We start from the raw sequence: 71,887 nt of genomic DNA on the forward strand, positions 1-71,887 counted from the left end.
ACACAAGGTCCCACACTGATCTGCCGGGGTTTGTTGCAGAGGGTAACAGGAGAGCAGATGCTCTTGCTGCCCCTGTGACAAAGTCCCCCCTGCCTGACGTCTTTCAGCAGGCGCAGCTCAGCCATGCCCTTTTTCATCAGAATGCTCCAGCTCTGGTCCGCCGCTTCCGCATCACCCGGCAGCAGGCCAGGGCAATTGTGGCTTCATGCCCGTCTTGCCAGTCCCACTCTGTGCCGACCATGCACGCCGGGGTCAATCCCAGAGGTCTGGGAAGCTGTGAGATCTGGCAGACCGACGTCACCCACGTGGCGGCGTTCGGTCGACTCCGGTATGTGCATGTGTCAGTTGATACCTTTTCTGGTCTGGTCTACGCCTCCGCTCACGCAGGGGAGAAGGCCTCTCACGTCATCCAACACCTAGTTCAGGCCTTCTCGTTTATGGGCATCCCCAAGGGAATTAAAACTGACAACGGCCCTGCGTATATTTCCAGGGAGCTTGCAGATTTCCTGCAGCAATGGGGAGTTGAGCACAAGACAGGCATCCCTCACTCCCCCACGGGTCAGGCCATTGTTGAGAGGACTCACCAAAACATCAAGCGGGTCCTCCAACAACAAAGACCAGTCCTGAAAGTCGAAGTTCCAGCGATTCGATTGGCCAGGGCGCTTTATGTCATCAATTTTCTAAATTGCAGCTACGAGAAGCTCGACCCGCCCGTTGTGCGACACTTTAACAGTCGACGCGACTGGGAGGTGAGTCAGCAGCATCCCCCAGTTTTAGTGAGGTTTCCAGAAACGGGGAAGGTGGAGGGCCCACTAGCGCTAATGACGTGGGGACGTGGGTACGCCTGCGTCCTCACCGATGCTGGGCCAAAGTGGGTACCCTCCAGGTGGGTGAAACCATATGTAGAAAGGAAATCCAGAGTCCGGGAAAATGAGAAACCGCAAGTTGCCTCGGCGGCTCTCCGCCGTAAGAGGCGCCAGTCCAGTGACCCGGGGGAGGAAGAATTGCACAACAGTTGGGAAGAACCTTTTCTTTCTGATTTACCCCTTTCTGATGATTTGTTTTTGTAAAGTTTGGTTTAGATCCGCCCCCCGGAGAAAGCGATGGATGTCATTCGTTCCGCAGTCCTGCTCGCCGGTCTCCTCGTCCTCTCCCAGGCGTGGCTCGTCCCCCAGCCGCAGCAAAACGTCTGGGCGGTCCTGGCAAAGTCACTCGGCCAGGACCACATATGCTTGAATCAAGCGGGTGCCGCGAACCCGATGGCCTCCTGCCTGGTGGGGATCCCGTTTGGGGAAGCCGAAATGCCGGCTTCCCTCAAACACTTTGCCTATAGAATCAGACACTGGAAAAGAGATAAACTAGCAGCATGGTTCAATTATTTTAACATCCTGGAAAAATTAGATGCAGAGCCACAGGAGTTGGAGCTCTTAGGTTCGGCACGGGCAAGTTTCTGCTTTCACATCGTTAAGGGTGAACCTAAGCCTCATGATAAGTATTTCAAGCAATATAAACCTCATTATCGAGAGGCAAATTGGTGCAGAGTTTACACCCGAGATTACTACCCTGAGCCCGTGAAAGACTTTGAAGCCGTCCTCGCCCACCCGAGGAAGCTCCCTAAGGGCATGTTTTTAATCTGTGGCGACCATGCTTGGGCAGGCATCCCCTCTCACCTTGCCGGAGGCCCGTGCACCTTCGGGAGCCTCGGGTTGTTTTCCCCCAACAAGTCACAAATTTTGGATTGGATTAAGGAAAACAGAACAAATGGTGCACAGCATTTGGCCCCCCGAACAAAGAGGGAAGATTATACCCTCAAGAAATTGGCCGATGATTGCGATGAAGAAATTATCCATTGGAGCAAATCTAAAGGCATCGCAATCACAGTATTCGCACCGTGGGTTGCCATTGCAAAAACCCTCGGGGAATTGGGACACCTTGAATGTTGGGTGGCGAAACAATCACGTTTGACTTCTAAGGCCCTGAGTAACCTCCTGGAAGATGAGCAAATAACCAGGCAGGCCACTTTGCAGAACAGAGCCGCAATTGATTATCTCTTGCTCCTCCACGGGCATTCGTGTGAGGAGTTTGAGGGGCTCTGCTGCTTCAACCTAACATCTAAGGCCAAGGGAACTCGCGAGGCACTCAAGCAATTAGAGGACATGATAGGGAGTATCAAGCAGGAATACGGGGACTGGTTGAGCAACCTTTTTAAAGGGTGGGGCATCTCTGGGTGGACCGGATCCATCCTTAAAACTGTTCTGTTAATTATATTTGTACTTTTAGTTGCAGTTGCGAGCCTTGGGTTGATAAAAAGAATGATGGCCAATTTAATTTCATCCTCCACCACCGCAACCAGAAAGCCTGAAGTCCACCGGGTAGCGATCGAGAATGGCCCAGAGGAGTTTGTAGAAGCTGAAGGAGACCTGATTGATGAGGATGAAGCGGCAGAGCAACTCGAGGTTGCAACCGATGATGTGCAGAGTCTCCCACAGCGAGAATGGCCAACACAGCAAAGATGGTTTGCTGAGAGCTACCCCAACTCTGAGTATTTAGTAGACCCCCCTCAATTTGGACATTTGATGTGAGACTTCAAATGAACACAAACAAATAAAAAAGGGGGAGATGTGGTGGTGTGGACAGTTGGACTTTCCCCATTGTTATATGTTAAACCCCAGTTAGACCCTCCAGAGGAGGCAGGACAGTATAAGCAGGTGAAAGAAAGTGCTTCGAAGGACTGTGTCAGGAAAAAGAAGGACAGACGAGGGAGAAGATTTAAAGAGAGACTCAAGGAAGTGAGAGAGGGAGCTGGAAGAAGGACAATAAAGAGAGAGTTTTGAGATAGGGTAAAGTTGAAGGACATGTGGGTGGTTTACCAAGTGGAAAAGATTCAGATATGTGAAAAGAAAAAGGATTGGTGGGTCCAATGCTGTTATATGTTCTGTATGCTGCTGTGTAACCCCCCTAATTGAAATTCATAAGTTGCTACATCCTCCCTACAAGCCCCTATTTTTAGCTCACTTTTGTTACATGTTGCCTTTTCCCCTTTTCCCGCCACTGTGTTATCCCTCCCCTATCCCCTAATTGGTTCAAGGCTTGCAACCCCTCCCCTTATCTCCCAGGTGTCAAGTTTCCATTGGTTGCCACAAAGAGGAACTCCCATTTCTCCTCCCCTTCCCCGAGACCTTATAAGCTGGTGTATTTCTTTGTTCTGGGTCCAGCTCCGCCTGGCCCTGACAGTGTTCACTGGGATTAAAGTTACTGTTTAACTGTCCGGCTGGCTGGATCCTCCTTTCTTCCTCTCTGCCCTGTCGCCTGATACCTTTTATCATCGTGAGGCTTCCCTCAGGGAAAAAGAATCCACGAAAGCTGACTCCTCATAGAGTACTGAGGAGCAGCCCAAGATCACGCTTGCTCCGGTGCCTGGGCTAGCTCGGGGCGAAGCCGAGGGGCTTCGGTGACGGCACCGCGACAAGTGGCTGGCGCCCAACGTGGGGCCCTGAAGTGAAGCCTCAAGTCTCCGTGGAGGCTTGGGTCTTCCTTCTTTGTGGCCCCCGGACGGATCGGAGGTGCCTGCACCAGGCGCAGGACCTTGAAGCGCAGATCCAGGGCGGTCCCACCGCTGTGCGTCGAGCAGCCTCCTCGGAGGAGCGCTCCGCACAGATCCGGGAGGTAGCTTCGCGGACAGCACTCTCCGTGGAGTCTCCCGAGGCAGAGAGTCACCCCAAGGCTGCTGGTAAGCACCCACTGTCGGGGGCACGCGTCAGGACCCTCTCCCTGGGCCACGGGGGGAGGTTCCGAAGGTAGAAGTCCGTGCGGGACCGAGGGGGGGACGGTTGGGGCCTTGCCCTCGGGATTGGTCGTGCCCAGGCAGTTTTTGGTTCTTTTAGTTCGTGTTTGTTTTGTTGGTTTGCTCCCGTCCGCTCTCGGGGAAGCGCCCGGAGGGGGGGGCGCAGAGTGGTTTTTTCGGGGACGTGTGAGCCCGTCGCGCGCCGAGAGGTTTTGTGGCGCGTAGAGAGTGCAGTTGATTTCTTCATTCCTTGAGGATGAGTTCTTCATTCCTTGAGGAAGGACCCTCCAGTGATGTGCCAATTGTACATCGCTTCCTTGCTGCAACCTGTGCGCGCAGCCGCGGGGGAGGCTATCATCCATCACTATATGGATGATATCCTCGTTTGCGCCCCAACAGACAATGAACTGGATATGGTACTCACCCGTGTAACAGGTGTGTTAGTTGCTGCAGGGTTCGAGCTGCAAGCTGAGAAGATTCAGCGGATGCCACCCTGGAAGTACCTAGGGCTCGAAATTGGACGGCGGACCATTGTTCCGCAAAAATTGGCCATCCGGACATCGGTTCGGACCCTTGCGGACGCCCATCGTCTCTGTGGTGAATTGAACTGGGTAAGGCCCTGGCTGGGTCTCTCTACAGAGGACCTGGCGCCCCTTTTCAATTTATTGAAAGGGGGAGAGGAGCTATGTTCTCCCAGGGTTCTTACCGCGGAGGCCAAGGCAGCATTGGAAAAGGTTCAACAGGCGTTGTCATCACGCCAAGCGCACAGGTGCGACCCCAGCTTACCCTTCCGATTTGTCGTGATGGGTAAGTTGCCACATCTCTGTGGGGTCATTTTTCAGTGGGACTCACAGGTAACATCACACACACATCAAGACGGCACGGGCCATGGCAGACGAGATCCACTTCTCATAATAGAGTGGGTCTTCCTCAGCCACCACCGGCCCAAAAGACTGACAAAGCCACAGGAGATCATGGCTGAGCTGATTCGCAAAGCGCGAACGCGCATTTGCGAATTGGCCGGTGTGGACTTTGAGTGCATCCACCTTCCCCTCAAATTGTCGTCGGGCCAGATTACAAAACCCATGCTGGAGACTCTGCTTCAAAATAACGAAGCATTGCAATTTGCTCTGGATTCTTTTACGGGCCAAATTTCAATTCATCGGCCGGCCCACAAATTGTTTAATGCGGACCTAGATTTCAAATTGGCACTAAAGGGAGTCCGAAGTCAGAAACCACTCCAAGCTCTGACCGTTTTTACCGACGCGTCCGGGGCTTCTCACAAGTCAGTAATGACTTGGGAGGATCCCGAAACTCAGCAGTGGGACAGTGATGTTGAGATAGTTGAGGGCTCGCCTCAAGTTGCTGAGTTGGCCGCAGTCGTCAGGGCATTAGAGAGGTTTCCCGGACCTTTAAACATTGTTACCGACTCCGCGTACGTAGCGGGGGTAGTTTCCAGAGCCGATCAGGCCGTACTACAGCAGGTCTCCAACAACGCGCTTTACGCGCAGCTCTCGAAGCTGATAAAGCTTGTGTCCCACCGAGAGCATCCCTTTTACGTCATGCACACAAGGTCCCACACTGATCTGCCGGGGTTTGTTGCAGAGGGTAACAGGAGAGCAGATGCTCTTGCTGCCCCTGTGACAAAGTCCCCCCTGCCTGACGTCTTTCAGCAGGCGCAGCTCAGCCATGCCCTTTTTCATCAGAATGCTCCAGCTCTGGTCCGCCGCTTCCGCATCACCCGGCAGCAGGCCAGGGCAATTGTGGCTTCATGCCCGTCTTGCCAGTCCCACTCTGTGCCGACCATGCACGCCGGGGTCAATCCCAGAGGTCTGGGAAGCTGTGAGATCTGGCAGACCGACGTCACCCACGTGGCGGCGTTCGGTCGACTCCGGTATGTGCATGTGTCAGTTGATACCTTTTCTGGTCTGGTCTACGCCTCCGCTCACGCAGGGGAGAAGGCCTCTCACGTCATCCAACACCTAGTTCAGGCCTTCTCGTTTATGGGCATCCCTGATACCTTTTATCATCGTGAGGCTTCCCTCAGGGAAAAAGAATCCACGAAAGCTGACTCCTCATAGAGTACTGAGGAGCAGCCCAAGATCACGCTTGCTCCGGTGCCTGGGCTAGCTCGGGGCGAAGCCGAGGGGCTTCGGTGACGGCACCGCGACAACCCTCATTGTTACATCCACCAAGCTCATCATAGGCCACAGGGACAAGCAGGGCTGGTATGTGATAAACCAATGCTTTGGGAATTAGTAAGGTATTTAAATTGTGATATAGACCACTAATGGATGAAGCGTATTATTAGATATTTCATTACCTGAATGACTATACCTACAAGAACAGCTTAATTGTCTTTATTCCAGGATATGAGGTGCCTAACAGATAGAATAAGCTCGTAAGTTTCTACACAAAGGGCAGCACTGACAGAACAATTGTACAAAAAATTTATAGTGAGCTGTTTTTTAGGAGCTCATGGTTCTTTTTTAAAAAACCTCATGGTTTTGGTTGAAATTGTACAGGCTAGCCTGCTTGAAAGCAGTGCTGTTGTTGGTACTATAGTAGATCTGGAGATGGCTGGTTGACTTAGTTTGGGGGACAAGAAAACAATCTTTTCTTCAAAGTAAAAAATCCCACAGCCTTTTTTATTTTTGAAACATCAAAAAGCCAAAAGTCTCACTCTTGGCAATGGCAGTCTGATGACGCATATCTCAAGTGAAAGCCAAGCTGTACTTTATTTCAGATCTAAGGGGACAAAGCCTTGCATGTTTGAGGGCAATTGCACAAAAATATCAAGATTCCATGTTGGTGCCATCATGCTGCCATCCAGCCTCAGCTTTTCCACAGCTGTTGAGTTAGAGCTGATGCACCTGAGAAGTCCCAGCAGTCCTAGCCAGCAGCTGTGTTAGCCCCTTTCTGGCTCTTGGAGCAGTGAGCCTGGGTCAGGAGCAAACCTTGTTGTAGCAAATCAAAGTTAATATTATCATCTTGTGAATCTGAGCCAACCTGTCTATGCTGTTTAGGGTCCATGCTCTCAGTTCACTTGGCTGACAGCAAGAGTCCTGTGTTACTGAGACACTTTCTGGAAGCACTGAGTATTTGGTAGCTGCTTTGAGTGTGCTGGTGTATAATGCACTGTAAACACTTACAGCAACATTCACAAAATTTTGAAATTAAGATCAGTTTTATTATATTGCAGGCTGCTGTTATACAGTCTGTACTCTTCAGCTGACCACTAATGCTACTCTTTGACCTGAAATCCAAGAGCACATTTTCAGTGTCTTGTCTTTTTCAGTATTTAAACTCAGCTCATTTTCGTATTATTTAAGTGCCAGCAGTATCTGCTCTATTTCCAGTCCTTAGTGTGCTTAGTCTCATCAACTATAGAGCTAATACATTGCTTATAACAGGAAATCAAGGGATTTTCCTTTTGCAACAGTAAAACTGATAAAGATGTAAACTCTTTTCTCACACTGCAATCTCTAGCATAAGTGTCTCAAGCCAGCTTTGTTTATGTTTGTTCGCCACCTTCAGCTGAAGCTTTTTCCCCTGTAGTTCTAATGTATGTGTTCTGGCAGTGTGGGGTGATCCATAGCCATTCCAAAGTTGACAGCATCACATGCAGAAATGTTCATTTGCACATCACCTAAAATACGACTTCGAGACAAACCATCATTTTATAATATCTGCCCACATGCTTAATGTTGTATAATTATTTCCAGTACACTGAGTATCACGTATAATTACTTTCAATACACTTAATATGAAAAAAGCTTATCTGAACATGCAGGCAGTGCTTTGGATGATGTTATTAGTTTACTCTGTAGCCATATTCCCAGCCCTAAGGCTTAACTAATTTTCTGAACAGTCCAAAGGAAATCATTGAGGGAAAAGGCTGATGTATGAGAATATGTGACTTGCAACCTGCACAGCAAGGAGCTGTTTGACATGCTCCTGTCTTTCTCCACAGAGTATAACTCACTTTCTGTTTTGTATAGCTGCAAAGCTATTCAAATCAGCTGCCATTAAATCTAAATAGAGTAGCTTGGCTCTTTGAGAATATACCCGCTGGGAGAGATGAAAGATGTGTAGACTCATTGGTGAGGCCGCTCCTACAGAATCCTTTCTTTACTGGCTGTCATTAAAAGTAATAAGTAATGAGCAAACATCTTGTGATGAGGCTGTTATTAGAAGGAAGAAAGAAAGATATGTTTTACTTCATGAATCATCTGCAAAAAAAATCTTAAAGCAGCTTTGTTCAAGGTGATTGTTGAACTGCATGTTGTGTTTTTCTCAGAGTAAAATGAGAAGACTTCAAATGAAACAATCCGCTTCTAAAGTTTTGAAATGCTATGTTTGGTAGAAAAAAACCTTTTTTTTCTTCTTTTTTTTAAATCAAGTGTTTATGCTTCCAGGTCTATAATTTATGATATGCCCTTGTGTCCGGTATAATTGACTCAGGTGAGCAGCAGATGCAATAACTGCCTCCTTTTGAGTGAGGAGGCCTCCAGACATTTCCTGAGGCACTAGAGAGATCTGTGTTTGGTCAATTATTTCTTGATGCAGAAAGTCTTGCTGACTAGCAACGTGGATTAAATGATCTGTCCAGGGGGAGAAGGAAGTCAAGACACTGAAGACATTCAAGTGAAGGATCTTCTGATGTATCTTCCAGTTAAAGTCCTCCTGCTGTGCATTAAGGGATATGACTAATGGGGACTTTTTCTGGTCTGACTAATAATGCTTCCTCTCGAAGCCAACTTCTCAATTAGTGTACGAGAGACAGTGTTGTGGCTTGTCAGTAGTGCTTTAAATTTCTTTTTCTTGTTGTTGCCTGATGTAGAAATGACTATAGTAGCATTAAGGTATGTCATAACTCTTAAGTAGTACATTTCTATGATGCTTTTTGGTGAATTTTTATTGATAACCATTGGTTTTGAGGGTTGGAGTTTTTTTACTTTAGTAAGGATGAGTTGTGCATTTCAGTCTATAAAGTTTCATGCATTTATTTAAAAAGTGAATATAATCACATTGTTTCTCCACTTTGGTCTGTATTAGCATGCTCCTTTTGCAAGGAACTTGAATTTCTCATTTTGAGTAGCCCACATTTTCTTTTGCTGTGTCTGTGGACAGGACATGATTATGGTGCTCTGACTGACTTGGCATATCTAATCATGCCATGAATGCTGCTGGCAGTAATAGCAGTTGTAGTGTGTGAATATTCTGTGTGCACATTGCTGAGCTGCTCCCTCTCAGAGTGCTCTGGCATGCCCACTGATGCCCACTGCATCCTGTTCACTTTTTTCTCTGCCACCACCTGTTGCCTTGGAAGTGCACTCTCCTACAAATTCAGCTCTCAGTGTCCAAGTCCTAAAGAGGGTCTTTGATGATGTCCACAAGATACAAAGTATTCCAAAGAAAGCAAGACCTTCCAAATTAATTTCCAATTTATTTTCTTTCCAGCGTCTTCTAAGATGGAGACCCTTTATTATAGGATTCTCTTTATATTCTTTTCCATAGGCTGACCTGTGGGGTTTTTTTCCTTAATAGATAACTGTGTAATATAAAATAAAAGAATGCCAGGTGCTCAATAGCCAAGCTGAAGGCTACCTTCTCCTCTCTGCATGCTGAGTTGTTGTCTTTAATGCATCACTTCATTCATTGTGAGTATCAGAAGCAGTGAAATTCTTCTTTAGACATAAGAAAAATAGTGGCTGAGTGCAAAGTCCTTCCAAAGACTCTGTTGATGATTAAGCTTTACAAAAGCCTAAATTCAGAGTGTGCATCTTAACAAAGCAACTGAGTTCCTTGGTTACTTGAACTCCCACCACAGGCAGGAGTGTAGGTGTGTGCACCTTTTTTGCACACATGTATCCTCTTGAAGGACAATACACTAAAAAGTCCTAATTCCATCATCAACATCTGCTGAAAAGAATCCACAAACCCACAAATATTAGTTGAATGTTGGTTGGAGCATTCAAAAGTTAGGTAAAAAGCAGAATAAATAATTTATATTTTTCTCTTTAGTAACTGTCTCATCTTTCTTGCCACACTCAAGCTGTAGCATATTTTTTACATAAACTTTAGCAGCTAAGAATAAAGTACTGATACTTAGTGAAAAAAATAGTAGAATTCCTAAGTAAGATGCATTAGTAGCAGCTTTAATATCTATTTTAATATCAGTTTTCAGGCATCAGTTTTTTGCAGGCTGGGAAATAAAAGCAGTCCCAGTGAGCTGCACTCCCAGGTACCCCCCAGGCCCCTGCAAGGCAGAGGGGCTGTTGCACTGTCGTGTGCTCCTGCCTTGGGGTGGGCCTGGGCTCAGTGGTCTCACTTGGAGGCTTTTCCTCTGCCAGGCAGCAGCCTAGAGCCACAAGCTTTGATTCTTCCATACTCGCATTCCTTCAGGTGAGGACCAGCTCAAGATACTAAACTGCCACAGTATTAAATCTGCAAATCTGGAAATAGCACAAATTTCCCAAGACAGGACCTGTTTTTCCTCCCCTTCATGTATTTGTTCATTGCCTGGCAGCTTGTGTGTTGCAGTTCTGTCTCCTTTCATCTTTCAATATTGTTATTGCAGTACAAATTACAGTTCCTGATGGGAGTAGTCAATATTTTTACAACACTGCTCGTCATGTAGGCTTTTGGTCAGTGAACCAAATGGGAATAATCTTCTTGTATTTTAAAGGGCCATATCTCCAAATCTTTAATTACAAAGTATTTTCATTTCTTCTACTTCATGTTGTATATTTGATTATATATTGAGTATTAAGTTCTATTGAAAACTTGAAAAATATTGGAAATGCATTCCCCTTGTCTCTATGAATGAAATTGGTTAGTTGGTGATTTTTTAAAGAATTTAGACAGATGAATGCCAAGTCAAAACAGTAAGATGAAACCTTGGCAAAAGAGAGCATTTAGAGAGAAACTCAGTATTTGCTATGACATACTCTTTGAAGGTTTCTGTTAACACCATTCATACCTCCTAGGTGTTTCCACCAGATCATTATTTCTCAAGGTCTCTCTTCCAGAGGGAAGTTACAAGTGTTTTGGAGACTTCATTTCAAATCAAACATGATATTGAAAATACATCTTGTGAAATTTCTTTGGATGGACTAATTGGTAGAATTTAAAAGTTAGCCTAGTACTTAGAGTTACAGCACTTTGTAATATGTTGCTGTTATTTATAGCACTGCTATAAGTGCTATAAGAAGTGGTGTTGTGTACAGGTAGACAAGCTGAGGAGCAGAGATGTCAGGCTGCTTTGTGAGGGATACAGAAGGCTTAATTTAAATACCCAAAATCATTACTGCTTACCTTACCTTTAGGCCCCCAGCTCTAAGGGTTGATGCAGTTCTCTTTGACTAAGACCCTCATTTTCCCATAAGGCCTGCCATGGAATTACTGCATAAGGGACAGTAGTGACAGCCTGCCAGGCATGCTGGCAGTGGAGAGTGACAAGCCTGCCTGCAAGAGAGGCAGCTTGTGGGTTGCAGAGGGCTTTGCAGGCAGGTACACAGCTTGCCTCCATGCTGTGCCCCACTGCTGTGCCCTCCCCCCTTCCAGCAGGGACCCCCAGGCAGTGAACTGGGCAATGCTTTGTTAGATATGGTGCTTGTCCTGCTCTCTCTCATCTGATTGCTTTCATCTATGTAGCTAACAGGAGCCAGGAACTGGTTAGTGGAATTCCTGCCCCATGGTAGCACTCAGGGAGCAGCATAATTGGTGGGCTGCAACCTTGAAAGGCATTTAATACAGAAACAGCAGTGACTGAGACATGGAGGGGAGAGCACTGGGTCGAAGTGGAATGCTGCAAAGGTCAGGACTGCTGAGGGATGTGTTGGTCTGAGCTGTATGTTTCCTGGTAAACCCTTGATATCAGGCTCAGAGATGGATGGTCATCTACTTATTTCCCTGTGCAGAAGGTAGAGGAGCAGGTAGATGAAGTGTGTACTGTGTTCTCACCGCCTCTTAGACTTGTTGCCTTGGAAGGGCTGACAAACCATATTCTCCTGGCCAGTCACCAGCTGATACAAGAAATATATGTAAAAAGCTTTTAAAATAGTGATACACATTCATATATTGAGTATGTATTTCTAACCTTGCTTTGCACAAGGTTCATGTTTCAGTTGCTTATATTCCCTGTTTCAGCTCAAGCTCTCCAATAGATATATGCATAATAATATATATATGCAGTCAGGAAGATTTTTACTTGAAGTATGAAGAAATAGTTAAACCTGAGCAGGTGAAGTAAGAGTTGGAACCCAAACCAGGCTTCACATTACCAAATTCCCCAAGGCTCCATTGTTCTAGTATTTGAGGTTTATAGAAAATAACTGCCTGGTTTCTCTCCTATGCCTGTAAATGATTATATGCCTCACATTTCTAACCCCTCCTAATACCGCCAGTAACAGCAATACAGCCTCCATGTGGTAACCCAGTTGTTCACATCCGTAACTTCTTTAATCTTTGTCCAAATTCCCATTTCTGCCAAAGAATGCATCAGGCACCAAGATAAGACTCAGGGAAATGTAACCCTTGCCCCAAATAACTTGTCATGAACTGTAATGTTTTATCACAAGAACTGTACTTTGCACAGTTGTGTAAAAGAGCAGCCATCTGCCTGCCAAACCTGCAGCTCTCCCACGCTCCGTGGCGCTGACACCAGGATTCCCAGGTTTTGCCTGTTGGATTAGCTGTTGCCAGCTGGTTCTTTCCAAAGCCACGGCTGTTGGGTAGCAGCACCAAGGCAGCACTGTTGGGTTTGTGCCCTGCACAGAGCCATGCCTGGTACAAAGAGGCAGAGAAGGCTGCAAGGTTCCCTCAGTGCAGGCTGCTGGGGGCATACAGCAGTAGAGCAAGGAGGAAGAACAGCAGATCCAGTCAAAAGATTCGTGCTTAAATAATTCAGTCTAATGCTGATTATAACCTCCCTTTTAGTGTATGTGTGCAGGTTATGGTCATATGATCACCCCCTGAGAAACCTTTGTTATTTTCAAATTTCTCATGACTCTAGTCTGCTTTAATCTTCTTTTTCATAAGAACTCTGTAATTCTGTGGCACGCCACCAAGAAAAAGGCTTTAACTTTATCATGAAAGGGTTGTTCAAAATCCCAAGTAGAAACCTGTGTATTACTACATGTGAGAGAAGATTGAATTTATTAATAAACCTAAACATATTCCAGGCATCTCAAGTAAAACACGCTGTAAGCCAGCTCAGCAAATACTAGTGAGGCTGAACCACCAATTTGCAAATAGACCAGCTATATCAAGAAAGATGACGTTGGCCTTCCACTGAATAGTTCAGGTATTTGAATAATTTTACATTCCATTTTTATCTTTCTTTGGCAACTTGTATTTCTGGATGGAGCTTCAGGTACTGAGAAATGAGTGGAATATAAGCTGAATAGATCTGCTTTTTCCCAGTGGGAAACTGAGTTATGTGAGGGAACAGCTCCCAGCTGCTGTCCCACTGCTGCTTCCACACGCTGCATAAACACCACTGCTGGAAGTAGCTCTGGATCATGGGCCGCAGGGTCTTTGATGGTGTTACCACACTTGCTTCTCAGCCTTTGTTGCAGAAAGAAAGGTGGGGTCCTAAATGACTCAGGAGGTCCATTGTTGAGAGGTAAGGGATAGATTCTCAAAGACAAGGTTGCTACAACTAAATAGACATGTGCAGCTCTCAAGGGATGGGTAAATCCTTTGGAAACATCTCAGTAAACACTACTCAACATTTTAGGCCTCTAAACATATTGAAAAGGTAGCTTGGGGTCTTTATGTTCACCCTATGACATTATTGCTCAGCCTTTGAGCCAGGTGATATAATTACTGTCAGGCTGCAGATGGCTATTAGAAGAAATTAGAAGCCTGCAGGACACATAACAAAGTGTCTGCAGCAAAGCTGCACAGGTAAAGTTACACGTTTGGGCATGACATTGTCTAACAGCATGTTTCCACATAAAGAGGTTGTGTGCCCTTCTCCCTGGCCTCCTTCTGCCTTGGCCTACCTCCCCTTACATGCACTGGCTTGTGTTTTCTGACCCTGCACCAACCCAATTCTAATTACTGGAACTGAGAAGAATATTAAACTGAAAAAAAGGTGAATCGTTGGTGATAGCATGTGGAGTTGACTCAAAGCATGAATGTACTGATGAGCACAAAGCTAATGCAAAGGATGTGACTGGATCTGGGTCTGGGGAAAGGAAGAGGAGAAAAACTAATCAAGAGCTTTATAGCAATGGAAATCTGGTTACTGTTGTTTGTGGTAAAGTGCCACTACTCCTGAATAACAAACAGCCAAATTTTATTCATGCACAGTCCAGCATCATCCTGCATATACATGTTATCTTTGTTTGTCATTATGATTTTGTCTTTCACAGTGTGGGTATAAGTGGATAAAGCAGGGACTGCAATATGACAGATCAGTGAGACAGCAGCAACAAGGCCTTGCTCTAAGGGAGAGTGGTCAATAGTAGTGGCATATTTTGTAAGCTTGCCCCTCAGCTCTGTCCAGGAGATACCAACCTCTCTTGCCAGCTCCATGGGACTAAGGTAGGCTTTCTTTCTCCTTTTTTTTTTTTTCTCCCTAATTTTTAGCTGGTTTTTTCCCCTATCATAAGTTCTGGAAACAGATCAGCTTTCCATCTTCCTCTCAAAAATCTGTAGAAAAGCAAGACAGCAAGTAAGTAAATGGCAATGAAATGTACTGCCCATGAAAGATTTGGCATAATTCAGTTCGAGGAAAAGGAGGAAAGTTAATGGTTGGCAGCAACCAGTAATCACTCCAGCATTTCAAAGTTTTTTCCAGATTAACTGAAGACATTTTTTGGTTTTGTTGAAGTGAAAGACAATATTTCTATTGGCTGCAGTGGGGGTAGTTTTAATCCCTTAAGTTTTGAACCGTCCTGTTTTTCAATCTAAAATAATAAAGTATGATATTCTTTTAAAACTGGGCCAGTTATCTGATGTGTGAATACATCATTCATTTCGATACTTACCTGATTATATCCTCATTCTTCTGCTGAGGTTAGTTTAAAAGAAAAGGCACCTCCCAAGCTATCCTCCCTTCAAATGTCATCTGAGGCTTTTTCACTTTTTAAGCTCTGTGGGAAGTACAGCTTCAGCCCTGTTATAAACAAACACAGCAAGAACCTGCCTTCCTCACGCAACGGTGTCTTGAGGTGAACATAGCAATGACTCACAGTTGCCTCTGGCACCCTGCTTTGGCTGGGCAGCTGCAATGCCAGAACGTGGGAGCATCAGTTGCATGGCAGCACAAGGGCAATGCATGCTAAAACATGGACAGCCGTGCATGTTGGGGAGCAAGGCACATGCCTGGACATGAACTGCAGAGGGTGGCCAGGACATCCACACAGGACTGAAGATACAACACAGGACTTACTGAACCTCCTTGCTCTCTGCCTTGGTGGCTGGAGGCTGGGTGGGATATGCCAGGCACTCAAGAGGGCATCTACATGTGAAAACCTGCATCTTTCTTGAAAGTTCCCCTGGAGCTGGTGTGTTGAGAAGTCATGGGTGAAAGAGTTAACCTACAAAGAATGTACTTGCTGTACTTTCCTTCATGTATTCTCCTCTGAAACCTTTAAATGGATTATGGTTTCCACTTCTTTTTTAACAAATGGGCTATTTGTGCTGCTTTTTTTTCTTTGGCATAGCATATTGGACCTCTTGGCAGCCTGAAGGTCAAGGTTCTCATGTTGCAATTGCCACGGCTTTACAGGCAGCTCCCAGCCCAGTGCTTCTGGTTGCACAAATGCATCCGTCATGTTTTGTCTTCTGGAAAACTGGAGGAATTGTCTACCTTCAAGTGGACAGATTAACAACCAAAACTCAAGGAAAAATATGTCCCTCGGGTGGACACATTTGCTTTGAAGAAAGGAGCATGTAGGAATTGAATACAGTGGTCTGTCCTGGCATAGATCAGAGGGAATTTCAAGCTTTCAACTTTGTATTTCCCTATGATACCTTCAGGTATTCTTTGTAGTCTGTACTGTGCAAACATATCCTACAGTCAGTCAGTCAGCCTGAGGACATTGGTCTAACTGTGCCCAGTGAGAGTAAAAAATGTGTATTTTCTGGGGTTGAGCTGAAATATGCTGCTTTCTGAAATATCAGCTTTTAGGGTTGAGTGGAGAACTTTCAATGAGTACCACAGTAAATGCAGCTGGACATAGCCGTCTCACACAGCCTGGGGACACAAGACATGAAAATGACATTTTTCACAGCTTGCTTAATCTGCATTTTTTAGTTTACTGTCTTGGATTACTGAGTCATAGAACTCAGCTGCAGTTGAGTTGAACTTTGAGAATAATTGCATAAAATACTACATTTTTAATTTCCTATTCAGAGCTATACTGGGAGTGAGTTCAGTAAACAAAAGAGAGTGTAGAGGATCAGTGCTAATAAAAATCCTGCTTAGAATCTCATTAAGAAATCTCATCTGTTCCTGTGTACTGAATGAAGTAGGGATCTCTTGAAAGAAGCACGATGCAGTTGCATCATTTACAAAGTGTATAATAATATGCACACAACAGGATGTCACATTAAAGGCAAGCTTAATTCTGTCATTTCATGACATTAAAGGGATTGACTTTGCAGTAAGAATTTTCTTTCAGTACAGGGCCATTTGTGCTTGGGTGGTGTGTGTGAATAACCTCACAGTTTCACAAAATTGGGAAGGTGAAAATGGAGGCCTCCTATGTATACAATACTCATGTTGTCATTTATGCATTCCTCAGCAATTAGAGGATGCTTTTGATTCTTAACACATCCTCAGCCCTTTAAACTGCACTCAGAGACAGGCTGCCCTTCCCAGGGAGTCAGTGCCAAAAGGATGCTAAGACATCTGTGTTCTCATTGCCTTTAACGTTATATGCTGATAAATGAAACTTGCTTATTCCCAGCTCCAGAAGAAGCTGAGATGAACTGAACACAGAACTGTCTGGTATTTGCTTTTCATAATTTCTTTGTGATAAATGTGTATCTTGTGCTGATCCATTGGCTCTGTGTGCTGATCCTTGCCTTGGAGCCTTTTCAAGAGCTTAAGGCTACCCCAGGCAGAGCAGCTGCAGCGTTGCTGTGTGGGGATGGCACATTTGTCAGTCCCTGCTTGGTTCATAAACCTTCACAGACTGGAGGAGCACAGCCCCCTCAGCACTTCCAACCCATATTTGTTGTGTCCTTGGAATCTGAGGAGTTTTTGATATTGTGCAACCCTCATCTTCCCAAGTGGGAAATTCTTCATCAAATGCATAGTTACCAAAGAGCTTCCCAAGGTACCAGTTGTAGTCTTGTCAACCTAGGAAACAGCATGTTTCCCACCTGGTCATTTTTCTCAGCAGTGACTGAACCTGCTGCGGTGTGTTTTATGATGTGAGAGTTCATGCCTGTTAATGGTTTTTCCCTGGGCCCCCGGCCCAGGTTTGGGTCTGTCCTCCCTTTTCCCCAGACCCCCAGAACTTTCTACATCCTCTCCCCAGAGACATGTGCATCAACGAAAGGGGTTTTGCCCCCTCAGGGGAATTCCAGAGGAAGGCATCGAATGATAGGAGAGAAACAAAGGAAGTTCCCCCCCTAGAAGAACACTGGCTCACCTGAATGTCCCTCTGCCCAAATTGTCTCCTCCCTCTCCCCTCATTGGTGGTTCCTTACCCCTTACTCCCACTTCTCCCCCGAATAAAAGGGACAGGAGCCCTCCTGACCAGGGTCTGTGGGGGCAGTTTGGCTGGTTCAAAGCCTGTGCTGGGGCTCAAATAAACTTTGGACTAAGGAAATCCCCCGCAGTCCGACTCCTTCTCCTTGGTCTCGTCCAGTTTCTCAGCCAGTAAACCCCAGGGAGAGCGGTCTCCTTTTCCCAGCTCCCTCAGGGTTTGCCTCTACAGCTGCTGTTCTGGGTCTGGACAAGTCAGGACTTGGGCCAACACGTGGCATGGGTGTAACAGATCCCAGCCCCTGAGCCCCTGAGGGATCTCTGCAGGTACCGGCAGCTCCCTGTGGGCATCAGCTGGGACTCGGCAGCCCAAAGGAGTTCTGTTCCGTGTTGTGGACCAGCAACCCTGCATGAACCCCTCCATAAAGAAGGTGTATTTTATGTCTTTTCTTGTTCTCAGTAATTCTTGTTCTCAGGCAACTATTTTTGTCAACATTTTCCAATGGTGGCCACTCTTAGTGATACCAAGAGTGAAAAATTTTCAGTTGGAAGTCTTGCAAAGTCAAATGAAGAACTTCAGGTGAGAACTACTGGACATTTTTCCCTGTAAACACTGATGCCAGATTTGTATATGGAACCAATCAGAAAACTCCACAATATTCATTTCTGTCCTGATTTCATCATTCCTTAAGAAACAGAACATAATTTTGCCCACTGTAAAATAAAGACAATAGCAGCTATTCAGTAGCATATTGTACTTTTGAAGTAAGCAAGTTTCTGCATTTCAGATTTCTGCGTTTGTCAAGCTGTCCCATTTGCACACTGACTTCTTGAAGACCTACTGAGCTGCTCAGTAGCAGAATCCAAAATAGAATTAATCCTGAGAGAGGAATCAGAAGATAGAAATTGTCCTAGTTGATGGGGAAATATTTGATTGACTGCACTAAGGATGTAGTTTATTTTAAATATTCTCATCCTTTTGAAATACTAAGAGAGCTAAAAGTAGATACTGCAACACAATTCCTATTTGTGGAGATGGTACCAAAAGTAATTGTAATTGCCAAAAATACACAAAAATATTTAATTGCTTTTCAGCAAGCATTGACCAAATAGAGGAGCTCCCCTGGATCAAGCTGTACATTAATTAGTGACCCATTGCTAGGGTCTTTGTTTCTGAAAGTTTAACACTACTATTTTATAACAAACCAATACAATGCTGCGTTTTAGAAAATACTGACCACATTTTCTGCTCCTTCTGTCAACCTGAACAATTCCATCTGAACTAAATAGTTGTTCTCATGATCCCCTAAAATCTCTGCTCTCTGCTTAGGTCTTAGGCTTCTTGGAGCTGAAAACAAGTCAAGCTTATGGATGTGTTTCTTTGTGGTGTTATTTGGCCATACTATGGTGTTATATAATCAGTATGGATGTTTTCCATGGTAAGTTACATCAATATGTGGCAGCAGTGCTATGAAAATCAGGTTTCCAATTCCTTGGTAGTCCAGAATTTCTGACCCAATATAATTCGATTTGAAATCACCTAAAAGGATCAAATATTCTGTAAGAAAAAAAATGAATGAATCCTTTTTATGAATTCATTTTGGTTTTCTGTTTATGTATCACCATATGAAAGATTCCTTATCCAGAAAGATAAGATATTCTTTCTTCAGAGAAAATGAATCCATTTCTTATCTCTGGAAAAATTTGGCTGGTCTCTATCCTTGAGTAATGCCATGTTATTTCTCTGAGCTAATAAAAACGACCAGTGACTCAGCATCTGTAGCTTATAATTCAGTCTCAGGTGGAAAGTTTTAGCAACACGCCAATATTTCATCCTAATGGTAATGTATTATCTTCAGGAGAGACCAAAGGGAGCGTTCTGGAATGCAAAAAATTAGTAGATTTAGCCATAATTATTTTTAAGTCCTCTGCTTGTTTTCCAGGTGGCACCTATTATTCTAAGTGACTTTAATTCCTCATTTGGATTGACAGATCAAGTTTGCCATCAACTCTGCCATTTTCCCACCAAAACTTACAAAGGAAGCATACCCAAACAGAAAAAGGGATAATTACGGCAAAAAGTATTTTCTCTTCTGGCTGGTGAGTTGGTTTATTTTAATCTTTGGCACTATCAATTGTTTCCAAAAGCTTCAAGTAGAATATGCAAATGTAAACAGAATTTTGATACTCCACAGAGCACAGCTTGCAGAGGGGTTTCAGGAGAAAAAGCAGGTTCAGGAATTAAACTCAGGTGACTTTCTTTTTAATTGCACTTCAAAGTTACGGGGAGAAGGGGGTGGGTGCATAGAGAGAGGAGGCAGCCTCCAAGTATTTGTGAGGAGGTCACTGTGCAGCAGCAACCTGTTCCATGAGTTCAGCAGCACAGGGCCAGGCTGGTTCAGGAGCCCTCTCGGGGCAAGAGCGCCTTGTCTGGGTCTCCTGCATGTCAATGAGCAGCATCACACGTCATGTTCTGACACAGCTCAAACCTACTAATGCTTTTTGCAGAGGGGAGAACAAGAGTTTGTCAGGTTGCTTAGTCGTTACTAAATTGAAGCATAATTAAAAGAATAACACAAAAAGCTCTATATACTGTGTCCTGAGGGTTGCCACGAGGCTCCCATGCAATGCAGGCAGCTGACTGCTTTGTTCAGCTTTTCACAAACCTGGTGACTTGTCTGAAGCTAACACTTTCAGAGCCTCTTGTCCTGGCACTTGCAGTTTGCATTCCAGTTCTAACAACAGCTGCTCTTTGTGGGCTGTATGGCTTGTGTGGCCCAGTTGCAGAAGCAGATGTGCCCTCCATATGCATGGAGAGAAGGCTGAAAAGGATTGCTCTGCTGAGAAGTTGGTTCAGGGATAGGAATTGTATTTTTAAGCTAACATTTGCCAGAATTGGTACTAAAAGATGTAGTGCTGCCTTCCTCCTGCTCATGCCTACCCTCTCCCTTGAGTTTGCACAAGCCTGGTCTGAACAACAAAGGAATTAAGCCAGTGGAAGTCTCAGCCAATGGGACCAAAACCACAGCTGTAATGTGGCTCGGGGTTGTGATGTGGTTTTCTATCCAGCCTCGTGGACATGTGTGCTCACAGGAGGCAGAGCTGGAGGGGAGGGAGAGAACTGTCTCTCAGGGGACTAGGTAGGAGGATGCAGGGGGGGTCTCTGGGAGCTTGTGCTTCCTCTCAGGGTGAGGTTTTGTGGGATGGCCGAGCCTGGGGGTGGCTGTTAACCTGGGGACAGTGACACTCACCTCCAGCAGAGCTCTGTGAGCCTTTGTGAAATTTTTCTGATCCTTACTTCCCTGTGCTGGGATGATGCACACAGGAGCACCAAGCCCCACGCCACAGCATGTCATAAGCAGGATGGAAGTGCTGGAGCAGCAGGCAGGAGCAGGAGCCCTCAGGCAGCATTCCCCAGGCAGCCACAAAAATTGCAGAGATGGGCTTGTGGCAACCTAGGATGAGTATGCAAAATGGTGTGTAGGACATTCTGGGAGGTGCCCCCAGCCCAGCTGTCCTAGAATTTCACTCACAAGGTAAGTCACAAGCATTTATTGTACAACTGTGTGTTCAGAGTCTCAGGGTTGCTGTTCCCTGAGATTCTCCTCAAAGTTGCTGTTCCCCGAGGTAATAAGGTTTTCAGGCTTCTCTAGCCTTAAAGGTTCCACGCCGGAGCCAGAGACGACAAGCTGAGTCCACCAGTCTGCGTTTTCAAGATTGTTTATTCTTAATTATCTATCAGTTCTTTCCCAGCTTTGCAAGACACCCCAGCAGAGCAGGACACGCGGCGGACTGGGTGGATAAGAGAGCCCCGCACCTTATGTACGGTACCCTTGACCCAACCACCATCCAAAACGTACTTTTTATTTACAGTATTTATCAATATCTACTACCTATGCTAACATGTCATTTCTACTCTAAATCAATGCTTAAAATCCAACTCAGCAAAAGATGGGGGACGAGAGCAAGAACAAGTGGGACAGGGGCCACTCCCCAATTCCTCCATCTTGTCTCTTCAGCCCTATATACTAAAAATCCTAGCTTCTACATTTACATTCTATGATAAACTAAATACTACTTATTTTAAATTCTTTTGGCTTGTGATTCTTCCTGCATGTGAGTATTCACTCCCATGGACAGGGATCAGAGGCAGTGTCCTCCTAGGCGCTGTGTGAGGCTGGCTGACCCCCTTGTACAGATCCCAAATCCCCCTATCTGGTCTCCAAACCCTTCAGGGTGGCCAGAGGGATATCCTGGACTCCAACACAGAGTGGCTTTTCACAATGAAGTTGCATAAAATTCACTTTGTGTGTTGAGAAACCAAGTCAGTGTGGAGCACCCCTACATCTACACACTAGCCCATAGTAGGGATTTTGCAGGCTAGCACCAGGTTTGGAGAAAGAGGCATGTGGAAACTCAGGCTGTCCTCAAAAGAGGGCATTGCAAGAAAAAGAAGTTTCAAGGTCCTTTACTAGTTAATGGTTGTTTTTTCTGTTTTGCAATACAGAACAACTAAATATTCAGATGTTGTTGGAACCAATATATCTAGCGCGATTTCTCTTTCATCTTCTTTCTTTCATCACCTTCTTTCTTTATCTCTGACTAGAAAAATATACATTAATTCCTGGAAAAGCTTGCAAAAATCAAAAAGGTAAGTCAACTAATTTCACCTTTATGTAAGAGGGCAACTTGTTGGTACTTGCTGTCAATGTGCATTGATTTTATCGGGTGGGATCATGGTGATGACACCAGCATTGAGGTGCCTTGCTCTAACAACTCACACAGGGGCTGTTGAGCAGATGGAGGGAGCTCAAAAAAGTGGTTGAAATGTAGCATCTTCCTCTGTGAAAATACTCACAAATATATTTTTGTTTTCTCACTCTTCTCCTTGGGAAGATTTTTTGATTTTTCAGCCTAGCATTCAGATCGAAGGCTCACTGATCACAGTGTCCATCCATCTGTCCCACTCTTAAAGCTTTTAAACCAACCACCGCTCTTTACCATCATGAAGTGGCACAGAGCTCAAAAGAATTAGAGTAGGATTCATTTCACCTAAGTTTAGACTTCTGTAGTACCAATGTCTTCATCTGAGATAATCCCTTCGGTTGTCCTTACAGTTAGTGGAGACCAGCTGACATGTTTAACCATGATTCAAATGACCTGATTTAGATGTCTATTTTGGGATAGGATGAATCATGGACTAAGACTGCCTTTCTCTTTTTTCTGCTTTAGTTAGGATGACCATCTGAGATGAATAAGAGTGGGATTTTCTACACGACTTCTGAAGACTGTCTCTGCATAAGAAAGGAAATTTAATGAGGCAAAGCTGAAGTGTGTGCTCACCAGCTCGCTCACCGTGGGTATCAGGCTGAGACAGAACCTGCCCCTTGTCAGGGAGCCCGTCACCTATATGGTGTTTAGAGGTTATGAGAAGAAACATGCTGAAGAAGTACAGCTGGGGTGAGGAGAAAGTCATAAAGAGCTTTAGGAGAGGATATTGTGTTGGACAGGCAAGAAAATACAACATGAGTTCAAAATAAACCAGGCTTCACCAGGTTTACTGTTTGTGGAATTAAATGATTATTCCCAGGAAGTCACCACAACTCTCTGTGCTGTGACTGCTCAGATAAAACAACTTCTAAAGCAGCCCTTTCAGTATTTAGAGGTCAAGCCCTACCTCTGATCAGTTTATGATGCAAATTAAGAATCTTCCATTTCCAACCTCATAATTTTCAAATGTGCTTTTGATGCTTTTTCCAAGAAGCATTCTCTCTTCTCTGAAAAAGTCATTGTAAACACTTCATCGCCACCTAATTATTTTCTCTGAAAGTCCTCAGGCCCACTAAACTCTTGATGATGGTTGCTGTACTGAAACAGCTTCCTCAGATTGATTGTTTATGCTTTCTGTTACTTTCTACCTCATGGCTCCCAGTCCAAATGCTTCTGTTCAGGCCTTTTCTTTGTTGAGCACAAGAAAAGTCAATACACCTGCCTGTATCTATGAAATTTATGGTAATGCAAGCAAATGAATGTGAATACATTACTGTACTAGTTCTGTCCTAATGTGTGAATGTTAGTGGTGTTCCTTATAAACTTAAGGGTCTGGGAGTTGTTAGGACAATGTCTCTGAAATACTTCCAGCCCTGCAAAGTTGCCTGGTTAACTCAGTTGTTTGTGGAAGGAGACTGAGAAGCAGGATTGAGTTGTACCTGCAGAAGGGGCAGCCACAGACAAAAACAGAAGGAGGAAACAAAATTGAAGAATGTGCCACATCATTTGTTGATCCCTGTGATACTATTGAATGAAAAGAGTCACCATCACCTTAATAACCTTGGTAGCAATTTGTGCTTTGTCACGGTGACTCTCAGCCTTTTGTAAGGCAGGGCGTTATTCAAGACTGGCCTCAGTGAAAATGCAGGTGCTCCCACAAGCATATTCTTGTCTTAGGATCACTTGTTAGTGCATATTTATTTAGTAATTCACTCTCTGGGAACGACTCCATTCATGTTCACTTTTTCATTATCAGCAAGGTGTAACTCATTACCCTGTTCCAGAAGGCACACACAAGATAGCAAGTGAGCTAGTTGCTACCTTAAAGCCATGGAGTGGGTCAGTGAGTCATCAGCAGAACAGTTTGAATGTCAGGCAGGTTTTGTTTTGTGTTTCATTCCAGCAAAAACAAAAGAATGCAGGCTGGGAGAGAAACTTCAAAACAAAGGAACTGTAGCAATCACTCCCAAGCTGATCATGACCAGAATTTGGTCCAGAGTCCAATGCTGAATGATGAGCAGTGAATGTCAGATCCTCATTTCATCCTCAAAAGCTTTGTTCTCCATAAAACTCTGGCAAGGTTGCTCTCTGTTGTCCATGATACCTCTGTTTGGGGATCCTCATCTTCCTCATGGCACAGTGGAAGGAAGCATTGCTCATGTGACACCCTTGTTGCCATCCTCCTGCAGAGGGAGCAGAGGCCTTCTGGTCATGATATAAATGAACAACTCATCCCTCAGCATTTTCCAGTCTGGCTGCTTCCAAACATGTCCTTGGTTATTAATGCTGACCATTCCTTTGAACTCATTTTACAGTTTTTTCTGATGTTCTTAAACGCATTCATTCCCATGTCACCCATAACTCTCCATAAGTACAATTTTTGTCCCCATATGCCAAAGGAGGGCCACAGGGCTGCCTTCCAGGGATTTTCTTACAAAACATGAGTAAGCCAGAGTTAGGAAAGTTTGAATGCAGTCTCTAAACACGAAGCTACCTGCATCCACTTGTATTTGTTCTGCGCCAGCCTGTTAAGGCTTAAGAATGTGAACTGTTGATGGACATATTTCAGGTAAGTGAAACAAAGCATGAGAGCTTCTAAAAATAAAAGACACAATAGCTCCAAAATGAGACTTCTAGCCAACAAAATTTTCAAGGGCAGAAAAAACCAGGTAATATTTGGAGTGGAATTCACTTCAAGATGGAAGCTTTTTAATTAACATGCCTACATGTAGGTAAAGATATAAACATGCTTGCTGTCTATATTTTGATTATGGAGATCAATGGATCAGTGGAAACCAGTGGTTTGATTCAGTTGCCTAAATGTTAGTGCCTTTGGAAGAATTTCAGAAGTCTGAGACGTGCCTGGCACTTAAACATAAGAGAAACCCACGTCCTTTTGGGATGGCTGGATGCCAGAAGGACACCCTCCCAGCACATAGGCAGTGCTGGACTTTTGTGTGTGAATCTTGTCTCCAGCCAATACAGTCAGTAAAGCCTAAGGAGTAACTTGGATTATCCTATAGTTGGACTTGTGGGTGACCAAATAAATCACTTTATGTGCCTACATTGGCTGAAAGTCTACCTTTGACTGTACTGCCTGTAACTGAAGGTTTAATATCTAGTACATATATATAGATGTCTAAATTTATGCTTCCTGACCTTGAGTTGTCCTCAGTGTTTCAAAGGACCAGTGGCAGATATGAAAGCATTTAGCTTACACAGCAGCTAATGCCTGCAACTCCTCAGCTTCATGACTTGCATGACTGATCTGGCCTTTTTAAGTGGTCTGCCCTTCCAAAGAGATATGATCCTATGGGAATTCTTTGAACACTTACTTCTCATATGAACAGATCCCACTTCTGGGTAGTGACCCAAACTGACATATCCTCCTGCTCTGCTTCTGCTGCATGAACCAGTCTCATTGCTGTGACTCCCTGTAATAATTTCCATCCAGGAGACAGGTGTATCTTTTGTTTCAAAGGATTGCGTGAGAAGAATTCAAGCTGCTGCTAACATCTTAGGGTATTGTTACTCACATAACACCTTAAGAGAGCTCTGCATTAAGTTTTAATACATCACTTATGATCTTTGCTTTCATTTTTCAGCGTTGTTAAGATTCCTTTGCAGTCTAAGTGTTTTGCAGTTCACCTGGCCTGCCACATCTGTTCCTCCTTCAGAAGAACTGGTCTGTTACTTCTGACAATGTGGCCAAGGTGTCCTTTTGCCAGAACTTGTTTGACACCAGCAATGAAGCAAAGGGACCCTGAAATGTCACTGACAGCCATTTTGGCTGCTTCAGTGCATTTGCTGTTCTTCCACCAAGTGTGATCTAATGGAAAGCAAAATATTCTTATTATAGCAAACCATAATTCACTGGCTGAACTCTCAAGTGTATGCAGTGACCAGCATGACAGCTTTAGAGCAGCAGCTGGGCCAGGAATCTGTTGGCTGCACCATTCTCCCAGCAACATAGGAAATAACTGTTTTCCCCATCTGCTAAATGTCAGTAATTTAAAAAATGTGTTCATACTGCACTGGGATGAAAGCAAAATATGTCTTGCAAGAACTTGTCCTGAGCTATCAGCATTTAGCAGACTGGCTTGGTAAGCTGAAAAGAAATGTATTCCCTACCCTGCACGGGTGGTAAATATTAAGTTATGTATTTAAGCTGGAATAGGTCTGACAGAGGAGACTGAAAAACTTTCAGATAAGTTGATGGTGAGGTCATGTAAACATGCAAACCAAGTCCCTGGTGTGAGCCAAAAACATGAAAGATGTATGTCCTCCCCAGTCAAGACTATGTCCTTTTCCCTGTGAAAGCAGGGATGGTACTCTCTTGCAGTGAGCAGAAATTCATTCTGAATCCACGAAATATTTCCCTGATGGTAATGGTGTCAAACCTCATGTACCATTGTGCACTTTGATTTTTTTTCAGCTCATCCTTGTTGAATTGCACTCTGCTTTTTTAGGGTCATGGCACCAGCCTGTTGGGATCGTCCAGAGGTACGAATCTTTTCTCCCAGGATGTTTATGGACAATAGACTGACATGAGAGAAGAGACAGGGGCCAGACCACTGCAGAAATAGATATTTTTACATGACATAATAACTCATGACTTGAACGTTCTTCCCCTCTTTCTCCCGCTTCCCCGGAGCCGCCGGCACAGCTGGCTGCAAGAAGCCCTCGATGGCTTTCCCGGTGCCTTTCCCGGTGTCTTTCCCCGGCCCTGCCGTCAGCCTCCCCGGGCCCCGCGTGTGTCCGCACGGCCCGTCCCGCCGGCCCTGCTGCGCCCGCGGGCAGCCCGGAGCCAGCCCTGGCCTCTGGTGCCCTCCAGTGTCTCCTACCCGGAACCATTCGGCACAGCAAAACCCTTTAGAGATCCCGCCTACAGGGATGATCCTCGGGATGCGAGAGCATCGCGTGCCGAATTGAGGACTGAAACGAAATGAACTGGGCAAGCCCTGTGCCCTTGACTAAAGGCAAGAAATAGAAGCGCCCAGCTGACATTAAGCCACGCTGTGAAAAAGAAGCTTTGCTACATTCAGTAAAGCAACGTGGTGTTCCTGGTTATCAGAGTAACAATCTGGAGTGCAGCCTTATCAAAGATATTCCCTGCATAACCATCTACATCGTAGCTAAAAGGTGACATTACCCGATGCAGAATGAAAAGTTTTGATTTGTTCTGTGGCCGCTTTCACTGAAAAGAACATAAGTTGCAGACTGAAAGACCTTTAATCTGAATTTATTCTCTTCATTTAGAGAAGTAACTTCAACAAATTTACCGTTTGGCTCAGCATAATCCCATACACAAATAACACAAAACAAAAGCAGTCTGTTCGATTTGGCTGTTTCTAATTAAATTCAGCAGAATTCTGACCCTACTCAGCTATTCTCACATCACGACAGAACCCAGAGTCTCAAGATGGGTCGGGCTGAAAGAGACCACAGGGGGTCCTGTGGTCCAGCCTCCTGCCTAAGCAGGGTCACCCTAGAGTACATGGCACAGAATTGTGTCCAGATGATTCTTGAGTGAGGGACACTCTACAGCTTCTCTGCAACCTATTCCAGTGTGTGGGCACCTGCACAGTAAAGTTCTTCCTCATATTCAGGTGGAACTTCCTGTGCTGCTTAGGAATTTTGCATATAAAATACATGATGTCCTTCAACTGAAAAAAGAATACGGTGCCATAGGCTTGAGTAACATTTATCTTATAAGCATTCCATGAAAACAAGCAGCATACTGATTTATAGGCCTCCACATGCTGGGTTTAAGGTGCTATCATGGACACCATAAATCTATGCGAGACCTAGAGCTAAATTATGGATTTAAAGAATTATTTAAATAAATTATGAATTTACAGAAAACTAGCTTTCGCTAAGTAAATATTTCACTCATATTATTTAACTGTTTTTGAAGGAAAATTATGACATAATAAACTATGAAATATAACTGCAATACAAAAAAAAGTTTTCTCAAGCCCTTAAGTGATAAGGCAAATATAAGAAATAAAGGATCCAGACAGTTTCTCCTTTAATACATGTTTACTTTAGCAATGCTGGCAAATAATGCATTTGTCAAGACTTGCTTAAAATATTTTTGCTTTTATATCATAGTATAATTGTAACTCCTGTCTTTCTAGCAGTTTTTACAATACAGATTCATGGCTTGACTCTTCAAAACCATCCTTGAATTTTGAAGCAAAAAAAATATTACTGTACAGAAGAATTCATTGGTTGAAAATCATGAGAGAGAAAGGTCTGCCAGCCTGGGATTGTGAGGCTGAGGACTAGGCCTGGGAAGTGCAAGCATCCTTGAAAAGTGCAGCCAAGGACCTAGAAACCAGAGACATCCCAAGGTACCAAGAATAAGTGCAAACCCAAGAGACTGTAGTGACAATTTACTGTCTGAAAAAATGAAAAACAACACAGAGATATAAAATTGCTGTTAAAAATCAGAAAACAGAATTATCTATTGCCTGTTAGAGGTGAAAAATAGAAATTAACATCATTTATTAACTGCTCAAAGCAGAATCTCCTCCACACACTTAATGTCTCTCTGTTATAAAATGGACTAAAGTTGTCTCCCTGTGAGAACTTCCCAGCTGAATCCCACAAGAACTGTTCATTCTCTTGGACTCAGTGGGAATGCTGGCTGACTCCAGACTGTCAGGGATCTGTTTTGAAGAGAAACTTTCTGTTGTCTTACTGCTTGGGTCTTTCTTCCCTTCTTTTTGGGATGGTTGGGCATGAGTTTGTTCCTCCCTTTTGGGCTAGTTTGGCTTCTTCTTAAGACTGCCTAATTTGCTGAATGCAAATATATATATATTAAGTATATTTGACCAGTTTGTTTCAGTGGCAAGCTCTACATACCTGCTTGGTTGTTGCTCTCATCAGGTGTACTACTGTACTGCTTGATGCCAGTATTGATTGACACCATACTATTGACTGATATTATTGATTGCTGATAGTAATTGCAATAGCTTGACACTCATATTCATTAATATTCACTTTATTAATCTTCGTATTAGCTGTAATAACTATTGGTATACTTGCTAGCAGTGATCTTTGTGGTAATCTGTAATAAAGTAGAAAACTTAAGAGGAATAAAGCCTCCATGACCTTGTGTTATGGAATCTTAGGAACCCACAGTAATGATGTCTGGCACAGCCACAGGCCAGGTAAACCTTCAGGTTGTGACCTATAGGATCACACTTTGAACCAAATCCTTGGTGTCAGAACACAGGGAACTATATTTGACATCTCAAACCCTCTCATCTCTGGCACAACTTAATTGCTCCTCAGAATTTGGACTAATTTTTTTCCTTGAAATTTAGGTGTTTTTATTTTTGGTACTGTTAGCCATACAATCCAAATGAAAACACATTCAGTTGCTAGTCAGACATCTGATTTATCATCACTTCTTGTTAGGCATTTTGATTACAACAAAAGACTGCGAAATTGATTGTAAAAAAGCAAATTGTTGTCTTTGTTACAAAATGGAAAAGATAAAAGTGGCTCCAGTGCCACATTGTGCAGCTTATTGTGAAGGTGGTTTGATAGCCTGAGTGTAACAAACATTCCAGTTGGCTGATATGAAAGCAAGGATCAGCCCAGGGCTCAGAAAACAAAGCATATTTCAACTGCAAGCAGGCGTTTGTCAGAAGGACAGTCTCACAGTTTCCAACTGATTTTACAGGAAGAATAATTTGTTTGCGCCATGTGTCAACAGCTTTATTTAAAACACACAATGAAAAATACCAACATGCTGTTTTCCTCTTAATGACAACTTGCTGCACTACAAATTTTAGTTTTTAAGTAGTAACATTCTCACATTACACTTACAGATTTTTTTCTGTTGTAACATGTTCCCTTGTGTTATCACAGTCCATCTTTAAAGGGCACACTTAGAAAACCCTTCTGAATAAGCAACCTAACACTTATAAGCCAGAAAAATGCTTTATACAAATAAGTTATATTTTTTTACTTTTCTTGTCAATAAAGGAACTGCTAAGACTGCAACTAGAGCAACAACATCTTCCTTTCACAGTGTGTCTAAATGTGTGTGTTCCCATTCTTACCAACAGAAATTGCCTATATTGTTATTGAAAATTTTCATTGAGACAAGTATGTCTTTCACATGGCAAAACTTATCTGGTATTAACCAAATCTCTCACACCAGCTGTATAGAATTGCACATATTTTCCTTTATTCTTTAGAGAACTTCTGGGAACAGAGCACTGTGCATGATCACCCTTGCAAATGAGCACACTTGCAAATGAACTCATTTCTTAACAAGGTTGTGGGTTTGATCCCCATACAGGCCATTCACTTAAAAGTTAGATGCTGTGATCCTTATGGGTCCCTTCCAACTCAGAATATTCTGTCTGATGTTTCACCCTTTTTTATCCAGAAGGAATTTCAGAATGTGTCCTTTTCTTTATTGTGGCCACCAGCAATGAGATTTTTACAGATTCACAGTTGAGCTTTTATGTATGGTTCATATCTGGGCATCTTCTTTGGTGCTGATAGTCACCCAGTCATGGGTGGGATAGACACCAGTCATAAGAAAAGAGAAGTCAAAAGAGACAAGTGATCTTCCTCTTTCAAGGAGAAGTCAAAGAATAAATCTGTGCATCACAATGTTTTTGAGTACTTACACAAAGCAAAAATATGAGACAAAAAAGATGTGAAGATTCATTGTAAAAAGGTCAAGAATCTATAATAAGACTACTGGCTCCAATTGCATTCTCTGAGCAGGTGAATTTGGACTTTGAAAAAGATCTCCCAGCTTGCATAGACAGTTAAAATGGACTGAAAATTCAGTTCAACTGAGAATTGAAGTTACAATTCAAAATTGAGCTTTGCCTTTCTTCAGGAAGATTATGAAAATCTCAGTTATGGAACATAAGCTAGACTGCTTATGGAAAGATATGTGTCAAAGTAGGTGCTACTTTCCAACATGTTGTTCTCAAACATCCTTGAAGACTAAGAACAAAATCTTAGTTTGCTGTTGGATCTAAGTGGCTCCATTTTGGCCTTTCCATGGACTAGAGCACCTCCCATCCTGTGTGTTGCACAAAACCCCTTTGGTGTATGCACAGGATTTCACTAAGCAGCCATTCCAGGGAAATATTATCCTTACAGAGTAATTGAGTCTCCAAAAATGCCATGTTCTGGTATGGTAAGTGAATGGTAATGTTGAGGATCAGTCTGACAGCCTTATGTTGGCTTTAATTAGACACTGATGCTTGTCTGCTCATGGATTTAGTTCTTATATTTTATTTTTCCAAATATAAATCCTTAGAATAACTTCTGTAGCAGAAGCCCCAGTGAATGCCAGAAGGTATGCATGCTCATACAACTATTTGTGTGACTGCTGGGTTTGCAACTAGAATCATCAAGCCCAGCTGCTGTTAAGGTGATACTGCTCCTAAACCCAGTATGATTTGGTAAGTGTTAGAGCTGTGAGATAAACTAATCTAGGTTTCAGGATAATATAAATGTTCTTACTCAGTAATTTCATTCATTGCATCCTTTCTTCTGCAAGAACTGCCAATTAAAAATCTCAGCACAAAGCACTTTTCAATACCTCATTGAGCTTGGTTGATGCTAATTTTGCCTGCTTCCCTCTTTGAAGGATTCAGGTTTACTGGACTCTTGACTGATCCACAGATGATCCTACAGGTTAACTTGAAGAAGAGATTAAAGATCATAATCTTGTCTTTTTTAAGAACTAAACACAACGTTTTCCTTTCAGCACAACTTTCCAATAGTAAGTTCCTCCCTCACAATCTCTAACACACCCTCCCATGCACCTAAACAGTCAGGCATAAACAAGAAAACAAACCCTTGCAAACTGCTTCTCTCACAGGCTGAAGAAAGCTTATTTTTTAGATTTGAATTTGAAGCACAGATGTCAACTATAAAATGCATGGGTGTTTTATACAGAATTTTGAGGATAACAACTTATATTAATTTGGGGTTTTGTTTTTGGTTTTTTTTCCCCTACTACTAGTATAGCATTAAAGAAGATCCCTGTAGTGCTTTAACAGTCTGCATCTCATACAGTTGAAGTCCTCTGCTCTACTTAATGTTACTGTATACAGTACTTCCTTGTACTTTACTTCTTTCTGGTATATACAGTATTTCAAGTTCAACTGAGATGTCATTATTAAACATCTAGAGATTGAATATATGGTACCAGACAATGAAAGAACACCATCCCATAAAACAGAACATACAAATAATTTTCACAGTTCTAACAAAAGAAGGTCATATATAAAAATGTCACAAATAGCTCAGTACTTAGTATGAATTCAACATAATATTAAGTCCAGCTAACAGTGTCACATATTAAGGGCCAAATCCTGGCTCAATATGCAGTTGAAGCCTAAACAGATGTTTAGAGAAAATAATGTAAAGCCAACCTGTAGTGTTATATTGGTAACAATACCATTGTTAATCTACTTAAGTTTTTTGGCCTGAAGTATGTACTTAACTTGTGCTACAGAAGGAACACATGGCCAGTGGTATTTGGCTCCTGTCCTAGGACAGGTATTCATGGATCTGTCACGGCCAAAGGCACTGGAGCCAGAGGAGCAGTCTTCCTTCTGGGTATGACAGTTTTATCTACTGTTCTACCAGAATTTGGCCAAGAGTTCAAAATCCTGTACATCTTATTCAGTAGTCCCACTGAAATCAATGGAACCTTTTTTGTGAGTAAGATGAAAAGGATTTGGCCCCCAAAGTTTTTAACCCTTTAAGTAGTAAGAGAGAAGTTTCATTGCACTTAGCCCATCATTCATAAATAATTTACTACTCAAAAACAAGATGGTTGTTGATGTACATGAAGTGCTAGCTCATCAACAGGAAAGCATGCAGCTATGTCTGACTATTCATGGCATTTTGGAACTGAATTTCTAAAGGGAGAAAGAGACACATGCATATGACAGTTTCATCCAATGTCTGTTAGAGGCCATAATAGTTGTTTTTTCAAGTCATAAATACAACCTTATGGATACCTTATAAAAACGACGTAACTACACCATGTATAGTTGTTATAACTGAATGTGTATAGGTGTCTTCATTGGACTGGATGGATAAAAGATTTTACAAAAAAATGTTGGAACAGATAGTTATTTCTAAAGAGCTTTCTAAATGTATCCATGTGGAACACATGGTCATGACTTGGGAAAAGAGAAGTTTTTTCTCTCCTTCAGGAAAAGCTTTTGGTAAGTGGAATGGGCAAGAACAGAACTTTCCTACTCAAAACAAAGTAATGTTATTCTGTTCCACATCTGTTATTATTCGAATTACACAGAGTCAAGGACAACTATATGCCAATTAAATGAATCAAAATTATATTACAGTGCTACACTGACCACAAGTCATTGGTGGCAGTATATTCTAATAACATGCAGCACTCAAAAACGCAACTTGAAATTTAAAATTGTGTAGCCAGGATGCAAACATGAATGCTAAGGTGGAACTGGAAAACAGGACTGAGTACCATGGAGTTTAATCCCGACCGACAGAGTGAATGACTTCATCTCTAATACCATGTCATGCTCATGCTGATTCTTAATATGCAGCTTTAACAAAGCTACAAAGAGCTTGGGTGCTTGTCTCAACAACATCTGCACTGACAGACAATTTTATAGTGTTCCCTTTTTGCAAATGAGATAAAAATTTGTCTGTCTCATAAGCATTGCCAAGAGCATGGCTTCTCATTGGCACTAAAGCCTAGAGATGTCAACGATAATCTGAGGAAACTGAATGGGAAGCCTCACTGAATTGTTTAAGGTGAGTGCCCTTCTGGTTATATTAAATCATTTTAATTCCTTGTATTCCCTCTTTCCTCTCCATCCCCCTTTATGGTGATGTAGACATTTTGTACTGACAGCAGCCCTTTGGTGTCAAATCCCCACCGGACATGATGGGCTGCATATCCCTTTGGCTATGGGAATAGGATTAGGTTTCATGCTTAATTCCCCCACTTTGTGCTGAAATCAGGAAGAAAAGTTCTTGGAAAGTAAACTAAGTTGAGTGAAGACTCCACTCTGTTCACTGGGAAAACTTCAACACAGAGTGTTAGTCTAGCCTTTGGAATAATATGAATGAAATCTCCATAAAAAGGGCTGTAATGAAGGCTTCAGAAGAAGATGCATAATGGTATGCGCAGGAGAAGGTTACTTTGGGTGTTGTGCTTACACCTGGCAAGAAAGGTGTTTAAGGTATCTCTTTGTTTCTACTAAGGGAGTTTTCCCATGATTCCCTGTTTTCCACACAAATTCTAAAGGGCAAATCCTGAAGTCTTTATTCCATCTTTATTCCTCACTCCACCGGTTATTTGCTGGAGTAATGTAAGGGAGTTTGCTCGGTGCATCTTCCCCGTGTTCAGATGCCATTAGCCCTTGGTTTCTCCTGGCATGAACTCAGCTGCCAGGCTTTTCCACCCGGAATGAGAGAGGTGTCTCCCTGGCATGAGGAGGAGGATGAGGTGATGTTCCTTGCTGTGCACAGAGGCCAGGACAGCCACCATCTGACACCCAAAGTAGCCCCTTGGGGCTGGCCCATGGTGCTTATGGGAGCTAAAGTATTTTGTGGATCCAGATCTGGAAAGCCATGTCACAGCATTTGATAGAGGTATTAAAGCGTTCCATGGCAGAAGATGAGGAACTCTTTCTACCTTCTGAAGGAGAAAATGCTCTGAGAAGTTTTTGTGAATATCACTGCCCCAAAAGGAAAGTATGCGCATGCTATATTGTGGTAATTTTGGCTTGCCTTTTTTTCCCCTTCTGTTTGTGAAAATACAAATGCTTAGAAAAGAACAAAACTGATCAATTTTATGATATGGCAAATTTCTGATCTATATTGAGATTTATTACTAGTCATATTTGACTTTCATTTTGGGTTCTGAAAGTGTTTAAAACTTAGTATTAAAAAGCCTCATAACAATATTCTGAAGCAAGTTTATCTCAATTTTACAGGTAAGGAAACCAAGGCATAAAGAAATTAAATTATTTGCCACAGATATAGTAAGTCAGTGGCTAAGTCAGGAAGATAATGAAATTCTGTTGTTATGGGTTAGCTCTCTTTTCCTGCTAAGAAAATTGATCTTATCCTTAATGTGCTGTTTCATGCCACCTGTACCGAAGTTCATGAAAACTGGCCAGTTTGCACTGTTAAAAAGCACATTTGCAAAGCTAATGATTCTTTTTTTTCCATATAAGCACAAAAATTCTACTTAAAGGGTTAATTATATTGCTGTGCTGGTAAACATTTTTACTTATTGCAGGTTAGACCTGTCTTTATATACTAACTGGGACAGAAGAGACTGAGCTGGCCCTGGACTCCCTTGTCTTGGTGTTGGGCATAGATATAGTACAACAAGATACGCCCACAGTGGCCTCCGGCAGCTCGTCTTCCTCTGTCCATTCATTGAGATCTGGGTTATAGCACTGAATGCATTTTTTGTACTTTTTCTCTACTTCATTCCAGCCACCCACTAAGTAAATCTTCCCGTTAAGGGTGGAGGCACCAGCCGTGCTCACTCCGGTTTGAAGTGGCGCCACGTAATTCCACTGCCCCGTGTACGGGCTGTACCGCTCCACAGGGAGAACATCCACCCTTTCCGCTCGGCCCCCCAGCTGAGACCCCCCCATGACGTAGACCCTCTCCAGAAGGGACACGGCGCAGTGCCAGCCCCTCGGGGTGCTGAGGCTGGCCTTATCCTGCCAGCTGTCCTTGCTGGGGTCGTACATGCACACCGAGCGAGAGTAGGCGTTGTTGATGTAGCCTCCCGTGACCAGGATCTGGCCGTCCACCACGGCACTGGCGTGGCAGCACCGCGGCACCTCCAGCGGGGCCTTCAGCTGCCACTGGTTGGTGGCAGGCACGTAGCACTCGACAGAGGAGAGGCAGCCCTCGGCGTTGCGGCCGCCCACGGCGAAGAGCAGCCCGTTGAACACGTTCAGGCTGAAGTGGGTGCGCCGCTGGTTCATGTTTGCCAAGTGAATCCAGCTGTTGAAACGAGGGTCATATCTGAAAGGATTGAAAAAAAGACAGTCTTATTTACTGCTCTGCTAAATTTTACGGGACTCCTGTGCCACGGCTGCAAGAGCAAAGTTGCTAGGATTTTAGTTAGTTATTCAGCCTATTAAAAGTGTAATGAAACTGGTATTCCTGATTAAATTTCCAAATAAATTTAGGGTTTGATTGGAGAAAAAATATTTTTGTATCATTCAAACCTGTTATTATTTTAATGAAGTAAATCTAATTCTGTAATTTGATTCTGTACAATAATCTCATTAGAATACTGGGAAGAGATACTTTCAAGAGACAATAGAAATTTTAGAAGTTCTTTTGCAATTTACACCCACAGCAAAGATGTCTAAATTTACTCAGAGGGTTTTAAAAACCTTAGGTGGTGAATTATACTTATATCCTCTTAGTGCTTTCTAAATGGTGAATATGCTTTTCTCTCCGCTCCCATGGAGTAAGTTTTATGTGAAAAGAGCATCTGTGCTTTCTAACACCATTCCTATCTGAAATAACATTCTTTGTCCTTGACATTTAAATGAGCAACTTTGAAATATGGAAATGTCAAATTATGACTCCTGAAGATGACAAATGAGGTACATTACTGGACACATATGCTTCTGTTGCATGCTAAGGGACCAGAGAATCACATGAGAAAAAGACTATGGGAAAGTAAATACTAATTGTCATTCAGCATTGTCATCTGCAAGTCCACAGACATCCTGATGTGACTTGACATGCTCAAGGTTAAGGGCACAACGAGGATTCCCCCACCTCCTCCCTGCAACCAAGGTCTGCACTGAGGACACAACTCCTTGTGACAATGTGAGGCACAGCTTAAAGGCAGAAGGTCAAGAGAGCAGATATTTTTCTAACAAAGTAGATTACACAATAAAATTGATCTAGAGAATGTTCCTCATTCATTAACTTTGTGCACTGTTTGATGTCCTCAGGAGAAGCTGCCTGTTCCTTCTGGGAGCAGAAAAGGAAGCACTGGTAGGACTGTGGCTGTGTAATGCCATTGCAAGTCCACAGTCTGTTAGTAGATCAAAGGCAGATAAAAGTTTTCCCACCCCCAGCCTTTGTTTCAAGCTACAGTGCACTGCCAGCTTTTAGGCTGAACTATTAAAAAACTGCTACTGCCCATGTGACTTTGCATGTTAAGTGTATGCACTCTTCTGATCTTGCTATCAGTGCAGTCTTGGATGACTACAGATAGAAACTGCAATATTTTAGAAGCAAGGTATTATTTGGGGTACACTGTAAAAGACAGTCTTCAAGCAATTGTATCATTGTTTTAAAACTCTTGATAATAATAATAATAATAAAAGATATAAAATTCAATACAAAAGCTGTTGAAAATATGGTGAATGGTGAATAGAAAGTGAAGGCTATAATGTCTAAAAGGCGTTTTTCCAAATTTTCTCAGGCATCAAAACTTTCGAATATTTGAGAAGTCTCCTTAGAACGCCCCATGACTTCCTATTCTATTTCCTCCACTTGGAATAAGTTTTCTCAGTTTTTCCTCATGTCTCAGTGCGCATGTGCAACCATGGTGACATTTTTTGCCTAACTCCAGTTGCATATTTCTGTTCATTCAAAGTTTAATATAGAATAGCATCTATACCTCCCCTACCTTGTATCCCTTCTCTTTATTGAAGTGCATGACACAAATCAGCTTCGTCTATCTACCCGCTTTCTGTGAAATAGATACCTCCATCCCTTTTAAAGAAATAGCAGTTACCTGCAGAAATTGCTGACTGCATGCTTGGCTTGGTTCCTGGCATCATTCTGGTCTTCCCCACCAGCCACATAGAGAAATCCATCCATCACTGTGACACACTGATTAAAACTTTTAGCAGGCATTTCACTTAGCTTCTTCCATCCGTTTTCAGGATCTCTGTATAAGATGTCTCTGCTAAGAGACTTTTCTGTTAAAGCAGGCCGTCCCCCAACAGTAACTAAGACTCTGAAACCTCCACGGATCCTTGTTCTTCTGGACTGAAGTGTATTCTGGTGATAGGGAAGCAAGTGATAGTTCATGGCATCCACTAGGAGCTTATGGCAGTCTGCATCTTGCATCATTCTTGGCACAGTTTGAACATAGTTGACGAGGTCTTGGGCTGAGATGGTACCAAAACGGATGTTACTTAAGAGATTGGCAGCAAACTTTACTCTTTTTTGGTCAAATTCCAGCCATTTTATTGCAATCTGGAATGCAACGATTTCAGAAGGCAACTGTAAGTCATCATCTGCAAGAAGTTCATTAATCTGATCAAATGTAAGTTTTAGGAACTGATCAGTTTCTGAAAATTCAATGAAGTTGTCTTTAATAAATTTGTGCGCTGCTTCCTTGGTTGTTTTTAGTCCGTATGTTTCTGCAATATTGGCAATGTACATACAGTTCTCAACGCTGATTTCTTGGACTAGAAAATCACAGCACATCTTTGTAAGGGTGTGAATCTGTAGATAAATTGCTGTGGAAATAATACTACCTATTGTGTAAAGTGAGAGAGTAAGTTTTCCAGTGTAAGCATAGGTGATAACAGTAGCTAGACCCACTGGGGACACATCATTGAGGTCCACTCTTTGAGTGGATGGATCTTTCTTTAAGATGTTGTGAAAGTATTCACTGCTTGAAGCCATCACTACCTTATGAACACTGAATGATTTGGTTTTGGTACTGATAGTCAAGTCACAAAGGAAATTTTCTTGTCTCATTTTGCTTAGACCTTCCAAGAGGTTTGGGCAGTACGATGGGTCGGAAACCTCAGATGAGATGCAGCTCAAACCATTTCCTCCTTCCAAGAGTCCATTCAAGCCATTTAGTTTACTGAGGGGGCCATCTTCCACAATGATAGTTGTTTCGTTGATGTCTGCTTTGTTCTTTTTCACATTCTTCTTCTTGGGGGCCATGACTGCAATGAAATATTACAGCCAAGCACTTGCTAAAAATAAAATTAAACACCACAGTTGTGAAATTTAATAGCTATGTGATTATGCAACAAATCTAACCTTTGTCAAAATGTATAATGCCACAAAACCAAACACACAGGAGAATCTGTCTTCCTAAATTCTAGGTTGCAGCATGGCTGCTTATTAATAACAATCAACACTCCAACTGTGAAGAATATACCTACAAGTCATTCAGTAATTTCTTTTTGTTTTAAATAATAAGATCGTAAGTTAGCATTCATCTATTATCACCACATTCAGACAGTTAAATGAGTTTTCCAGAGTGTAAAATTTTGTATGTATTTATGTAAATCAGACAGGTTCTAGACCTGAATTCATTGGCCTGAAGCATAGGAAAAATACGGGCCCCCAACTTTGTTCATCCTTACTCCAGGGCTGCTACAGACTTACAGGTGAGTTCAGACTTTGACCAGGAAATATTAAGACTGGGAAAAATTCTTAAAGAAACAAAAGCCAGATGAGACATAAAGAGAAAGAGGATTTTAATATGCTGTCATATTGATTTTAGATTTAAGTCCTGCTCCAAACTGCTCCCAGATTTTTGTAACTTTTGGTTTTATAGACTGATACTGTTCTATTTCCTGTGTCAGATGTAGAAATACTTTCTGCTCATAGCATACTTTGATTGCTTTTCAGTATCAGTAATTTGAAATCTATAATTCTACTTTTAGGATTTTGTGGAGATTTAGGGAGAAGATGCCTAACTTCTATTTGAAAAAATGTCATAAAATCTATCAGGATGTGTTATTTTAAACAAGTTCTGCATATAAGAAGGTAAGAATCAGTCCCATAGTTATGGTGGAACACATATTTATATTATATATACCAGCTCTAGGCAAGCTCTTAATGAAGTAAAGAGCCACTTTCTTGTCAAGTGTGATGTGAGACAGCCCCTAGAAACAAAGGAGTTACTTCAAACAAATATATGTATATGCAAATATACTTGAAGGAAGGCACTGATCTTCAATAACACAATTTAAACAGAATTGTGGAGATCGGCATTCAAATAGATTCAAACATAGCATTTATCTCCAGGATATCCATTGATTTTAAAACAATTTACACATGCTAATTTTCTTTGTGATCCTTGCAGTCATAAAGACTCAAACATGAAGAAAAGAGAATTAATGATAAATCAAATGTCTGGTTTATTGTAGATAACCAAATACAAAGACTTCGGTTATATTTCAATTTAGAATCTCGGCACATCATTTCTTCCTTAAGCACACAGCATGTAACAAAATGGTAATTTAATTATAGAAAGGAATGGTTGCTGCCTGTGAGCACCAGCAGTTTTTTCTGCTGCTGCTGGGTGCCGGCCATGTGCAGAGCAGCAGAGGGAGAGGGCCATGTGTGCCCGGAGTGTCAGTGTCAGCCTGTGCTGACGCGAGCTGTGAGCCCTGCTCTGCCCGAGTGCCAGCATAGCAGGGGTCAGCTGTGCCCGGCTCCCGCCCCGGCTGCATTCCAGCAGCTGCATCTGTTGAGACCTATCAGAGTCACCTCCCAGAATAGCAGCCTCCCAGCAGCTTGCCATTTTAAGACAGGTTCAGTTGAAGGCATAGCTGGTGTTTTAGGATATTTGGCCGTTTAACACAACTTCTGTTGCAAAACCCCTATGATTTTGCAAGTGTCGAGTATATTTGTTGGCATGGAAAAAAAGTGAAACAAAACTTTTGCAAAACTTTGTATGTTATACACATAGTTATAGCTTTACATATTAATAGTCACTATCTTAAAGTTGGCGAAGGCATATTCTTTTGGCAGCCTTATCTGTTGTCCTAAGTATTTTTAGAGAGTTGTGCCTTAAAATTTTTAATACAATACATTTTCAACTCAATGCTTATTGCCTCACTGTATCATTGCAGAGCTCATTTAAATACAATATTTTAAGCTCTCTGTTCAAGAATGCTCACTGTCCGAAGTTTTTTCCTGAGAAACACTTTTTCATCAGCAGAAATTTCACAAGCTAGCTTAAGTGTACAAGCACTGTAAGTGACGGGACATGCAAACCTACTGAAACAAATCAAACAATCCTATGATAAAATCAAGGTACTGAACTTTGAAAACCCTGAGTGATTTGGTTTTCTACGATTGCTTGCTTTCACCTACTTTATTTTAGCTTAAGTACCAATCATGTCAAAGGACACTTGGGGTCCCAAAACAATGCATTTACCAACCAGCCTCCCCCCTGATTTAAAATGCCACCTTCTAAAAACTATCCAAGTGAGGACTTAAAAACCTCTTACCTCCTCAGAAAGATACTGTCCCAGAGCTGTCCGTGAAAATGCCTCTTCCTTGGAAAATGTGAACTCAAGAAGAGAGGAGTTGTGGGGAAAAAGAGTGAGAAAGATCAGAGGCCACTTAAGTCCCAGCTGACTGGTTTTCAGTGAGGCACTTCGCTGTCACAGCGAGCAAGAGAGACCAGAGTCTGTGCTCGGGTGCTCTTTAAAATGACCCCTCCTCTCCATGCCTTGCTCCCTGCCTCTGCCCAGCCACGGCAGCTCAGCTTCCCCGGGCTGCCTGGCTGCTGGAAATCAGGAGGACAAGCCCGGATCCTGCAAATGCACAGGGCAGGAAAGGGAGGGGAATGTGGAGGTAACTACAGCAGGTAACAAATGCCTCAGGTAAGTGTAGGGTAAACCACTGGGTTCCCCAGCTACCAGCTGGGAGCCTGGGCAAAAACCCGATGGTTAGGGAGGGGCTCAGGTTTAGACTGGACATAAGGATGGCACTTTTTATGGTGAGGGTGGTGAGGCACTGGAACGGGATGCGCAGAGAAGCTGTGGATGCCTCATCCCTAGAAGTGTTCAAGGCCAGGTTGTATGGAACTTAACTTTGTCTAGCAGAAGATGTCCCATGGCAGGGAGGTTGGAACTACATAGTCTTTAAAGATCCCAACAAAACCCATTCTATGATTAGTATTATTCTATGACCTAAAATAACCCACAGAAAACACCATGGAAAAACTGGCACCTTACAATTTCTTAGATTTTCCATGCTTAACTCCAGGCAGAGGAAAGGAGACCAGCTGATGGGGATTCAATCATGTTTTGTTTTGTGGGGTTGGGTCACTGCTTCCATAAAGACTTGCTTCAGCTTTCAAAGACTGTGGCTCACATCCTAATACATTTTCAGAGATGTGAACTTTGACCTTCTGTCTCTCAAGTGTGCATCCTAACTTGGGGGTTATACTGTATACTGGAATAATTTATCTGCACATCCTTGCCAGACAACCTCAGGAATAATACAAAGCCAAATCTCCACATCCCAGGAGAATTGCATCCCCTGGGAGAGATAAAAAGAGTGCAAGTGTCTGCATGGGAAGTGCTGAGTACTGGGGGATGTGGAAGTCTGAGAACAGGAAGATTTTCTCTTGGCTGTGCTTTGTATAATGCTTAATCATACAGGTTTATTTGGCTGCCTTCAGGCTCAGCTGGGTTTTTAAAAAAACCGCTGCAAAGTAACACTTGTCATTTTGACCAAAAGGGCATCGCTGTGTGGGTGGAGCTTCAAAACATCACAAGGTAAGAATGAAAAACAGAATAGGAAATTAGAGTCAGTCAAATGTGTGACATGAGAGTGAAGGAGAGGGATATAAGGCTCAGCCCTCCCAACAGCAAACCAGGCAACCAGCTTTCCTTTTGAAAAACAGGGTCACAGCTATGAAAAACTAAGGACAAAGCCTTGTTTTCATAGAATCATGGATTACCAGGTAGGAAGGAATACCAAGGATCACCTGGTCCCACCTTTCTTGGCAAAAGCATTGTCCTGACAACATGGTTCAGCAGTATCTTCAGGCAAATCTTAGAAGTGTCCAGCCTTGGGAAATCTGCCACTTAGTTCCCTGGGGAGATTATATTCTCATAGTGAAAAATTTTCCTCTTGTGTCAAATCATAATCTCAGAGTAATTTGTAGCCATCCCTCTTCCTCTTTTCCTTGTGATTTCCTGTAAAAAGGTTTGATGCTGGCCCAGAGCCAGGCACCCAGGAGAGTCGCTCGCTCACCCTCCCCTGCTACAGCTGGGCAGCGGAGACAAAAAAAATAATGAATTTTCATGGTGGGAGAAATATTTCAAGGGGAAACCAGGCTCAACTTAAGTTGCAAAGTGAATTTATTATTAACAAAATCACAGGAGGATAATGAGACATACAGTACGTCCTTAAAACACTGTTTCCCCTCCCCAGCCCCTGCCTCTTTCCCACCAACAGCACAAGGAGACAGGGCATGGGGGTTTTGGTCAGTTCATCATGGAGATTTTCTTCTGCTGCTCTGGGAGAGGAATCCTTCCCCTGTGGACTGTGGGGTTCCTCCCACAGGAGACAGCTCTCTGTGAACTGCCCTGTTGTAATATGTTTTTATGTTAAATGGGTTGTTTTCTTGTCTCCTATGCTAATAGTTTAGTCCTAAGTTATAATCTTCTCCCCTTCTTTCCCTGTAGCTGTCAATCCTTTCCTAACCAAGCCTTTTCTTCCAGATTTTTCCCTATCAATCTCCCAAGCTTTGATGCATTATTAGTTGTTTAGACTGCTGTGTACCCTTACTGGTTTCAGTATTATAATTCCCGCCTTGTTCCCTTCTCCCTATTGGATCGTTATCCTGAACTCCCCTCAAAAGCAGTCCCTTAAAACCCTCTGTCCCGCCCTAGGTGGGAAAGAGAAGAGAGCTTTTTCTCACTTTTGGTTTTAGAGATTTTCAGATCCTAGCCTTTGCTCTGTCTGAGTTGCAATTAAATTGCGATTTATGTTGCTTTTATAATAAACGACTCTTGGAGCTGCAAGCTCGGTCCATCTTGCATTTTTACACTGACCTGTTGGTGACTGTCTGGGACACACAGGGCCCCGGGAGAACATGTTGCACCCCCATAAAAAGCAGCAATATTGAAGAGTACCACGATACTGCCCCAGTGTGGATCCATTCTCATGAGCAGCAGTCCTCCCAGAACTGCTGAAATGTGAGTCCCTCCCATGGGCAGACAGTCCTCTCAAAACTGCTGTGACATGGGTCACTCTTCCATGGGGTGCAGTCCTCCAAGGACAGGCTGCTCCAGCCTGGCAGCAGGGCCCTCTCTCTCCACTGGGTCTCCCACAGGATCACAGCCTCCTCCAGGCACCCACCCACTCTGGCATGGGCACCTCTTCCATGGGCTACAGGTGGATCTCTGCATCCCCCGTGGATCTCCACAGGCTGTGGGTGGATCTCTGCATCCCCCATGGATCTCCACAGGCTGTGGGTGGATCTCTGCATCCCCCGTGGATCCCCACGGGCTGTGGGTGGATCTCTGCATCCCCTGTGGATCTCCATGGGCTGTGGGTGGATCTCTGCATCCCCCGTGGATCCCCACGGGCTGTGGGTGGATCTCTGCATTCCCCATGGATCCCTGTGGGCTGCAGGGGCACAGCTGCCTTACCATGGTCTCATCATGGCCTGCAGATGAATCTCAGCTCCGGTGCCTGGAGCACCTCCTCTCCCTCCTTCTCCACTGACCCTCATGTCTCCATACTGTTTCCCTCACATATTCTCACCTCCTCCTCTTTCTTCTCTGATTAGAAGCAAAAATCTGTGACTTTGCTTTGATTTTTCTTCTTGAATATGTCATCACAGAGGTGTTACCAGCCTCTCTCACTGTCCCAGCTTTGGCCAGCAGCACATCCATCCTCAGAGCCATCAACCATTGGCTCTGCTGGATGTGGTAGAAGCATCTAGCAGCTCCTCACAAGAGCCATCTCTGTGCTCCCCCTGCTACCAGAAACCAGGCTGTGCCAAACCAACACATACAGCCTTTCTTGCCTCCCATGTAGATTCCTACTGCCTCAAAAATACAACTCACCATAGCATTAATTTCATATGTTGGATGATATCTCTCATTATCTTAACACATCTCAATTTTAATTTACCAGTTCAATCTAGTAATAAAAATACTTACATCAACAACTATCTTTATGATTTGAAGTTTTACATTAATAAGATCAATTACAATGATTTTTACACAAAGAATTTACTTTGCACAGTGCTCCATGCATTTTAAGAACTTGTAGATACTAGGTCTTGTAGGTAGAACTATCACATTTCTGAAACACCACTACTAAACATATATCAGTGAACCATAGTTACCGAGTGTTCCCTTTTTCTAACAGCTCCTGTCCAAGCTTATATCAATTTTAATAATTGTAAGATGCACTAATTTTAAGGCCAACCTTTCTCAGAGAAAAATTTTTTTTTATTTTTCAGTTAGTTGTTTTTTTTTAATAAAGGGGACAATTGTCTTCCAGATTGAACACACTATCATGATATATAGAAAATATTATTTTAATTTTCATATCTTTAAAATTACTAGCATACTGTAAAATAAATTTAATTCTTATTCAGTCTCTACAAATGTGTTTCCAACATCCTTATATGATTCACTGTTGAAAAAACAACAGAAACACCAATGGAGGGGCATCCTTACTGAAAAGACCAAACTAAATTCTAATTTCCAGAAAATACTGAACAGTATTTTGGGCAGTATAGAGATATCCATCTTGTGGGGATTGAGTCAACATCTCAGTCTACTAAAACTGACATAGTTCTGAAACTTTGGCTCTAGGTTAGGACAAGGCCCACAAAACCTTTAGTTATGTGGTCTTTGAGATCAGAGGACAACTGATGGCATACTTGGATATTGTGTGGCACACACGCTGGTCTTGGAAGTAGTCTTTCTCATTTTGCATTCATTAGCACACACTAAAGTCTTTTAAAACTAACTAATACCAGGATCAAAAATCATTATATATTTGCATAATGAAGATCATATATATATATAATTTATGTAATACAAGTTTTTAAAATCAAACTTTAATATGCCTTTTACTTTCCAGATACCAAATATTGTTTCCCTCATATCTTGAAAATAGCATGTTCTTTCTGATTATTTCCTTACAAATGGCATAGAACCTAATTACTATAAAACATTTTTATATTGACTGAAGTCCTTGCCACAGATTATTGTCTTTTCACTTTAAAGAGGGAGTAATACATTATTTTAAAGTACCTTCAGCCTCTCAAGATGTATCCTTTTAGGTATGAGTGAATCTTGGGAAAAAAATGTTTAATTTTCTTCATAATCAATTGGTTTATCTGAGTGACTAAGGACAATACTATGGTCCTTACTATTACTTACTATGCAGCAGTAGCAGGTCATGAAGCAATGTTTTAACATTTTAGGGGTAAAAAGTGGAAATATTTCAAGACTTTTTTTCTCAGACTAATGAACAAAACCAACTATTATTATTTGCTCCATGTGCATGGTTCACAATCAACAACAGGGAAAGTTCTTTTGTCAGGAAAGACAGGCCTTTAGGCAATTATAACCATCTTTTCCAATCCATGCACAATCATTACTGCACTCTTTCTGGAAATGGAAAGCCTTATGTTAGAAGTCAACATGCACTGACTTGTTGGTAGGACTCAAGTGTCACAGCCAAGGCCATGTGGAGATGTACGTTGGTCAACTAAAGATGTAAAAAACCCTCAGGCTTAGCTCCAGATCATTACTTTTTGGGTTGCTCAGATCACTTTGTGTATGCTCAGCCAAATACCACACACCCTCAAAGCCCAAATTTAATTCTCTGTGATAAATAGTTATGAAAAATATCTTCAAATGCACTCATCTGAATGTACTGGGTAATCATACCGGTAATGCCTTTAGGAAGGGTGAAATTCCTTATGCAGACAGGAGGTAACTTGGAAGCATACTGAATTTCAGTGGGAACTGCAGTCTTTTCAAAAAAGAGATAGAAAAGAAATGTGGGGTTTTTTAAGCTGCTGAATAAATGTAAAAACAATAAGGTTAGGAACAAATGCACAGGGCTTGATTTCACAGATTTCACAGATTTTTCAGACTCTGTGAAGAACTGTGGTCAGCAAAGGCCCCCAGCCTCAGTGGGTCACTCAGACCTTCCCCACACTTGATCATTTGCTCCCACTTCCTTGCCCAGTTTTGCCCAGTCAAGCCTCACTGATCCATCCCCTGAAATTCTCACCATTCTCTTCTGAGCTCAGAAAAAGCCTATTCCTCTTTCTATTTTCAATCTTTCCTAGGAAACTCAATGAGCACTGACAGTAGGGCATTGGGAGGTCCTCAAAGGTGAGAAGAGAGTTTGCAAGCCTTTAGCAAAGCTGATGGTACAACACACCCCTTGAGCATGTAGTGTCAGAGCAATTTTTGGAGCTATATTTGTGTGTATGTCAAGCCCACTTTTTCCTAAGAGGAGTCACATATCAATGCCAAACAAACAAATCCTTTTAATAATCAGTATTGGCTGCAGTTTTGAAGGACTGAGTAAACTTGGAATTCTTTCCTCTTGACAGTTATTGTGAAAAACGTGAGATGATTAATTCATGTTCTTATGGTAAATTGGAAAATTATAAAGCTGTATAAATTTGTATCAGGTAAAAGTCTATGTTTCAGGAGGTTTCTGCAGCAGATGGTGAAACTGACCACCCTGAAAATCAGGCGTCTCCATTCAGAAGGGAACAAAAGATTTTGCAGCCTTCTCAAGTATTGGGAGGGGACCTGTTGAGATGAGCCGGTATCAGCAACTCACACCTCTACGGCTCAGAGCAGGGACTCTCACCGATCAAATGCTACGTGCCAACAGGATCATCACACACTTCTACGACAGTTAAATTACTCAAAGCAAGGACTAACTCTGGACATTAGCATTTGAATGTGCCAGGGGACCCTTTCGGGATTTAGTATAAAGTTAATGGCCGGTGCTTAGTGAAACAATGGGAGAAAGGTTGCCGAGGGGGAAGTTAAGGGTATTTAAGTTAAGCCTTTAGATGGGCAAAGCGTGAACCCAGCTAGAGACACCGACTGCCAGGTTCTGTGTCTCTGGGGTCACCCTTGGCTCAACTTTTCCCGGGAGAAATTCTGTCACGTAAGTGTCGCTGTTTGTGGGGTTTCGTATTGTTTTGTTTTTATTACTTAAAATTGTTATAATTTGATTCCAAATTTGTGATTTGAATTTTAATAAACCAAATTATTGAATTTGGCAATAAATTTGTCCTGGCATTTATAACAGTTATGACAAGCAATACGAAAAGTGCTTCAATTAGGTCTGGGCTAAAAATATTTTGTTTGTTCTAGGAAAATGTATGGGATTTTAAATATTGTCTTTGCTTCATGACATCATGATCTTTCAGAATAATTGAGCAGCAAGAACATCTTCCTCATCCCAGGAAATCCAGTAGTTTGATAATTAGGCTTTCAAACAACATCGGAATTCCAGCTTCAAACACACAATCCATATGACAATCTGATCCTCAGCTTCCCTACTCAATAATGACTTTAATCATAATGCTGGTGTGGGCTGAATTTTTCTGAAGATTTCTTCTGCATAAATGCCATTTTGTATAAATAATGTTACACTGTTTGGGCCAGAAAACTGAAGAGTAACAAGTTGTGAACGGCCTATTTTATGGAAAGGTTGATGAAGTCTCTACATACTATGAAGATGAGTTGATTATTTCTGTAAAATAAGAACGAGTACCATACCATGAGTATGGAAATTGGAGACACAGTCTGCATCAGGGACCTGGATTTATTTTTTCCATTTCCAACCTGAGTGCTCTATTTACTGTATTGCCCTATCAGCTATTTTTGTTTCTCTACTGATGAATTTGCTATAAAGTGTGCCAAGCTGTAATAAGATCTATTTTGCAAGAGCAGCAATACTAACGTGCAAATACCAGACTTTTGCCTACTTAAAATTCCACTGTAGCTCAGAATGGATGCACTTTTTTAAACACTTTTCCCAAACACCACTTCAAAGAATGAGAAGTGTTCTGTGTACCTGTTTTCACTGGATCTATAGTAACTTCACGTGAAACTCTGCAAACACAAATTTTTTAAAGAGAGTCCCATTCAGCCTGGGAGTCTTACAAGCACATGCTCAGCCCTGGCAAGCTCCATGGCAGAGATCTCGTTTCAGACGCGCAGTTCACACAGCAGCAAAGACTGATTCCCTGCCATAAGCTTTTTAAGTAATCTGTGGGAGAGCCCTGCTGAAAGTTGCAGGGCCCAAAAGTACTCAGCCTCCTGGAAAAAATAATAATAATAAAAAAAAAATATATATATTTAAAGCAACAGCGCATTTGGCATCAGGCTGGAAATAAGGCAGGACCTAAAAAAAAAAGATGTCCCCTTCAGCCCGAGTCAGGACTGCCTGCGGGCGCCAGTCACGTCTTCATGGCTCGACCCCACTGCCCCAACACAAGGCACCCTTCCACAGGGCACACAGGGCAGCCTCGCAGTCACCAGGGATGGCACGGGCCCCGGGGTTACCGCAGGTACCAGGGCAGATGTGCACCAGCAAGCGACACTGTCCGTGTCCCACCTGGCGCACACGGGGCAGAGCCCGCCCGGGCTGCTCCTGAGGCTGGCACGGCCGCCGCGACGGGCCCGCCCTGGCAGGGGCACAGCGCAGGCCGTGGCGCTCCCTGGGCAGGCCGCCCCCGACCCATCTGCACGGGCTCACGGCTGTGCTCGCTCGGTACCGCACCGTGCCTTTAAATGACCGGCAGAGAAAAGCACACGGTCCGCGCTGTTATTGCTGGCAGCTGGCTAGAGAACAACCAGCCGGCCCGCATGTACGGCCAATGGCGGCGCGGGCGCGGCTACAAGAAAGAGGGGCGGGAGCGCAGGAGCCCCGGCGGCGCCGAGGCGGAGAACGGCCGCAGCGACGGCGCTGCCATGGCGGAGAAGGGGCGGGGCGGCGGCGGTGCCGTGGCGGAGAAGGGGCGGAGCGGTGGCCGTGCCGTGGCGGAGAAGGGGCGGAGCGGCGGCGGTGGCGGTGCCATGGCGGAGAAGGGGCGGAGCGGCGGCGGCGGCCGTGCCGTGGCGGAGAAGGGGCGGAGCGGCGGCGGCGGCCGTGCCGTGGCGGAGAAGGGGCGGAGCGGCGGCGGCGGTGGTGCCGTGGCGGAGAAGGGGCGGAGCGCTGCGCGGAGTGTGCTGGGGCTGCAGGAGCGGCTGCGCTGTGCGCGGGAGCCCGCCGAGGTAGCCGGCCGGGAGGGCAAGCGCGGCAGCTTCTGGGCTGTTAGTTCTGTGCTCGTAAGAGCTTTTCTGTGCGAAATAGGTGCTTCTGCGTGGTTTTAATGACACACACCATGAGGGCGGAGGCTACGACGCCCTGACTTGTTCTGCCGGGTCCAAGAAGGACTAGGCTGTTCTTGTCAAACAGCTCCTGTAGGGTGGCCAGGCTGCTCAGTAGCTGCGGGGAGCAGCTAAGGAGCACCTGAAGCAGGCAGGGATGAGTGGGGAGCGCGATCTGAGCAGGTGCTGAAGCTGCGCCGGGCACTGGAGGCGCAGAGGGGACATTCCCCCCCCCAGGCCGTGGGGCAGAGGGGACCAAAGCGCAGAGGGGACATTCCCCCCCCAGGCCGTGGGGCAGAGGGGACCAAAGCGCAGAGGGGACATTCCCCCCCCAGGCCGTGGGGCAGAGGGGACATTCCCCCCCCCAGGCCGTGGGGCAGAGGGGACATTCCCCCCCCCAGGCCGTGGGGCAGAGGGGACATTCCCCCCCCAGGCCGTGGGGCAGAGGGGACCAAGGCACGCCCCGCTCTCTGCTGAGCAGCAGCCGGCACTCCCAAGGAGATGGAAGCAAAGTAGCAGGTGCCAAATTGGCCCCAATGTTTTATGAAATAATAAATTATATTTGATTGAAGAAGGTGTACTCAAAGCAGCGATGTGGTTTTTGCTTGGTTTGGGTTTTTTTTACATTCTTTTTTTGGAGGGTCACGTTCCCTTTGAAAATACAGGACACTTTTACCTTGTTGAGTTTCAAAGGCATTGAAACGTGATGCAGGTTTGAGGTTGGAGGCAGAGGGCAGTAGCAAAAATGGCATTGTATTTGGTAGTTGATGAGAAGCTTAGCTATTAATCGTGTTTACAGTGTGTTTTCAAAGTATGTGCATGCATATAGAAGAAATACTGATTTTAATAGCCAATAGTGGTTTATCTTCTTCAGTGCCTGTGGTGTAGACAATATCTGTCTAAAATGCCAATATCTGTGGAGGTGCTTCTTCATTAGTTTTAATTTGCAGTTCAGTGAACCTAAGATCTCTTCCTATGCGGCAGAAATTATCAGCTATTACAGCGTCTGAATTTGTGCTTGGGATTAGTGTTGATAGGCTATTTGAACAAGAGGTAGCAAAGGAAAAGAAGTAATTCTAGAGGTAATTATTTTTTGAGTGATCCCAAACCAGGAAGTTTCAAAGCATTCTACTAAAGTGAAAAATGAGAACAACTCGGCTGATTTAGATCATAAGGGACGAGATAATTTTTTTGTGTAGCATAGCTGCAAGTAGGTGCTGCATAAAATGGAGCTAATGGTGGTGCTGCAGCACTTCTGTCTCTGGTAAAACTGCCTAGTGAAATAGAAGTATTTATGGGTTACAGGGCCTAAGGAGTAGCAGGGAATGTGAGAAACTGATAACTGTGAATTGGCAGTCATTAAAGGTAGTACTAAAAGAAGTTGAATCTAATAAGATAAACTATGTGGTTAGTATCTTCAAAGGCAAAGAGGAGAGTTCTAGAAATGTGTGAAACAACTTACAAATCAGTATTACAAATGTGTATATAGGCAAGTGTTGTTGTTGTCAAATACTTCTGTTCCATGCTGAGAATAATATTTGTCTTTGGACTTTTTAGTATTGCTAAAACACTTTTGATAACCATGCAGAACATCAGTTGTCCATTTCAAAAGCTTCTTAATGTGTGGAGGTTTGATAGCTACCCACTGAGTTTTCAGAGAATTGATGAAGAATAGGAATGATGCTTTTGGTTTAAGGGAAGGTATGGGGAACAAATATTGTGCTAGTGTTAAAGGTCTGTGAAATGGTCTTCACTGGCATTGGTCATAAAGGAACACACTGAGCATCTGCATGATGTTGAGATGTAACTGATGAGGAATTAAAGGGTGGTGCCATGATCCATACCATTCAATAAGATGTTGCGTAGATACATTCTGCCAATTTTATCTCAAATGGTATTTGGCTGACACATATTGTTGTAGATATATGCAAGCTGCGAGGCATTTGTCTTGCTTCTGTATGATGCTGATTAGACTAGCAGTGTCACAGGCCTGATACAATACATAAAACTGATTTCAGTTGCACTTGCCAAAAATAAGTGCCAGACCTCATCACGAAACAATGTTGGGTTGTGGGTTTGTGGTGTTTTTTGGGGGCATAGGAGAATGATTATGCATCTCTTTGTGACATGATGCTACTGAAATCTTCCTTAATTTAGAAGACAGCTAGCTTTGTAAGGAAATGCTACACATACTGAAGTAATTTGTATCAAATGAAGAAAGTCCATTCTAGAAACCAAGTTTGATCATGTGGTAGGTTACATTCATTTGAGCAACACATGTTTTACCATGGCTCAGTGGAAAGTCACAACTAGGAGCTATGAATATAGGTCACTCAGGAGACTGTATTTTGGAAAGCATTGACTCAGAAAATGATTTGGAGCTCTGATGTATTACCAGTTGAGCATGAAATTGCAGTAGAGTGCAGTGGCTTATGGAGTAAATGCTATCTTTGGGTAGCTTAGCAGGGTTATGTTACTATTGCTATATAGCTTTAGAGGGAAAATTACAGGAATATTATGTCCTGTTCTGAGGACTGTTTTTAAAAACAACACTGGCCAAGCTGGAAAGACAGTAAGATAGCCAGAGAATGGCTGTAGCTCTGGCTAGCATAACTTAATGAAACTAAAGAGCCAAGGTAAAGAGTGTGATTAGTATTTACATTTCTGTGTTGTGTAAGATGACTGGAAGAAATCTGCTTTAGTGTAATTAACAGATCATTAGATTTAGTAGCTGAAAACAAAACTAGGCAATTGTTTTAGGTGAACAGCTGTGTTTGGGTAGGTTTTTTTGGTTTGTTTGTTTTTTTTTTAATTTGGGTGGGTTTTTTTTTTTAAATTTGGGTGGGTTTTTTTTTTTAAATTTGGGTGGGTTTTTTTTTTTAAATTTGGGTGGGTTTTTTTTTTTAAATTTGGGTGGGTTTTTTTTTTTTAATTTGGGTGGGTTTTTTTTTTTAATTTGGGTGGGGTTTTTTTTTTTAATTTGGGTGAGGGTTTTTTTTAATTTGGGTGAGGGTTTTTTTGTTTGAATTTTTTTTATTAGCTGAGGGCATAGGGATTATTTGCTTGGGACAGAGTTGGATTTTTCTAAGGTGTTTTCCTCAAAGTCCTGATGTTTTTTCAAATGAGCTGTCTAGCTCAGCCAGAAGTTATTGACTTGATGGAATTTCACAGGCTGTGTTGTACAAGAGAATAAGCTAAAGAACCATAGGGAGCTCTCTGAAAGAGAATGAAGCTATTGAGTGAGGAAGGAGAGAAAACAGCAGTTCCTGTAGAGAATGTTGTCAGTCCCGTGAGGACATATGGCCTGGGAACCTGTTAATGGGTTCCATCCTTCCTGAGGTTCCAGGTTCAGATAGGAAAATAAGAGGAGACTTTACAACAGTTGTATAAAGGATGATGGAGCAACACTGGTGTAGTGGGACCTGACCAAACCCAGTGCACCTGGCAGCTGTTGTTACCACTTTGCTTTCAGTTTTGGCTCTGGAAAATTTTGTTTGCTTCTTTCCCATTGCTCATTACCATTGATCTCTGCTTTCCAAGTTCCAGTCTGCTTTCCCTTCTTCCCTACATCTTTGCTTGCTTTTGTTCCTACTGTTGTCTTTGCTTTTGTCTCACACCACTGGGTGGGTGCCAGCTCTCAGTTTGTCCATAAGGCTTTGCCTGTTTATATTGCATGAAGACCTAGGTCTTGGTTTTCGTTGGAATGTATTTTATGGAAAAAAACCTCAGTCCTAAAGGGTTTTGATCATTCTTTATAAATTAGTATTTAGGAATTGTGTAGACTAGTCCAGGAATTGTATATGAAGATGAATTTTATTCAAAATTTTTCTATGAAGTTTGCAGTCTCTTTTAAAGTTGATAGAGTTTTTCCACAAGGATATAACTGATAGTGGTATGTGAGGTAAAATGGTCTGAAAACCAGCGGAGGGCTGCATATGTGTTGTGTGTATATGGAAGGTCTTCCATAAAAAAATTACCAGATCCAGCCCCGTGAGATAAGAGCTACATAGGCCACAAATGCTATGGTGAAAGAAATTATTAGAGAAAGATCCCTCAATAGTCAGTCTTCATTTTGTTTTTGAAGACTTGCTCAGAACAGACTTCATCATTTTGCCTTATTTTATGCAGTAATTATAATGGTATACTATATATAGGTTTTATGACAATAAAGTTTGTGTTTCTAGCAAGCTCTGGTTTTGGTGACAGACTTTACTCTGTCTTGTGCTTCACAGTATACCTTTCTACAAAGCCCAATGGATGCTGGAGCTTGGTACTTGTGCTTTGTCTTTGGTAGAGAAATCAGATATCTCTAGCAAATAAAATAAATACAAAGTTTCTCTGCTGCTACATATGCTTGCCACAAATTATATGTGCTTATTTTCTGATTGTGTCTGTAAGTAAGTTTGGTTCTAAATCCCAAGAATTTGGAGATCTGTGATTCCTACTGGCAGGCTGGATGCAGCCATTTACTTTGTCCAGTTACAGAATGGAATCTTGTACTAGTCCTGTACATGCAGAGCTGCTGATTCCCCTGCAGCCTGACCTGTTCCCTGCTTCTAAGTAGTTGGTATCACTTCTAAAAACCTGATCAGTGTGTCTGATCCATTTTTTCTATTTGTTAAATGAAAGTGTTATTTGTCTTAATTTTCCAAATGTGATATACATTTCAAGTAATGAAAATGAGCAGTGTAGTCAGTAATTTAGAAAACTTTGAAAGTTTTGTTTTTCATTAAAATGTGTTGACTGCTTTTGAACATGCTTGTCATCTAGCATGTTGGTTTGAAGTTGTATGAATAGTAATTGCGTGCTTCCTGAATTTTTTCTTCTGAAATAAACTTGTCTTTCAGTTAACTTAGTCCAAAATCCATCAAGAGTAACTATTCAAACCCCCTGTTCTCTCTATCCTGATGAAAACGTCTCTTAGTATTCTACAAATAGTTTTGTTTCTGGCAAAATAAATGAGTTTATTCCCAGTGATTTGCACTATTGATTATCTAGGCAGGTTAAATATCCCAATATAGCGTGTCAGCAGTGGGTTACTTGCTTTTTCATTGCAAAATAAATTAAATCAATGAGCTTATATATTCTTCTAATTAAGTAAAAGAGAACTAACTTGACACTATCATCTCAAGCATTAGAAACTATGTTAACATTGTGAGCAGTTACTGTTTTTCTTGGGGAGTGCCTAATCTTAAAGATAAGCAGAACTTCATATGGCTTTTGTGCTGGTTCTGAAATCTTGGTAAGGAGGTGGTGTGGTGGGGTTTTTGTGTTTTTGTTTGTTTGGTTTGGTTTTGGGTTTTTTGTGTTGTTTTTATGGTAGGTATCCTGCCATTTTGTAGCTAGCTGAAATTTTCGGGAGGAATTTGATTTGTTGCCTCTGGTCCTAGGTGTGTGTTGTACCTTGTCTCACATTTTTCCTGTGCTTGTCTAGACTCACAGGCACTGTTTCAGGGTGGATGATTTAAGGAAGAACTGCATGCCAGGCATGTAGATAGAGTCCACTGAACACAATGAAAATCAGCGTCAAGTGTGGCATTCCACTACTCTAATGCATTGTAGGAACAATGAAACTTAGAGCAACAGTAGAGAGAATATCTCTAGAGTGCAATTTATGAATTGTTTCTTTGAGCTCGCCACTCATTTTTAGTGCCTCTTCCACCTCCTGCAATGCCATTTCAGAAGTGGCATCTTGTATAATAAATGACAGTTCATTGGTTATTTAAATTAATATAGCTGTTATTGTTGTCAGGAGATTTCTGGGTAGTGTGTTTTGTGTTCCTGCTGTTACACTGAGAAGTGTCAATGATTTGAAACACTTGACTAGTATTTCTGGCTTTGTGAAAGCCTATGAAATGCTGCTATTTTAGTTGTACATTAGTTCTGTAGTCTCCAAAACACAGCTTAATGTATGTGGTTGGGAGCATTTTAGTGGCAGCACTGAATTGGGGAATGCCATTCTTAAATGATGACAGAAAGATAAGACAAATTTGCTGTGTATGGTTAGCTGCAAGATTTTGGGGTGCTATATACCCCTTGCCAAATAAATTGGGTTGTATTGCTGTTGAAATTTATACTCTGCTTATAAATGAGATTTTATTGTTATTAAAACACTTCTCATAGGAATATGAGCATTTTGTATGTGAAAAAATCCTGCTTTTGGGGAAGTGTTGAGTGTTGTAACAGGTGCAAGCTTGGCAGTACAAAAGAAAACAGTTGTTCTAGCTTGAGCTTCTTTTGTTAAAGTTCAAATTGCAGTTATGTTTTCAAAACCTTATTTTGTGCAGTCTGGGCTCACACCAGCTCTATTGTCCTTTCTTGGCCTGGATTGATGGAAGTAGGGCTGCTGACTGTGAGGCTTGCTGATTTTTGCTTGGTAGCTTTGCGTAACGCAGCTTTTGTACTGACTCTGTGGCAAATGAGGGCCACTGCTACAGGATAAGTAGCCTCTACTTCTGTGTTATTGATTTTTACTGTAATCTCTGTAGCAGTAAATTCAAACTGTTTACTGGATTTTCTGTTGTTACTGAAATTGAGGGGTTGGCAGGGCTGTATTGGTTCACAGCACAGACTGCAAACACTGCCCTGATGGGCAGTAAAGGAGTGCTTACGTTTTCCAGGAGTTGCTGGATGTACCTTTTAATACTGTTGTGTATTTTGGGATTAAATATGTGAATGAGGTTGAAAAGAACAGAATAAGATTTCCAACTATTTTTTAGAACAATAAATCTAATGTTTTCTTTCAGATTATAAAAACACTTAAGGTACTACAAGGTTTGGATTTATCACTGGATGTTTTAGTGGTAAGTGATCAGTAATAATACATTAAACTCTTCTGTAGTGAATTACTATGGAAATGTCAAGAGTGTGGTGGATATGTTGCATTTTAAAACTTTTGAATTTATATCTTATTTGGTTTGATTAATTTTCCAAAAGCTGCTCATCCAACTTGATAAACGCAGTATTATGTCAACAGTGATAGTTGTTGACATAACAGAGATAGCAGAGAGCTGAGCATATAGAGGACACTTTGCTAATCAGGCTGGCTTCTTTTCACTGTAAAACTGCCTTAAATCAATGCTTAAGGCAAATATGGGTGAACCATTCTTTCGGTCAATTGTCTAACTCTTCCATCTTTCAATAGCAGCTCAAAGTTAGTCTCTTGCATTTAAAGAGCAGGAATCCCAAATAATAGTAATAATAGCTTGGATAAGGACTTTTATCCTTATCCAAGGTGCATCCTATCAAATTCTCTATTAGATATTCTCACATTGGTCTGTGAAGCTTCTAGCTATTATAAACAATGTGTCCGTGTTTTGAAAAGCAGAAAAATGTCCATTTTGTGAGAATTCTTTGAAGAGTAAGAGGAAAAATACAGTTGCCAAAATATTTGGATGGCCTATTCAGGTAAAGGCATGTGCCTGTCTAGATACAGGCAGACTTCTACTGAAATGAAGAAATATTTATTTTGTTTTCCAGTAAAATACATAATCTCATGTTGCAATTAGTTGTTTAAAATGGCAAAGGTTTCTGCAGATGATTCATGTTCCCAGAAAGTTTCCATGCTTTATAATGGGACAGACTTTGGTAGAAGCCTTCAAGTCAAATAGAGGAAAGTGATGTCTTACAGTGGAGGGCTCCACCTATTTTTAATGCATCTGAAGAACATAAATAGCTTTGTGAAGTAGTCCCACCAGATTTCTTCCATCTGTTTGCAATAACTGACTTACCAAATCAGGTTGCTCAAATTATATATAAGCTAAATATACTTGAAGTGAATTTAAGGAAGCCCGTTTTAGAGTCTGAGCTGATTATGTGGGAGTAATGTGTATAGGAGTATACAGGAGTATAATTTCACTAGTTAGCAAGAGCATTCACAGGTTGCAGTGAACCTACTGAATTCCATATTTTGTGTGCATCTTAAAAGTGAGGGTTTGTGAATCAGACATGCTTGCTGATAATACAGCATTAAAATCACCTGTGATTCTACAAACATTCAAAGTCTCCAAGATATTTTTGCTTAAACAAAACACACTAGAGTGCGACTTGAAGACACAATGATGTTATGGAAATAACTCTGCTGCTCTGACCCCTCAACCTTGTACTACTGGTTGAGATGTATTTTATATTACACCTTGCCCAACATATATGCTCTCTAATATGCTCAAATGTACTTCATAAGCCTAAAGGAAATTTGAATTGATGCATTTTGTGGGCTTAAGCATTTGAGAGAAGTGAAATTCAAGAAATATGTACATTTAATGGAGGAAAACTACTTATCTTAGTTTTATGAATTAAGCCTGCATTTTGCTCCCCATAGTTGGTTATAAATAACTACTTCCTTCAATTCTATTTGCAGTATAAAGAGGCCATTTGTTCTTTGGCTGCCGTAGGACTGCCCTGAATGCTAGTGTAATACTGTTTGTAGCAGTTTTATTTGGAATGAGAGTTGTGATTTATTCTGTCCATCTTTCTTGCACTATCTTCAACAGGAAACTGGCATAGACAAAACAGTTAACAGTTTTAGGGAACATTCCACTGCTGGGAATGTAGCTAAAAGTCTGTTAAAACAATGGAAAAAGCTTATTTCTCCAGAAAGTAAAAGGTAGGTGTGGACTTTTTTCCTTAAATTTAATTATACTGTAGTGTAATTTTAATATATAGATTGGAAATTTAGGAAGGTGTTTGGAATGGCAAATGTACATTGAGATGGAATGTGAACTGAATGCAAGAAATGAGAATGCAGTTGTAAAATATGAGTAAAACAATCAAACCATTATTGGTCAACTAGCCAGTCAGCACCCTGACTTCAGCTGCTTTTTGTGACTGGCACAAATTCTTAGGTCCCAGCTGGTGCAAACGGGACTAAACCATGATGAGCACTGCTCTGCACTTCAGGAAATGGAGAAACCTGCTCTTTCTTCCCAGAGGTGGTGGTTAAATGAGGCAGCTCTCCAGTGATGTGGTTGTATAGAGGTTTTTCTTGTAATATTCTTGTGGGCTGAGAGGGGCTTCCAGCATTGGAGGAGGCACAGTGAAGAGATGCAGTTTCTTCTGAGACTGAAGCAGCCACCACTGCCATGACCAGGCCCATTCTGCTTTAGATGTTTTGTGGAGTTCCAACAATTCCAGACAGTTGAGCTGAGAAAGCCAAGGGAATATTTTGATGAAATAGTTTGATGAGTGCATTTTAAGTCTGAAGTTGTTCAAACTGCCAGAAAGTAAAATACCAGAACCCATGATATGCAAATCATAAAGGCTGACCTGTTAATCTGTATCACCTACAGAGCATGCTGTAAATTGTTCTGTCTCCTAGTTATTTCAAACACTATGTCTGTGCTGTAAACATGCAGGGAAGCTTTGTGAAAAGTGGTATCCAGCATGTTATAAGCAGATAGTACTGCCAGGTTTGTTTTCATGCTTGGGATTATGTCCCCACTCCCCACTTGTTTTGCTATCAGTTCTTATTTCAATATTTAGCAGTGGACCCAAGAGCTCTGTGATTCTGTACTGATAGTGGAAGAATAAGAACACAGTGCAGAACCAAATTCTGAGTCTTGTGAAACTATGACACATGTGATTTTATGCTTTTAGTTTTACTAATACTGGAAAACCAAGTTGTTTAAGAATTTAGCATCAGCTGTAGAATGGGATGTGGTTTTTTTTGTTGCAGTGATCACAGGGAAAGAAAAAATAATGAAAAAGAAAAACGTAAGATGAAATCTTCTGTTTCCAAGGAGATTAAGCCTTCAGAGAAGCCTGAAACATCTGTACTGGCCTTTAGAAGTTCCAGTAGTGTTCCCATTTCTACAAGGTTGAATAAAGAGCATATTTGTAGTGAAAAGACCCATCAAAGTACAAATTCTGAGTCTCCAAAAGAGTGTGATAATGAATGTAGCAGCAGTGGTTCTAAGCATGCTTCCCAGGGTACCAATTCTCAGGCTAAAGAAAGTGAGTTCAGAGAGAGCATCTCCACTGAGAGCAAGAAAATTTCAGAAAAGCAGCATTCCTCTGCAGCCAATGAAGGCTTATTACCCCTGAAGGAAAAACTTTGTAAGAAGGCTTCCAAACAGAGAAATCCTAAACGTGTGAAGAAACCAAAACAAAGTCTTGTCGTGAAAGATGAAGCCAAATCATCTAGTGATGAGGAATTTGAACCCCCTACGATGTCTTTTGAATCTTATCTGACTTATGATGAGGTTACCAACAAAAGAAAGAGAAAGGCTTGCTCCACAGGTGCACGGTCAAAAAAGTGCAGTGAACAGAAGAATAGCTCATTAGCACAAAAGACTTCAAAACTTTCTCAGGCAAAAGAGGGAGTTGAAGATGTAAAAAAATGTGAGAGTGATCAATCAGAAACTCCCAGTAAAAAGGTAAATCACTACAGGGTTGCGATAACAGCAGATAAACTGCAGACAAACAAATGGTTTGAACTTTTAATTTCAGTGAAATTTATCTGTATTTATTCTAAGGAACAGATTGCATGACTCTGTATCAGCTGCATTGCAATTGCCAATAATTACAATAATGGAAGAGAAAAGAGATAGTTTGCAATTGAATTACTTGTATTTTTAGCATTATTTCCATCATTACAGTAGTGTTTGGTCATTACCAACTAACCTGCATTTGATTTGCAAAATGCAAAGGCGGTTACCTTTGGAAAGATGTCCACCTTTTCTTTTTCTTGACCATCCTGGTTTGTGGCTGCTGCAGCTCTTTTTGTATAGAACAGTCCTTTTGTCGGATGCTGTGGTTCTTTAATAGAATGTTAAGGTTTGCAGTGGAACTGAATATTCTTTAAATGCATTGAAGTAAACCACAGTATTGCATATAAAACTAGATTATACGTATTCTTAATCTGAGCTGTCCTAGTCCCTTGAAGTGCAAAAAGCTTAAGTAGCTCCTCTGAGAAAATGTGTATGCAAAAGTGTGTATTAATTAGACCTTTTAAATTAAGACCTTTTGTGCACTGAAAATTAGTTATCTTCAGATTTATATCTTCACTGTGATGTGAAAGCTTCAGGCTTTTTTTATTATGGGAGATCTGAAATCTGAATGTGTTTTCTTCTGTCTATTTCCCCATCTGGGAAAATCTTAATTTTCCCAGATGGGGAAATATTAATGTAGAGGCTTATGTATAATACTCTAACATAAACTGTTTGAGGAAAAACCTTTGATATTCAAGCAGAGGTGAAAAGTTAATATAGATATTTGAATGACCTGCAGGGAGTGGAGGTTTTGGGCTATAAGTGCCTGACTTGCAATTGGAGGACACCTGAGACCCAGTTTAGATGTTGATCCATTTGTAGGGACCTGTACTTTACAGGCTACTGCATCTTTAAATCCCTTTTTAGGGGATTAGCTGTGAATGTTTTAGGCTAAATGCCTTATTGAGTGTGATCTAGGAGCCTTGATAGAACCATATATGAGGCTGTTTCTTGTCTTTTAGAGTTATGCTTTTGTCATCTTGCTGTTTTGCCTCATTCACTGCATGCCTCAATAGTGATTTATCTGAAAGCCTGTTAGCTCTACATATTTACTCTGTTCTTTAATCTTTATGTGCTAATTGCAGATGTCCCACTAACTTCCTTTTGTGGTATAGTCTTGGTAAGTGGAGTATGAAAGGATATACTGAAAAATAATCCTTTGAGTAAATTTTAGTGTAGAAAAACAAGAATTCTAATTATTCTAGTTAATTTTGGGATTTGCATAAATATTTGGGGATTTATTGTAGCTTATTTTAAGCCTGGTTAACCCCTAATTTTTAATAGTGAAGCAATCTTTCCTTGACTGTGCACAGGCCAAAGTGGCATCCCTCCAAGAGCTTCTTAATACTCCACTACCTAAAACTCTGCCAGGCATCTCAGAATCATTTCCCCCATGTGCTGCAGACTTTACAGGTAAGTAATATACGAGGCTGATAAATGTGAAATAGTGCAGGTTTTTACAGCTCTGTGTGGAACTGTTTTATCCCCTTTTCCAATAAGCTGTATAAGCTTATCAGTCCATGGCAAATCACTTTTTCATCTGTAGAAGTCATATTGAAGCTGAGGGAGTTATAAGGCTATCCTTCTTATGGCTTGCTGAGTAAAGGAATACTGAGGAAGGTTACCACAGACTTGGAGAAGGCATAAATCAAGTGGCAGTTCTACAGGCTTCATTTATCTTTACTCATTTCTATACCTTAGGGCAGGCAAAGCCTTAGCAGAAATTATCTTAGTTAAAAGAAATATGATATGCTAGGTCTAGCTTTGGCATAGGAACCACTGGCTTCATTATAGGCAGGTGACATAAAGTAGCAGTGGTTCCCCTAGCAGCTCTTCTGATGTGGTTTCCCACCACTGGGATCTTGAAACATTGGTGTTATTGCAGCTTCTGGCTCCTCTAAGATAACTCAGGAGGATTAGTTCTGTAGGTGGCTAACAGAGCAATCGAGGTGTGAATACAGCTCATGTAGACTGGTGATGAATAATGCAAGGCTGGTTTGAGTTGGTGCAGCTCACTTGCAGTGTACATCTTGGAGTTAGAAGATGGTGAATGGACTTTTGCAATTTACAACATGTTCAAGGGTCCCATGCTGTAATGCAGTAACTTTGTATTAAGAAAATACTTTGTGTATATAAGTAAAAGTAATATTTGTTTATCTCAGAGCTGAACGTTTAAAGCATTGTGAAGCCTGCTTGATGTTTTGCTTGCAGTGTCTGCAGTACCCGTTGTAGAAGCTCCCCAGCAAGTCGATGATATAGTTCAATTCACAGGACAGAGACTGAACTCTAAAATGCAGGTTTACTCTGGCTCTAAGGCAGTCTGCCTTTCCAAGATGCTCACGCTGTATGAGCAGTGTGTCCGCGTGCTCCACAACAATATTGAGTGTGAGTACTTCGGGGGATTTGTAGCACTTCTGGCTCTAAGGGGATGAGATTTTTTTTTCTCCATGCCAACCAGTGGCACACAAAAATATATTGTCCCTCCATACTAATGGTGACTTGGAGCAGGTTGAAAGGCACTTGCAGAAATGGATTGATGACTGTGCTAAATGTAGCTTTATTTTGAAAGCTTACAATTTTTAAAGGTCCATGTTTACTTAAAATAATGTCCTATAAACAATAAACTAAAAATTCTGTCCCTTCCCTCTATGTTTGTTGTGATCAAGACATTCTTTTCTTCCTTGCATAGGCAGAGGAGGAAGTGATGCATGTCAGTAAAGGTGGGGCAATGACTATTCAAATAGTCATTGCTTTATCCAGCTTCAAGTGTAACTGCTAGTCAGTTATAGTTATGGAACTGCTGATTTATAAGTACTTTCATAGCCTGACATGGGATATGTTAGTGCTTGCTAAAATTAACTTGTGTTTTTACTTTTAAGCTGTCTGAGTGGTTTTACCCATTGAGTAAAATAAGTGAGATACTGAAGGTACTGTCTTCTTTTGTAGTGCTACAAGCAGCAGGAGGTGTGCCCTTTGACATTCTTGAGCCTGTGCTAACACATTGCACACCAGCGCAGTTGTTTCGAATAGAGAAATGTAATACGGTAAATTCTGCCTTGTTAAATTTGGGGAAACACAAAGTTCCACAACTCCACAGGCTGCACTGGTTTTCTGTCGGGCATACTTATTTCTTTGAATTCAGCTGTCATTATCAAGTCTCCCTTTCTGAAGTTTAAAACATGCAGGAGAATTATTACTAATGGCTAAGTAAAAGACAGTGTATATAGAAGAGTATTTCTGTTTCTGAAAATAAGAAAAAAAGATGACCATAGTATTTAGCACTGAAATAGGTGGAAAAGTCAGAACAAACTGTTTTCAAGTTACATACTATTAAGCCTGCAAAGTGTATCAGCTAGGAAGTAGCTGGGGTGCAATTTCATGTGTGTGGTAGATTTCTTATCTACAGTGTCAGGACTTGAGCTCCGTGATGCACTTGGACATTGATGTTCTGAGTGTGCAGTACCTCCTAGGGCAGGTTAGCCTTTCCTCTGTGTGCTTCAAGTTGAGAGCCAGAGTGGCCTGAGCCTGTGCTGTAAACACAAGTCTAGCCTGTAAGCATGGCTCACTGACTCCAGCTCTGCTGTTTGAATCTGTGATTCCCAGGCTGCAGTCAGTGTCCCTGCATGGTATTGCCACAGTGAGGGTACCAGTGTCAGCACCTGTGGTGAGATTTGTTCTGTACCTTCTTCCACCAAAGGTTTGGGTTGTGTCTGTAGGCTCAGAGAACAGGTACTCCTGAAAATGTTATTTTTAAATGTCTGATCTAAGATATCTTGTGTTCAAATTAGATGTTTATAAAAGAGACTGACCACTTGTGGAAGAAACACTGCCAAAGAGACTTTAAAAATGAGAGCCTTCTGGAATATGAGTCTTGGCGTGAAATGTACTGGAGACTGTTTAATCAGAGAGAAGAAAAACTGAAGGTTCTTACAAAAAGTATTCTTTCAGCTCAGTCTGAGAAACCAAAGGGTAAAATCTATAGTTATTTCTTCCACTTACAAAACCCAATCTCTTCTGCTGTTCTTGACAATATGTTTGGTTTAGTGATTTGTTTACAGTGAGTACTAATGCTGTACTTCCAGGAGAAATCATCAAGAACAAACAGTGTTAGTCTTAAATTAAAATTTGCTTAAAAAATAAACACATGCATTAATACAATATGTTGGTGTATCCTGCAAATATTACACATTAGACAAATCTTACCTTACTGGTTGGACTCAGGATTCTAAGCAGCAATGCAAAGAGTTTTGGACATAAAAGACATGAAAAGCCAAGCATCCTCTGCTCCTTGCTTATTAGGCAGGCAAGCAAAAATGGCTTATGTGACTGGTGCAGCAAAACCACCTAGGAACATTTGCCGACAGCAACAAATCCATGGGACAGCAGGACCTGTCATCCAGCTTCATCCCACACAGAAGTGCAAGTAAGTGCTATGTACTATGCTTTTGAGTTTGTGTCTTTGTCAGTTCAAAATCATACTTGCAAAATAATTTTAAAGTTCTAAATAACTCTATTTACTTTCCTTTTTCTTAATGGCTAGTAGCGAGAAACAAACTTGCCTTTTAAGTCTTGTGTACTCCTCTGTCATGTGTGCACAGTCATTGCACATTTCTCAAAAGTGCCAGTGAATTGACCCTCCCAGCTGGAGTGTAAGTGGACGCTGTTTCTTTTCTCCAGAGTGAACTAAAGCTGCTTAGCACCCTAGGGCAATTCCATTGTTGATGTTTTGGGTCTATAAACCTGCCTAGTAGCCTCACATGTTCTCCTGCTTTCATAAAATCCCAGTCAGCTGCCTGGTGTGATACAGCTGACCAGAATGAACCACAGGAACTTTTAATACTCTTTTTTTCCCCCCTGTGAATTTCAGAAGCTTAGTCAAACAGCCTTGCTGCTCAAGGTGGTTGTAAGTATGGGTTAGGAAGGGCAGCCTGAATGTAAGAATTTTCTTAATCTCAGCTTTTACACCAGATAAATTTTCATAACTATGCCTTTAGCTGGTGAGATTTGGAAGGTTCTTTCCATACTGTTGCTATTTCCAATGAAAAGATAGTCCTTCATCAAGGCAGTAGCTTAAGGCAGTTTGAGTTGCACTTTTGCTGTCAGCTGCTTTGTGGGAGGTTGAGGAGGTTCTGTGTTGTGACAGCCCTGCCTTTCCAGTTTAGGTGCTTCAAGTACAGTAGCATACAAGCACATATGTCCTTTGTGCTCCAGTAATCTCTGGACCAGTAGCTGAATGATGTAGACCAAGCCTTGTGAGATTTTTTTTTTTTCTCAGATACGAAAGAAGCTGTAAGAGGGTCATTGATTTGTCATCTTGAGAACCAAAGGGTTTGTTTAGGCACAATGAATTAAACTTCATTGCTTTGACCTATTGCTTTTTAAGCTGCAGAATTTATATGGCTGAAATTCTCACTTGAGAAGCTGGTCTTGCAGGAGCCAAAAAATCCTACTAAGGATTTGCATGCAGACATGCAGATCCTTAACAGGTTGCTATTCTCACTCAGTGTGCAGTGGTACTGAGGGCTGGCAGAATCCTCAGTGACTGCTTCTGAGGAGTACAGGGCTGGTGACATTTGGTGACATTGTGGTGACACTTTAATGCTATATTGGATTAATGGTCCAGGAGGCATCAGCTCTGTGTATGCATCTGCCTCAGTCCTTGTCTTGTTGATCGAGGATTTCAACATGATATTTTGTTAGTTATTGTGCCTTTTGCTTGCCAGTTGCAGAGGTTTTGTTTTTAAACATTTGCCCTCATTTTCTGTCAATAAACTAGTTCAGCTGTGTTAAAGGAAGAACATAAACACAAAGTGCAAACTAGAGTGCAGGGTGTTATGAGTCACAGTGGTATTGCCGGCCATTTTGATTTGTCATAAACTCTGATCATTTAATTTTAAAGACTAATAAGAGACATGAAACCTTATAAATGTAATATTTGTTTGAGAATTAAAAAGGAAAAAATGGTAATCTGTGATCTCATCTAACCTGAATTATCCTATGACTTGGAAATGTATAAAGTCTCTTAAATTTATCCAGTCAGGCTGTTGGCTTTGGTTTTTTATTTTTTAAATAAGCCAACGCAAATAGTAACTTGATATTTAATGCTAACTTTTTTCTTACTTGCTTGTTTTAAAAGAACAGGGATTCCAGAAATGAGAGACAGAAATAACACATTATCAAATCTGATACCTGCTGGCAACTATAGAAGTTCTAGCTCAGGTGTCATGATTCAAGATGGAAAGAAGCCTACCAAAAGTAAGCGGCATTTCCTGAGATGATAAATTTAATTGTTTTAACCTTCTGCCTATTAATATGTGCTTAATATTATACTAATACCATTTTAAGTTGCTCATAGCTGTAATCCTAACTGGTCTCTTTGTTCTGTTTTTATTGAAGAAATAGCACCGATCATGAAGAAAACTTTGAAAGCACTGAGGAACAGAGTTGGACAACGATAAAATGAGACTGTGTATTTGAAGTTTATTTGATCTGACTGTGTGTATATTATGCTACAGTGAATGAAAGTAATGTTCATGTAAGCACTGTTCAATTTGCTTTAGTTAAAATAGTTCTGAAAAGTTGCATGGGTGAATAATTAGCAATAAATACTGAAATCTGAGTCCTTTCATACTGCTGCTTTCTTACTTGAACTGAAGTAAGGTCTGTACACACTAATGACAAATCAGTTTATATGAAGCTTTATAGGTGATGTATTTATGAGTTTAAGTTGGTGAAGGATCTGGGGCACAGGTTTTGTTAGGAGTGGCTGAGGGAATGGGGGTGGTTTAGTCTGGAGAAAAGGAGGCTGAGGGGAGGACCTTATTGATCTCTACAGGTGCCTGAAAGGAGATTGTACATGGGTGGGGTTGATCTCTCCTCCTAAGTTACAGGACAAGAGAAAATGGCCTCAAGTTGCACCAGTGAAGGTTTAGATTGGATATTAAGAAAAAATTCTTCACTGAAAGTGTTGTCATCATTGGAACAGGCTGCCCAGGGAAGTGGCTGTGTTGTCATCCCTAGAGATATTTAAAAGATGTATAGAAGTGGCATTTGATTTGATTTGATTGGATTAACAGTTGGACATTGATGATTTTCAAGGTTTTTTCCAATCCAAACAGTTATGTGATTCTATGATTGTGTGTAAGTGTGGAGATGAAAGAAAACATGGACTGTGCTCTGATCTGCTGCTCTCAGTCTGTCATGAAGAGGCCTAGCTCACAACCTCACGGGCAGTTGTCTTAAAGTAAAGAAGCTATTTGGTCTTGGATAGCTGTCCTTTCAAGCGTTCAGGACTGCTGCAATTTGGGGTCGGTCTATGAATGGGTTTAGTTTTAGAAATGAGATGTCTTTGTAGTTTCTTCTTCTGAACCAATTCAATTGCATGAACTGTAAGCCTGACTTTGCCTTGAAGGCGCATGGCTTAGAAATGGAGGAACTCTATCAATTACACTCAGTAGTTGCAAGTAGGTCTTATTTCTTCCTTTGTACTTCCATAGGATTTGGCCTCTTAGAAATCCTCACAAAGCACAGGGTAAAGTTGTCATGGAACATTTGAGTTGATGTCTCTTACTCAAAACACCTTATGTGTGAATTTCCTCACCATCCTATATGTTAGGTATTACAGGTAGATTACAAAAATACTGCTACTAAAAATGGCTTTTACAGCCATTGACATAGACACCCATACATAATAGCTTGTGCAAAAGCCCTGTTTATACAGGGATTTGAAGTCAGCAGGTGCTGCTGTGCTGTGTTTTTTCTCCTTGCATTATAGTTGCACTAAAAAGAATGGAAGTTGAAAACATGCATGTTGAACTGGAAGTGCTGGGGGAAGCTTTTGCTGTTTCTGGAATCAAAACAAACATTAACTAGTAGGAGAGGTATCACAGCATCTGTCATACAGACCTGAACAGTTCATCCCAGAAGCATTCTTTACAAGACTTAAATCTGGTTGAATGACCAATCTACCACTCTTTGTTGCTAACCAGTTGGTGGCAAAAGCTCAATTCAGCTGAAGGTTTCTATCAAGCATGGTATCTTTTTGTGTAAGAAAACACAAAGTCATTGGTTTGCTCTCATTTGAGAGCACAGCTGTAGCCATCCAGAACAGATACAAATGATGGGAATATCTACTTTGGAGTCTGAAGGATTAATAGTTGTTTTAACTAATAGACTTGCATTGTTGATTGGCAATAACTTTTCCTATCCTTGACAATGATAGCAGGGTTATGTGGAGGGCAAAGTTGCCTTTGGGATTAGGTGGCTTTCATTTCCTTTTCTCACTGTCTCTCACTTCAAAGGCTCTAGATATGGCTCTGGTAAGAAATATGCAGAGGATGCTCATGGGATCAGATTGTCATCCTGGCAATTTCTAATTTAGAAAATACAGTAGACAAGCAAATCTCTTTACTGTAAAGTAGTTGGTGCTACACATACTTTAGGCTAGGGTTTTTCTTTTGCTTGTGCTGTGGTCTGCTCCTATGGAGTAATGCCTACCTGAGGCTGCAGTGTGCTGGGATGCTCTGGGAATGCATCTTTGTGAGGAATCTTGTTTTTGTGGTTTGACACCACTTGATGATACAACACAAATCAATCATGGAGGCAAATTCAAAGCCAATTTCAAAAGCATACCCTTTTAATCTGAACTAGAACACTAATGTAGATGCTTCTGCAGTCTCCTGCCTTCTGTTTCTATATACAGTTTATTCCAGTATATTCCAGAGGAATTATGGCTAGATATGTATTCCTGGCATCTGACATACCTAACAGTACACATGGTATTGGAGTACATTGGCCTGAGGCAGGTGACTTTCCTTCTGGTGGTGGGTGAAAGATGTTTGGTTGGTTTTGTTGCATATTCCCCAGTCTGGCTGCCACATCTCATCAGAAGATACCTCTGACCCTTCTTGAATAAGGGACTATTTTTGCAGAAAGACTGAATGTTACATGAATGTTACAAGTGCATGATGGTGTTCCCTTCCATAAAAATGTGTTGCAGCTCCTATGCAATGTTCCCATCTCTAAAAATGCACTGCAGTCCTGCTGCAGTATCTCTGGAGTGTTTTATCCCAGCAGCATAGTGTTTTTCCCTCCAGGTGATAAGCAATTTCCATATTAATTTCTGAAACATTAAATAAATTATGGAAGAAAAATATGGGAACAAAAGGAATGTCCTGCTGTGGAAAAGACCACAAATGTGTAATATTTTTTTTCTTCTTGAGCTTTTTTCTTCTTTCAAGCACAGAAACCACTTTCCACTTCCCGACAGTGTTTGTTTCATAGCATTCAGGAACGTTTTCCATCCTGTTAGTGGTTAGGCCCAAGAAGAAAGCTTGGCCTGACAGCTTTACCACTTAAAAAAGGAGGATGCATATGTTGCCATCTAAACAGCCCCTGTGGTAGGAGAAGGAAAACAGTTTTGAGGTGAAGTGTTCAATCTTATGAGACCCTGCTCAGAAGGCATGTGAATTCCAGGAGCTAAGCTCTTCTTGGGGAACTTGTAGGCGTTTAAATGTTAGCTTAAATCCTGGGCCAAGGCAGGATGGGGTGTAGGGTTTGGCGTGATCCTTCTGGAAGAATTTGTAGGCATCAGTGCAGTGCCCCATGGATGCTGCTGTCAGTTGTTGCTGTTCAGGGGCTCAGTGTCTGAGCTGCTGCTAAAGCAAGGCACAGCTGGGATCCTTGTCAGCAGGGAGGTTGTTACAGCTCTGAGCATGATGCCATTGGCTGTGTGGTACCTGGGGATGCCTGAGGACTTCTGGTAGTCATAGGAGATAACCTCAGCAGAGGAAAAAGAAATCCCCTCACGCAGTGCAGATCTCAGATTTGCCATCTGAAAGCTGGGCAAAATGTCTATGCCAAGGTTTAGTGTGGTGAAAAATGTTGATGCACTGATGGATAAGAAGACCATCCTCTGTATATTTATTTTGGGGAAAAAAACCAACCAAACAAAATACCACTTGACAAAAACCCAAATCACTCAGGGAGAGTTGCCTTGTTTTTTTTATTTATTTCCTTTCCCTGCCCTTCCTGTAAAGACAAGAGTGGTTTTTGAGTGGGTGACTGAAGGCCTTGGTTAGACAGCTTACTGTCTCCACCAGGCTTACTGTCTCTTACTGTCTCCCCTTTCAGCCACCTCCACCATTGAACAGAGGTGAAATTTAATAAGATTGTTTTTCTGCAGTTGTAGCTAATTACTGCCAATGGAGGACCAAGTCTCTCCAGGTTGCTGCAGTGGTAGAAATGATCTTGGGTTTGTTTATTTACAGGACAAATGTACTGTGATTACTGTGATTTTTTTTCTTTCTTTTTTTTTTTCTTTCTTTCTCACTAATTTCCATATGAGCAATTCTTCCCTCCAGCCCCCAAAACATTTCCTTTCCGATCTGCTGAGTCAGTTGGAGGGGGAAAAGTGGTGTTGGATCCTTCTGATCAATCGTATTTGATCCAGTGTATGGGCTGGGTTCAGCATTTCTTGGTGTGGTCATTTGCCTTTGGTTCTCTAAGGTCTCTGTTTTGGGTACCACTGTTTACTTTCACAAAAGTGATGGAATCACTCTTCAGTTGTGCTGCTTGACATGAGAATGGGAACAGGTTGTTTTTCCTGCTTGATGGAAGTGATGTGCAATGTATCTGCCTCCTCTCTTACAAATTCTAGTAAACATTTTTAATCTGCTTTATTCAGTTTTCTGTTTTGCACATGTGAGTTGCATCCTAACACAGCTATTGTGTCTTCTCCCTCTCCAAAAGTTTTCACAGAGCTAAATTATGTTTTATTCTGTGGCACAGAACTCTTTGTACAGAATTCCTTTGATTTCATGTCTTGGGTTGTTTTTAAAACTTCAACCCTAATTCTTATCAAAAAGAGGCTCTGCTTCTACACACATTATAGAGACAGAATTGCAGGCTTTTCAAAAGATAAATATAATTTGTAGAGAGTTTGGATCTAAAATAACAAAAAAGCAGATGAAAAATAAGCATTCCCAAATGTGTAAAGGAATGTACTAATTCCAGAAGATTT

General features: G+C 42.0%; 2 protein-coding genes and 1 long non-coding RNA gene across 4 annotated transcripts; 2 read left to right on the forward strand and 1 right to left on the reverse strand.

Moving 5' to 3' along the window:
* The first annotated feature begins 11,346 nt into the window (after positions 1-11,346).
* LOC134546546 (uncharacterized) lies at positions 11,347-24,444 on the forward strand. Of its 2 annotated transcripts, XR_010079197.1 has the most exons (4): positions 11,347-13,094; positions 14,170-18,898; positions 19,403-19,559; positions 20,785-24,444. It is a non-coding gene; the product is annotated as an uncharacterized LOC134546546 (long non-coding RNA). The 2 variants fall into 2 exon arrangements; XR_010079196.1 differs by lacking the exon at positions 11,347-13,094 and having other exon boundaries at positions 13,115-18,898.
* Positions 24,445-35,203: 10,759 nt separating this feature from the next.
* On the reverse strand, positions 35,204-39,185 carry KLHL31 (kelch like family member 31). The gene is made up of 2 exons (XM_063391838.1): positions 38,014-39,185; positions 35,204-36,272 (listed from the first exon to the last, which is right to left on the reverse strand). The coding sequence occupies exons 1-2, from the start codon at positions 39,183-39,185 to the stop codon at positions 35,540-35,542; spliced, it is 1,905 nt and encodes a 634-aa protein (XP_063247908.1). The 3' UTR covers positions 35,204-35,539.
* A 10,616-nt stretch (positions 39,186-49,801) lies between these two features.
* LOC134563588 (elongin-A-like) lies at positions 49,802-67,330 on the forward strand. The gene is given in 12 exon segments (XM_063421630.1): positions 49,802-50,284; positions 57,127-57,183; positions 58,873-58,985; positions 60,054-60,753; positions 62,181-62,280; positions 63,079-63,252; positions 63,814-63,911; positions 64,656-64,836; positions 65,167-65,290; positions 67,004-67,122; positions 67,264-67,304; positions 67,307-67,330. Coding segments are annotated over 12 exon segments (2,214 nt in total).
* Positions 67,331-71,887: the final 4,557 nt, after the last annotated feature.

The sequence above is a fragment of the Prinia subflava genome, chromosome 2, assembly GCF_021018805.1.
Source record: "Prinia subflava isolate CZ2003 ecotype Zambia chromosome 2, Cam_Psub_1.2, whole genome shotgun sequence".
NCBI lineage: Eukaryota > Metazoa > Chordata > Aves > Passeriformes > Cisticolidae > Prinia > Prinia subflava.

Excerpts from the sequence above, each read along its gene's own strand:
- KLHL31 (XM_063391838.1), bottom strand. The coding sequence starts at position 39,185 with ATGGCCCCCAAGAAGAAGAATGTGAAAAAGAACAAAGCAGACATCAAC. Across the intron at positions 36,273-38,013 it reads GCAGTCAGCAATTTCTGCAG|ATATGACCCTCGTTTCAACA; the intron begins GTAACTGCTATT and ends CAATCCTTTCAG.